We start from the raw sequence: 67,607 nt of genomic DNA, 5'->3' as shown, positions 1-67,607 counted from the left end.
GTAAGATTTTAGAGCTTATTTTTGTCTGCATGGTTCCAGCACCACCTGTTGAAAATAATTTCCTTTCCCCATAAACTGCTTTGGTGCCTTTGTTAAAAATCTGTTGACTACAGGGTCTTCCTTGGCAATCCGTTGGTTAAGACTTGGTGCTTCCAATACAAGGGGCATGGGTTCAATCCCTAGTCAGGGAACTAAGATCTCACCATATGCCTCCAGCATCCCGCCCCCCTTTTGAGTATACGATTATGGATTTATTTCTGGATTTTATTTCTGTTTTATTGATCTATTTGTCTTTCTGCAGTACCACATTGCCATGATTACTATAGATTTATAGTAAGCCTGGAAAGGTAAGGAAGGGTAGTTACTCCAAATTAATTCTTTTTCAAGAACGTTTTGGTTGTCCTAAGTTCTTTGTGTGTGTCTTAGTTGCTCAGTTGAGCCTGACTTTTTGTGATCCTATGGACTGTAGCCCACCAAGGCTCCTCTGTCCATGGAATTCTCCAGGCAAGAATGCTGAAGTGGTTAGCCATTCCCTTCTCCAGGGGATCTCCCTGACCCAAGGATTAAACCTGGGTCTCCTGCATTGTAGGCAGATTCTTTGCTGTCTGAACCACTAGGGAATCCCATCTATATAACTTTTTGAATTGTTAATTCACTTTTATTTTTCTTAAGGCTGCTGTGATTTTTGTTGGGATTGACTAAACCTTTAGCTCTATTTGAGCTTCCCTGGTGGCTCAGATGGTAAAGAATCCACCTGCAATGTGGGAGACCTGGATTCGATCCCTGGGTTGGGAAGATCCCCTAGAGAAGGGAATGGCTACCCAGTCCAGTATTATGGCCTGAAGAATTCCTTAGACAGAGGACCCTAGCAGGTACAGTCCATGGGGTGGCAAAGAGTTGGACACTACTGAGCAACTTTCACACTTAGCTTTATTTGAGGGAAATTGACTTCTTAACAATATTGAGCTTTGCAATCCATGAACATGGTATATTTCTCTATTTAGGAAGGTCTTTACTTTTTCTTAGCAGAGCTTTGTAATTTTCAGTGTAGAGATCTTGTACATGTTTTGTTAAATTTATCCCTAAGCATTAATATTTTTATAATATTATAAATTGAATTTAAAATTTTCATTTTCCAGTTTTTCCATGCTTGTGTGTGTGTGTGTATAAGAGACAGAAAGATATTCCATGTTGACTTTACAACTTGCAATCTTGTTAAATTCTTTGTTAGTTTCCTCCCTTCTCTTTTCTCTCCTCTTTTCCTGAATCTTGTATTCATCATATTGGGCTTCCTAATTGATTTTGTCATTTTCTTACTTTTTCTTTCCTATTTTCCAAAGCCAGAAAGACAATCTCACCAAGATGGTTAGATAGCATCACGGACTCAATGAAAATGAATTTGAGCAAACTAGGAGGTAGTGGAGGACAGAAGAGTCTGATGTGTCACAGTCCATTGGGTTGCAAAGAGTCAGACATGATTTAGTGCCCGAACAACAACAATGGCAACTCTGTTTGAAATAATACATGTTTATTGTTGTTTTAAGCCACTGAGTTGTGAGGCAATTTATCACACAGCAATAGATAACTAATAGATGTTATATTTTTTATTTCCAAGAACTCTTTTTAGTCTCTGATAGTCCCATTTTAATAGCTTGTTGTCCTTGTGGAGATAAAGAAACAAAACATCCAGTAATCAACATATAAACATCTAAAATTGCAGATTTTTTCATAAATCACTGATGTAATTTCTGTTGTATCAGATGATATATCAAGTAGCTGAATGATCATGATAGTAAAGTTTCTGATTCCTATGGACCAATGATAAATCATACTATTTCATTATAAGGTGAGAAGATAACTAATAAGACTTTAGTCCACAAATAATCATTGATTTAGTGCCGTGATTCTCAAGAAAGAAAGAAAGAAAGAAAGTGAAGTCACTCAGTCGTGTCCGACTCTGCAACCCCATGGACTATAGCCTGCCAGGATCCTCTGTCCATGGGATTTTCCAGGCAAGAGTACTGAACTGGGTTGCTATTTCCTTCTCCAGGAGATCTTTCCAACCCAGGGGTTGAACCCACATCTCCCGCATTGTAGGCAGACGCTTTACCATCTGAGCCACCAGGGGAGTCTCAAGAGGAGAGGATAATTCTCCTCAATGGATATTTGGCAATGTTTGGAGACATTTTTAATTGTCAAGTCTGGGAGAGTGCTACTAAGATCAGAAATGCTGCTAAACATCTTAACAATGCTCAGGACAAGCCCCTACAACAAAGGAATATTGTGTCCAAAATGTCAATAATGCCAAGGCTGAGAAACCCTGGGTTAGTATAAACCTAAGAAGAAAACAGAATTATGAAAGATCAATTATATAATATTTTAAGCAATGACTTGAGTGGTAAAACAGACTACATGTTGAGGGAATAGAGACACAAAGCTTAGCAAAATCAATCATTCCCTTCTCTTTGCTACCTTAGCATTTTGTTTATAAATGTTAAAAATTGGGGGAAAAAAGCATAATGTAATGTATTACAGTTATTTGTTTCCCCCACTACATTGTGAGTAACCTTAACTGTTTATTCCTAGTATCTTGGTCCTTAGTACATTTTTGTTGATTGCATAATATGAGAAAAAGTGACTGTGAATTAGAGGGGTACAGAAAGTTCAAACTGGAAAAAGCCCAACCCTTTCCCTTCCCTCATACTCTATAATTATGGCAAATGACTGATTTAAAAAAAAAGGTAAAAGAGTAAGAATGAGAAAGAACATGGGTTATATACTATTTCCCCTATGTGCCTGAGAATAGTTACTTCTATCTATCTACCTTCTTTTGTGCCAGGCAAGACTAACATCTATTCAGTCTCACTTGATCCCTGTTAAGACTCTAGGCTCAAGGTCAAAGTCTGTCTTGGAAATTCCCTGGTAGTCCACTGGTTAGGACTGTGAGCTCTCATCCCTGAGGGCTGGGGTTCAGGAGAACTAAAATCCCACAAGCCTTGAAGGTACAGCCACAAAAAAAGGACAAAAGCTGTCTGGTGTGTCTTTGTTTCCCTTTGTATCTTCAGTGCCTAGTACAATGCCTGGCTATGCCAGGAATCTTTAAAATAATCTTAGGAAGTAGCTGTAACACATATTCATGATTATAATTTTTAGGGGCTTTGAGCTAATCACATCTCATACATTGCCTCATTTAATCTTCACCACAAGCCTATGGGCAAATGTTGTTAACCTGTAGTACAGATCATAATAACAGCTTGTACATTTATTGATCACTCAATGACATTGTTCTAAGCATTTTACATACATTATTTAATTTCAACAAACCTATAACGTAGTCACTATCATCATCTTCATTTTAAAGAGAAGAAAACTGAGGTACACAGAGGTTGAGTTAACTCATCTGTTGTAGCTTAGTGACAGCTTTTAGCCCAGGTGATCTGATTTCAGAGGCCACACAATTGCCCTCCCTAGACAGACTAGCAAAATTAACTAACTTGCCTTAAAAGAGTGAAGTAAAGGGTAAAATTGGTACTTAAGCCAGGACTTTGAAATTCTAAAGTTTATACTTCTTTTATTAATCTAATTACTTGCCTAAATATAGACATATTCTACATTTTCTTTGTGGCAAGTTTAAGATCTTTCTCAAAAAAAAAAAGGTCACTTTTTAATAAAAATCAGCCTAGATTATCCTTTCCAAATGTGTAAAACCTTGTACTTAACTAGAAAATGCAAAAATAGTATGTGTATTTTTTAAAACATGCCTTATTTTTCCTGCTGTGTTTTGAGGGAGCCCAAAAATAGATCTCATGACAGTAACATCCTATTGGGCATAAAACTCTCTAAATTCCTGTTAAATAAATCACAGATTTATTCATGGAAAATTCAAGGTATAACCTAACAACTGTCATCAGAAGTAAAACGCTATAAAGATAATTCCTATGAGTTGGATCCTATGGAAAGCAAACCCACAGAAGAAGTTTATCAGGGATTGTCCTTAGGATCAATGCCTGTGGATGATTGAAAGGAAGCAAGTTTAGACAGGCATAAACTAAGCTGCAATGGAATCACAACAAAGCTTCGTATGACACCATAAAAAGTAGCTGTCCCTTCAGAGTTGCCCCAGGGGGAGCATGAAGTCTGAAACTTTATACTGCCACATACAGGAGTCTTTGTCCTAGGAAGAGAGTATGACTATCAGCCAGCCTTCTCTGTAGCTGGAGGAATAAGTCCTCTGATTCTCAAGGGGGAATCGGCAACACGGTACAGCACAGTCCACCCTTGTGCCTCTCAGACCTGCTTGCTTCATATCAATTCTGGAAGCAGCTTCTTAAGGACTCTGGAGAGTTCTTTTCTTGGGGAAAACTTATGAGGGGAGGTTTGATGGAATGAACTGCAGCTCCTTCTGCTGCAGCTGGTAGTAAGATATAATTGATACTCATCAAATTCCTCCTTTGTTATCAGTGTAGGTTTTTCTTATCCTTAGCTACTTACATCACTAGTGGTCTAGATGGCTTAGTTGGAGGATTGACGGATACCTTTAACCATGAGGATATGAGCTGCTGGTTACCATACATTTCTCAGGCCTGACTGCTAAATTTGTCCATTTACCATCAAAACTGGATAAGGAAGTACTAAGAGAAGCCTGAGTAGATTTCAGTGGCTTTCAAAGATAGTCCTCCGTGTCCCTGTTGTGTAGCAGCAGCCCTCTCTCCTCTTGATGATCAGGTCCATTGCCCCCACCTAGATGATTACTTCATATTAACTGTTGAACCCTTGGCAAAAAGACCTTAAAGTGCCTGAGTGATGACAGTCACAGCTTAAAGTTCAATAGGATTCTTACTATGCCTGTCAACTGGTAGAAACTTTTCCCCAAATATATTATAACATATAAATCTGCAAAACACAGTTGCAAGAATCGGAAGCACAGATTCCCAAGTAGGCTTGATGTTAAGTTACTTCCACTCCTTGGTTCCTAGAGCCATATATTCTCTGCATATTAAGGATAACATAAATGTTATTGATTTAGCATGTATATTGCATCTGGCAGTTGGTGTGCAAAACTCAGTATGTGATATCCAAGGTGGTACCTCAGCTGTGCCTTCAGTAGGTCCTTCCATCATTCTACCATGTTGGTGGCGTCTAGAACCAGTGGATCCTATTTTCATGTGCCACTGGTAAATCTCTTTGCTGTAGAATAGGTCCTTTGGTCTGATACAATGTTATACATGAAATCTGTTAGTGGATCAAACATTCTGTAAGCCCTTAGATACTGATGCTCTGAAGGCCCCAAGAGTAGCAAAAACAAATACATACCTAGAATACATATCTATTCCTATTAAAACAAATCTTTGGCATATCCGGAATGGAAGGGGTCTAAGGAGTCAACCTGCCACCAGAGTCTCCTTGAAGAATAGCTCCATATCAGCAACACAGCAGTGAGCTCTGTTGCTAGCATATGGGACATTTGGCAACATCAGTAGCTAAATTTGCCCTGGTCAGTGGGAATCTATGCATAGCCTGCCTCTCTGCCATTATGGCTACTTCTCCATCAGTTCACTGTGCTATCATTAGGATAGCCCATTACAGAGACTGATACCCACCCAAGTCATTTTATTTACCTGATTGTTTAGTGCCTCTTCTGTACTGGATGTTTTCTGATTGACATTTGACACAAAGCTTTTCACACTTTGCATCTTCTCTCACTGACCCATTCATGTGCTGTTGCAGAATTCTTAGTCCTCAATCGTCCAGTCTTTTCTATTTTAGGCCCCTTGTTGTTGTCGTTGTTCAGTTGCTAAGTCGCTAGTCCCCTTACAAACTTACCAAAACATTTACCACTACTTGTGAAACTGTATGTATTGTAACCTTGGACTACTTCCCTTTCTATACAGGGTAAATAACCAGGTATACCACTTGAAGCTCTATTCATTGGGAGGGCTTCTCCTCACAGCTGTTTTCAGCACTACTCCCGATGGACACTGCAGGGCAGCTGCCATCCTTTTTTAAAATTATTATTAATTTATTTTTTAATTGAAGGATAATTGCTTTACAGAATTTTGTTGTTTTCTGTCAAACCTCAACATGAATCAGCCATAGGTATACATATATCCCCACCCTTTTGAACCTCCCTCACACCTCCTGCCCCATCCCACCCCTCTAGATTGATACAGAGCCCCTGTTTGAGTTTCCTGAGCCACATAGCAAATTCCTGTTGGCCATCTATTTTACATATGGTAATTAAGTTTCCATGTTACTCTTTCCATGCATCTCACCCTCTCCTCCCCTCTCCCCATGTCCATAAGTCTATTCTTTATGTCTGTTTCTCCACTGCTGCCCTGAAAATAAATTCTTCACTACCATTTTTCTAGATTCTGTATATATGTGTTAGAATACAATATTTATCTTTCTCTTCCTGACTCACTTCAGTCTGCATAATAGGTTCTAGGTTCATCCACCTCATCAGAACTGCCTCAAATGCCTTCCTTTTTATGGCTGAGTAATATTCCATTGTGTGTATGTACCACAACTTCTTTATCCATTCATCTGTCAGTGGACATCTAGGTTGCTTCCATGTTCCAGCTATTGTAAATAGTGCTGCAATGAACAATGGGATACATGTGTCTTTTTCAATTTTGGTTTGCTCAGGGTATATGCCTAGGAGTGGGATTAATGGGTCATATGCTGATTTTATTCCTAGTTTTTAAAGGAATCTCCATACTGTCTTCCATAGTGGCTGTATCAATTTACATTCTCACCAACAATGCAAGAATGTTTCCTTTTCTCCACACCCTCTCCAGCATTTATTATTTGTAGACTTTTTGATGATGGTCATTCTGACTGCCGTGAGGTGATATCTCATTGTAGTTTTGATTTGCATTTCTCTAATAATGAATAATGTTGAGCATCTTTTCACATGTTAGCCATCTGTATGTCTTCTTTGGAGAAATGTCTGTTTAGGTCTTTCCCCACTTTTTGATTGGATTGTTTTTCTGGCATTGAGTTGTATGAGCTGCTTGTATATTTTGGAAATTAATCCTTTGTCAGTTGTTTCATTTGCTATTGTTTTCTCCCATTCTGAGGGTTATCTTTTCACCTTGCTTATAATTCCCTTTGCTGTGCAAAAGCTTTTAAGTTTAATCAGGTCCCACTTGTTTACTTTTGTTTCCTAAGAGGTGGATCGTAGAGGATCTTGCTTTGATTTATGTCATCAAGTGTTCTGCCTATGTTTTCCTCTAAGAGTTTTATAGTTTCTGGTCTTACATTTACGTCTTTAATCCATTTTGAGTTTATCTTTGTGTGTGGTGTTAGGAAGTGTTCTAATTTCATTCTTTTACATGTAGCTGTCCATTTTCCCAGCGCCATTTATTGAAGAGGCTGTCTTTGCTCCATTGTATGTTCTTGCCTCCTTTGTGAAAAAGAAGGTACTCATAGGTGCATGGGTTTATTTCTTGGCTTTCTGTATTGTTCCAGTGGTCTCTATTTCTGTTTTTGTGCCAGTACCATACTGTCTTGATGACTGTAGCTTTGTAGTATAATCTGAAATCAGGAAGGTTGATTCCTCCAGTTCCATTCTTTTTTCTCAAGACTGCTTTGGCTATTTGGGGTCTTTTGTGTTTCCATATGAACTGTGTTCTAATTTTATGTAAAATGCCATTGGTAATTTGATAGGGATCACATTGAATCTGTAGATTGCATATGGTAGTATAGTCATTTTCACAGTATGGATTCTTCCTACCCAAGAACATGGAATATCTCTCCATCTGTTTATGTCATCTTTGATTTCTTTCATTAGTGTGTTAAAATTTTCTGTGTACAGTTCTTTTGTCTCCTTAGGTAAGTTTATTCCTAGATATTGAATTCTTTTTGTTGCAATGGTGAATGGGATTGATTCCTTAATTTCTCTTTCTGATTTTTCATTGTTAGTATATAGAAATGCAAGTGACTTCTGTGTGTTCTACCTCCTGACCTCCAGGAAAGGGAGATGGGAGAGGGGCTGGAGATTAAGTTCAATTACCAGTCATCAAGCAGGAGATGGCAAGAATGAACACCAACGTTTTAGGAATCAGTGAACTAAAGTGGACAAGAATGGGTGAATTTAATTAAGATGACCACTGTATCTACTACTATGGGAAAAAATCCCTTAGAAGAAATAGAGTAACCCTCATAGTCAACAAAAGAGTTGGAAATGCAGTACTTGGGTGCAATTTCAAAACCAAGAGTAATCTCAGTTCATTTCCAAGACAGACCATTCAACATCACAGTAATCCAAGTTTGTGCCCCAACCACTAATGCTGAAGAAACTAAAGTTGAATGATTCTATGAAGACCAACAAGACCTTCTAGAACTAACATCAAAGAATAAAGATTTCCTTTTCATCACAGGGGATTGGAATGCAAAAGTAGGAAGTCAAGAGATACCTGGAGTAACAGGCAAGTTTGGCCTTGAGGTACAAAATGAAGTAGGGCAAAGGCTAAGAGAGTTTTGCCAAGAGAACACACTGGTCATAGCAAACACCTTCTTTCAACAACACAAGAGATTATTCTACACATGGACATCACCAGATGGTCAATGCTGAAATCAGATTGTTACATTCTTTGTGGCCGAAGATGGAGAAGCTCTATATAGTCAGCAAAAACAAGACCTGGAGTTGACTGTGGCTCAGATCATGAGCTCTTTATTGTAAAATTCAGGCTTAAATTGAATAAAGTAGGGGAAACCACTAGACCATTCAGGTATGACCTAAATCAAATCCTTTATGATTATACAGTGGAGGTAACCAATAGATTTGAAAGATTAGATCTGGTAGAGAAAGTGCCTTAAGAACAATGGATGGAGGTTCATAATATTGTACAGGAGGCAGTGACCAAAATCATCCCCCAAAAAAGAAATGCAAGAAGACAAAGTGACTGTCTGAGGAGGCCTTATAAGTAACTGAGAAAAGAAGAGAAGCTAAAGGCAAAGGAGAAAGAGAGAGATATAACCAACTGAATGCAGAATTCCAGAGAATAGCAAGTAGAGATAAGAAGGCATTCTTAATTGAACAATGCAAAGAAGTAGAGGAAAGCAATATGAAGGGAAATACAATTTTTTGCAAGAAAATTGGAGATACCAAGGGAGCATTTCATACAAAGATGGGCACAATAAAGGACAGAAATGGCAAAGACCTAACAGTAGCAGAAGAGATTAAGAAGAGGTGGCAGAAATACACAGATACAACAAAGGTCTTAATGACCCAGATAACTATGATAGTGTGGTCAGTCACCTAGAGCCAGACATTCTGGAGTGTGAAGTCAAGTGGACCTTAGGAAGCATTACCATGAACAAAGGTAGTGGAAGTGATGGAATTCCAGCTGAGCTATTTAAAATCCTAAAAGATGATCCTATTAAAGTGCTACACTCAATATGTCAGCAAATTTGGAAAACTCAGCAGTGGCCACAGGACTGGAAAAGGTCAGTTTTCATTCCAGTCTCAAAGAAAGGCAATGCCAAGAATGTTCAAACTACTGCACAATTGAACTCATTTCACATGCTAGCAAGGTAATCTCAAAATCCTTCAAGTTAGGCTTCAACAGTATGTGAACTGAGAACTTCCAGATATACAAGATGGATTTAGAAAAGGCAGAGGAACCAGAAATCAAATTGCCAACATCCATTAGATCACAGAAAAAGCAAGAGAATTCCAGAAAAACATCTGCTGCTTTTTCTGTGCTAAAGCCTTTGACTGTGTGTATCACAGCAAACTAGAAAATTCTTAAAGAGATGGGACTACCAGGCCACCTTACCTGCCTCCTGAGAAGCCTGTATGCAGGTCAGGAAGCAACAGTTAGAACCAGACAGGGAACAACAGATTGGTTCAAAACTGGGAAAGGAGTACATCAAGGCTATATATTGTCACCCTGCTTATTAACTTATACGCAGAGTACATCATGTGACATGCTGGGCTGGATGAATCACAAGCTGGAATCAAGATTGCTGGGAGAAATATCAACAACCTCAGATATGCACATGATACCACTCTAATGGAAGAAAGCAAAGAGGAACTAAAGAGCCTCTTGATGAAGGTGAAAGAGGAGAGTGAAAGATCTGGCTTAAAATTCAGCATTCAAAAAACTAAGATCATGGCATCCATTCCCATCACTTCATGGCAAATAGATGAGGGAAAAGTGGAAACAGTAACCGATTTATTTTCTTGGGCTCTGAAATCACTGCAGATGGTGACTATTGCCATTAAATTAAAAGACGCTTGCTTCTTGGAAGAAAATCTATGACAAACCTAGACAGCATATTAAAAAGCAGAGACGTCACTTTGCCAACAAAAGTTGGTAAAGTCAGAGCTTTGGTTTTTCCATGTATGGATGTGAGAGCTGGACCACAAAGAAGGCTGAGTACTGAAGAACTGATGCTTTTGAATTGTGGTGCTGGCAAAGGCTCTTGTGAGTCCTTTGGACTGCATGGAAATCAAACCAGTCAATCCCAGAGGAAATCAACCTTGATTATTCATTGGAAGGACTGGTGCCGATGCTGAAGTTCAATACCTTGGCCACTTGATGCGCAGAGCCAACTCATTGGAAAAGACCCTGATGCTGGGAAAGTTTGAGGGCAGAAGGAGAGGGGGTTGGCAGAGGCTGAGACAGCTGAAAGGCATCACTGACTCAATGGACATGAGTTTGAGCAAACTCCGGGAGTCTATGAAGGACAGAGCAGCCTGATGTGCTGCAGTTCACGGGGTCACAAAGAGTTGGATATGACTTAGCAATCGAACAACAACATGATTTATTTAATTAATCATACCTCTATAATGAAGGCTTCAAAAACACCTAAAGGACAGGATTCAAAGAACTTCAGATTGGGGAACCAGAACCTTCTGCTTGCCACTGTGCCAGGTGTTAGGGAAATTAAAATAGAGGAAGTCTTGTTCAGACTTCAGAGACAAGAAAGCAGAGCAAGCCTCTCATCTTGCTTCTGGCCTGCCTAGACACTGCCTGACTATGTGCTTGCTTGTGAGCGCACCAGTTGTTACCAGTAAGCCAAGCGGCACTATAGATAAGATAGGGAAGCCCCTGAAGATCTGGCCCATCTCCCAGGGTCTCATTACTCACCAGATAAACAGCATTGTAAAAAGATTAATGTGAAACCAGAGCTGCATTTTTGCTCTCAAACTGATGGTGATATCAGTTTGTGGCCCTGGATTATAAACAGGAGCCCCCAAACTCAATTTGTAGTCTTGCCCATGGCAGGGACACACTGCCCAGGACCTTTTCCCAACTGGGACTCCAGATTGTTGTTACTTAGGACTTCCCAGTGCTATTTCAACCTGGATGTTAGTCAGCCCAATTTGGTGATATATGTACTGTTACTCTCCTCTGCTGTTTCTATTTATCTTTGCTTTTCATGATCATATGTTGAAAATAAGTTAGATAATTCACTATTAAATATTGAAATTATGCACCTGTGTCTGATTCATATCAATGTATGGCAATAACCACCACAATGTTGTAATTATCCTCCAATTAAAAGAAATTAATTAAAAAATTTAAAAAGATGTTAATTTTTTTAAATATTAAAATTGTTTATTTCTGTAAAATGAGTGATTTCTTTTGTTAATGAATCCTTCAAACCTGAAAGTTAAAACTTTCAGCAAAACACAAGGCCCTAAACTCCACAAGGACAGAAGCTCCTTTATTTGGGAACTCATCTTGGATATCTCTTCATCTAGCTTGAGTTATATGCTTTTATAATAAACTGGTGATCGAGTAAGTAAAATGTTTCTCCAAGTTTTGTAAGTTGCTTTAGCAAATTAGCTGAACCTGAGGAGGGGACCATTGGAAGCTCCAATTCATACCCAATCAGAGGCATAGGAAACAACCTAGGTATCTGAGGTGAAGAGAAGTCTTACAGGACTGAGCCTTTACACTGTGGAATCTGATGCTGATTCCAGGTAGACAGTGTCAGAATTGAGTTGAATTATAAGAAACCTAGATGATGTCAGAAACTTGCTTGTTGGTGTGGGGAAATTCCTCCCTACTACCCCACTAGTCTACCCCTACTGCAATGGAATTGGGTGCAGACCGTTACCAACTATCTTACCTCTGAAGATGCCACTCCATAACTTTGCCCATCCAGCTTCCCTGCTTTCCAGTCTGACCTTGCTCACATGGTGATTATACCATCTGGCTTCCGATGGCTGAACGGCTTCAGCTGGCCTCTATTATTTTGGGATGCCCATCATTCCCACTGCTATTAGTGAGCCCAGTTCTGTAACAACATTCTACCATCAACTCTGCCCTGTAAGGAGAGAGCTACCACTGATAGTTCAGAGATGCTATCTCTCTTGCCAGCATATTCTTCTTTGCTTTGACTTTCCTGCAGAACCAAGCCATTTGGTAGGTTTTTAGAGCTTACACAATCTGCCCATTCTAGCATGCTCGCTTCCTTAAACTTTTTGACCCCTTTTCCACTGTCTGCCATAGTAGTTCTAGCATTTCTACTTAAGGGAAGCTTTTACTCTCTCCAGGCTTCTAAGGGCCATTCTAGAGTATGTCAACATTTTCTCCCAGGGTTCTTACCATGATGACAACACCTGTTTCCTGGATGAGTACTCCTGTTGCAAGAATGGGGACCCTTTCAGGGCTTGAGAGTAGGCTCTTGTCTAACACTCAGAAATGAATTGTCTGAGGAGAACACATACTGACAAAGTGAGAGACTTTATTGGCAAGGGACACCTGGGCAGAGAACAGCAGGATAAGGGAACCTAGAACTGTTCTGCCATGTGGCTCATATTCTCAGGTTTCATGGTAATGGAGTAAGTTTCTGAGTTGTCTCTGGCCAATCATTCTGACTCAGGGTCCTTTCTGGTGCGGCACACATTACTCAGCCAAGATGGATTCTAGTGAGAAAGATCCTGGGAGGTTGGTAAGACATATTGACTTGTGTCTCCTCTCCCTTTTGACCTTTCCCAAATCCTTTCAGTTGGTGGTAGCTTGTCAGTTCCACGTTCCTTGCTTGGACCTTCTGTTGTTAACCACCTGTAACTCATACAAGTTAACTGTTGTTAACCACCTATAACTCATACGAGTGGTTACTGAGTTGGTTGAACAGGGTAGGGCAGTTTTGGTCAGTGATTCCACTAACGCTTCTGTATTGGTGAACATTTCCTTATCCAACTTTATGATTTGTCTCCATCCCTTGATCTAGCACTCTTGGAGTTAAGTTGGGCTTCCCTAGTTGCTCAGAGGTAAAAAATTCTCCTGCCAATGCAGTTCAATCCTTGGGCTGGGAAGATCCCTTGAGAAGGAAATGGCAACCCACTCCAGTATTCTTGCCTGGGAAATCCCATGGACAGAGAAGCCTGATGGGCTATAGTCTATGGGATCACAAAATAGTTGGACATGACTTAGCGACCAAACAACAATAGAGTTGAGTCTCATAGACTCTCTCTTGGCTTCTGAGGTGCATAACAACTAAGTTCTGCCAAACCTTCACCTTTCCTCCTTACCAGGCCCAACACTCTCCTGTTGGTTTATATTATAACTTTAGTTATGGATCTGTTGGCTAGGCAGGGGTGCGGGGCAGACCTTGAGGGAGAGTGCGTATGGTCTTAAAGGGCAGAGGCCTCTTAACCATCTTCAAGCCAGAGGAAAGCATTAATTTTTAAGGAGTGAGCCTATTCTATAAAACCAAAGGGTTTGAAGAAGCTTAGGGGTTCAAATTCTGAATGTATCGACCCAGATACATTTATACCCAGATGTCCTCATTTCTGAGGTCCAGTACTTTCCAAATCAGGGTCCTGACGTTGTATAACAGACTTGGTTAGATTGGCACCTTAACATTCTTGAACTCTGCTATTCTTCTGATTATATCCTGGGCCTGGGCCTCAACTTTTTCAGCCCTCCCACTGCAGAAGAGAGTTTCTTAATATGCTGCTGAGGAGACCCATTGGTTTTCACAGTTAGTCTTTAATTAATCATCCTTGATCTTTCATTAGTTACCTCCAGCAAGAGCTATCTAATGCCATCGTCTTTATAATTACTGCTTCTCCATATTCTCAGATGTTTCATATACTGCACCCTGGTGCGCTTCCTTCCACTGGTACACCATCCCAGTTCATCATCAGTGCAAGTTTGAATAATTGCAATGCTGTCTTGTGTGTTTTCTGCATTTACAGCCAGGGATAGGGTCCTCATTACCAGCCAAGACAGTAGGTGATCCAGCTCCAAAATCTCATTTTAGCAACTGCTTTCTCCCCGTCCTAGCACCAACTTTTGCAGGTTGGAATCTCCATGGAAGAAACATTGATATGAAAACTAGTGTGCACAAAGTTTCTAAGGGAGCTCTCTCAGGGGGGATGCAAGGAAGCAAGACTAAGTAAAAGAAGAAACTGAGCTACAAAGCAGTCCCAACAAAGCCTCAGCCAAATCCTCAGGGAATTCTGAATCTCTGATTTCCCTGCCAAGTTGTTTCAAGTTCAGGGGAGGAATATGGTATCCATATGCCCATCTGGACCAGGCATTGGGTGAAGGCTGCTGTGGGAAGCAGTGTGGCCTTAGACAAGGTGCATCTCTTCCACAGAGGTTAATTTCAATAAGGTATCAGTTCTAAAGAGGGGATCTAGATAATGCAGGATCCATGAGAGACTTTTCAAAACTAGGGGGAACAGGGATGGGTACAGTATAGCCTTCAAGAAGAGGAAGTGTTTGGACAAGAATAACCCTCTTTCTGTATAATGATTGTTTTCTTCATCTGCTAGTTAATAGGATTTGATTATAGCTATAAAATTTGGTCTCACTGTAAAGTAACTTTACACTTGATGAGAATCTAGAAACATTTAAACAAAAATAATCCTTTCATGAACAAAAGAGAGCCCAGACAGCGTAACTCTTTGATAATACTTCTGCTTTAATAGACTGTTTGCAAATACATAGATATCCAGGAGGAAAGGTAACACAGCATGAAGTACAGAGAGCACAACTGTGCTTTAATTTAGGCACTAAGTTTCTAAATGTGGCAGCAATCACACTTCTAAGCAAACAATGTCCACTAGCTCGCAAACACATTTGATGCTGATATTAGAACAGTTAACTTCATACTGTAAAATATGTTACATACCTCCTCTATACATTCATGGTATGTTGCGTCTGTGTTTTGTCACAAAAAAGAGGCATGTCTAGATTTCATAATCAGAGTCAGCTTCATGAAGACTTATATATGAAATAGTGCCTCTCAATTTGTTTCTCAAACTAAATTTTTTAAAAACAGTATAATTTATTCTTTGAAACAATTTTATAGATATGGAGAGTCTAGCTAATTTCATAGTGATATAGTTGAATATGATACATAAGAAATGCAGGTATTTTCCAGGACAGCAGGATAGATAAAGGAGGCTTTAAGAATCCATGAGAAAAAAAGATGATAAAACTTAAACTTCCTTTTCAGATGTTTTAAATTTTCTAAAAAGCTTTTTGTCCTCAAATTAATTACATTGTATTTAATTACAAATTAAATACATTGCCTGGTGTGAAGATGGGAAACCCTCTCTTTTATATAGTAAAATCTTCTGGTCCATCCTGCCCTAAGTCCTGGTTGTATGAGGGCGCATTTCCCTCCTTAGATCTAAAGTTGTAATAAAAAGCATCATTTTCTTCTACTGGTTGGTATTCCTGTTCTATTTCATTTAGGAAGCCATTTTCAGATCCTGCTCCAGAACCTGATCCTGAGACGTCCTCAGAAAGAGGGAAGACTTCATTCAAATCCCTGGAATTCTCCAGTCTGAAGTAAGACAGAAAAAAGGGGGAAAAAAAACCATTAAAGTTTGAGACATAAAAAGATAATCATGAAACATTTTTTAAGGTAAGAAAGTAAATGTAGTGACTCAGTTGCTGAAATTAGAAGTTAAAAGTTTCTAGTTATTTAGTGCTTTGAAACAAAAAAATTAGTCAGCCTTTCCACATGTTTGCATATACTTAGTGTAACTAACTCATTGCCTTTTTCAGTTCCACATCTGCTCATTGCAGATGGATACAAAATGCTATCACTAACATGGCAATCCTATATTTGGAATTTCTTTTTTTTTTTTTTTTAAACAGAAAAGTTCCCATTTCTACACTTTCTCCCACTCAATAGATAGATGATATTTTTCCTAATTTAAAACTTCTACAAAACTTCTAATAATGTCACAGTACTTCAACAAAGCTCACTCTTAGGTAATTCTTTGTAACAAGTCAAGAATTATATATACCAACATGTTAACATTTCAGTTTGTATGTGCTCAGTCGCTTAGTCATGTCCAACTCCTTGTGACTCTGTGGGCTGTAGTCTGCCAGGCTCCTCTGTTCATGGGGATTCTCCAGGCAAGAATACTGGAGTGGGTTGCCATGCCCTCCCTCAGGGGATCTTCCCAACCCAGGGATCAAACCCAGGTCTCCTGCATTACAGGTGGATTCGCTACAGACTGAGCCACCAGGGAATCCCAGTTTAAATGTTTACAAAGCTTTAAATTCCCTCAGAATTTTTGCCAGTGTGAAGGAAAATGAAAAAGAACTTAAATTGGGAATTCCCTGGTGGTCCAGTGGTTTCACTGCTGAGACCTCAGGTTTGATATCTGGTCGGGTAACTTGGATCCCACATGCCAAGCAGCCAAAAAATAAAAGAAAAAGAAAAAGAAAAAAAGTAAGTGCTTCCACCAAGCACTCTGGGTAGAAGGTAGAACCAGAGGGGGTTGAGGAGAGGAGAGGGGTGACAGTAAGCAGAGAAAAGGACAACAGCTGGAGAGGAAGCAGAATCGAAGATTTTACCTAAAAGTAGGTGATACTAGAGAATGTCTGCAGACTAATGCTGGCTTCAGAGGGTGGACTGCAGAATTAAAGTCCTGGGGAAGGTGCATGAGATAAGATACCCAGCACAAGGAAGGTGGCCTTGGAAGCTGCCACAGAGTCCAATCCCGAAACTTAATCTAAATATTTAAGACAGGGAATTGCTTACACATGAGATGGAAAAGAAGGAAGGCCAAATAGGGAACAGTGAAGAACTCCAGAGATGAGCAACAGCAAGAAAACACTTCTCTTCCTGGGCTAGAAGGACAGTAGAGGAAGTGGTACTACCTAAGCCCAGGGACCAAGAGCACTGGTGGAAGCTGAAGTCATGTATGAGATATTAGCCTTGCCAGAGGTGCCACCAAGGCAGGAATGAGAAGAAACATACTTCTCTCTCCCTGCCACCCATGCTGAGCAGTCTCCCTTCCAGGCATCCCAATGGCCAAACTCAGCCACAGATCCGGGAGTGTGAGAAATGCAGATCACAGGGATCAGCCCTCATCCCTCCACCCAATACAGAGCAGGGATGGGGAAGGAGAAGAAATGCATCTGAGAGCAAAAGAGTCCAACACTGACACAGAAGGAGAAGCTGTGCATCCATAGTGACAGGAGTTTCAGACCAGGAAGGAAAGTTACTGGCTGAGAAACGGGAAGATTATACAGATGTTTTAAAAAACTATTTAAAGGTTATGTTCTATTTATAGCTATTATAAAACATTGACCATATTCCCTGTTGTATATAATACATCTTTGTAGATTGTTTTATTCATAGTATTTTGTACCTCTTAATCCCTTGCCCCTATCTTGCCCCTCCCCACTTTCCTCTCCCCATTGGTAACCACTGGTTTGTGCTCTATATCTGTGTATCTCTTTTTTGTTATATTCATGAATTTGTTTTATTTTTTTAGATTCCACATATAAGTAATATACAGTATTTGTCTTTCTCTGGCTTATTTCACTAAGCATAATACCCTCCAAGTCCATGCATGTTGTTACAAATGGGAAAAATCTCTTGGATTTTTATGGCTGAGTAGTATTCCAATGTGTATGTCCGTGTGTGTGTGTGTGTGTGTGTGTGTATCACATCTTCTTCATCCATTCATCTTGTTGACGGGCACTTAGGTTGCTTCCGCATCTTGTCTATCATAAATAATGCTGCTGTGAACATTGGGGTACATATATCTTTTCAAATTAGTGTTTTCATTTCCTTTGGATAAATATCTAAGAATGCAATTGCAGGAGTATATGGTGACTCCATTTCTAGTTTTCTGAGTTTTCTACAGTGATTACACCAATTTACATTCCCACTAACAATGTACAGGAGTTCTCTTTTCCTACATCCTCACCAACATTTGTTAATTGTGGTCTTTCCGATGACAGCCATTCTGACAGGTGTGAGGTGATTTTTTCGTGGGTTTTAGTTGCATTTCTCTGGTGATTAGTGATGTTGAGCATCTTTTCATGTTCATGTTGCCCATTCTTCTTTGGGAAAATGTCTATTCAGATCTTCTGCCCATTTTTCAGGTCGTTTGCTTTATGATGTTGAGTCATGTGAGCTGTTTATATATTTTAGATATTAACCCCTTATCAGTCGTATCACTTGTAAATATTTTCTTCCATTTCAGTAGGTCATCTTTTTGTTTTGTCAGTGGTTTCCTTTGCTGTGCAAAACCTTTTATGTTTAGTTAGGTCCCATTTGCTTACTTTTGCTTTTGTTTCCTTTGCCATAAGACACAGATCCAAAAAAATATTGCTACAATTTATGTCAAAGAGTATGGAAGATTATGGAGATTTGAGGAGGGAAGAAATAGTATAAAATAGCTGTTTTGGAGGCTTTAGGTTATTCCTCTAACATTTTAGATTAAATGAATTAGTATTGAAATCCATGACTTAAAATAATGGAGGAAGTTGTAACATCAGGTTCAACCTCTGTGCCGGAGAATTAAAACAGAAGCACAGCGTTGCAGAGTTGTATTTTGAGGATGGTGATGATATAATTTCAGTGACGAAGGGGGTTGACAGTATCCCCAAAGTGATAACAGGCTTACCTGGTTTGGGCACAATGACTTATGCGGCTTTCAGAAGGGTGATTTTCTTTTATTATTTTTTTCTTTATTTAGAGCTCAGATCAAGTGTAGAAATCTTTATAGTTATAAAGGTCTGTAGTAAAACCTTTTCATCATTGCTCAGAACTGATCAGCCTTTTATACACACACACCTGCAGCCAGTTCTCACTCACTCACCTGTAAGTCCTCAGTTGTCCATTGTTACTTTTACACACATGCACACCTTATTTTAAATTATTCTTTGCTTCTCAGAACTACAGAGATCATACATCAGGTAGACTAGGAGATCTTCAGATGCTCAGATTTGGCTATTTTCGTAGTTGATCCACTTCATTTTTTAAAAAAGATTTCTTTATTGGCCGTGCTGGGTCTTTGTTGCTGTGAGTGGGCTTTCTCTAGTGGCAGTGAGCAGAAAACTACTCTCTCGGGCTATTCTCTAGTTGCAGTGTGCAGGCTTCTCACTTCAGTGGCTTCTCTTATTGCAAAGCACAGGCTCTAGAGCACACAGGCTCAGTAGTTGTGGCTGACGGGCTTAGTTGCTCTGCAGCAAGTGGGATCTCAGTTCCTGGACTAGGGATTGAACCCATGTCCCCTGCATTGGCAGGAGGATTTTTACTGGGCCACCAGGGAAGTCCCAGGAGAGTGATTTTCTATTTAAGCCTGAATATTAAAACTTTTATGATAATTCTTTTCATAATATATCTTTGCCACATGTAACTGATAATGGGCTCTAACACAATTCAATTTTTTGTTACTTATGAATTCCTATCGGATCCTTTTGGCAAGTATAAGGCAGGTTTTATTTGATCAAGAAGAGGTATGGCTTTCTTTTTTATGAGTCACAGCCACTTATTGTTCCTTCCCCTAATTTCTTTTTTTTTTTTAATCACTACTGTCTAAACAGAACATTTTTATTACCCCTCAAAAATTATTTTCTGTGGGTTTTGCCTATTTTTGTACACTTTATACAGATGGAATCATATAATATGTGGCTTTTTATGTCTAGTTTCCTTTACTTTGCATAATGCTTTCCAGATTCAGCCATGTTGCAGCATTTCTCAGCACTTCTTTCTTATGGTCAAATAATATTACACTTTATGTACATGTCACGTTTTGTTTATGCATTCAGGTGATAGACTCCTACTGGATTTTAATATATAATGTGCTCTATTTACATTAATAAAATAATGTTCAATTATTTTCAATACCTATTGGTGAAAAGTATTCAATTTTTGTTTCTGCCACCAGAAAAAGACCTTGTGAAAGTGTGAGTCATGTATTCTTGTGCATCTCATATACCAGTAAATACACTACAGTTTTACCCTGCACTATGCAGTGAAAACTGAACTGTGGAAGCAAGAGCCTAAAGAAAACACTCTGGGTAACCCTTCTGCCTCCATGCCAAGATCTCAACAGAGGCTGACAAAAGTAAAATCAAGAAAGTCCACTTACAAGAAAATGTCAGACCTTAGAGGTGGGATTCTGCTGGATTCATCTGGAAGTATATCAAGCACTCTTCCCTTTTCTTGAACGCAGTTTGCAGAATTACTGTCAGGATTGCAGCGTACCCACTGGTATCTGGCTCTCTGCACAGGAGAACCTGCCCAAACAAGGAAACCTCATGATCAATAAGTATCTCTTACACAGCTTCTAATCACTCTTCCCCTAAGAAATTTTTAATTAAATAGATTTTAAATTTGGTAGGTAAGGTGTGGACAGGTTTTATGACCATTAATATAACAGGAGCACCCACTGTTTCCCAGCCCTTTATACATAGTTTATCCTTCTCACACTACACCTGTGCAAAGTAGCCTAGAGTTTAACATTAGAATAGGCTTTGGCAGTTAGCTGCCTCTGTTACTGGTGACTTGTGAAACCTTCACTTCCCCAAGTACCCAACAGAAAACTCAGGAACTAAGAGTGTCTCTTTTTCATAAGCTGGTCACAAAAATTAAATGAGAAAATGCATGTAAAGATCTTAACATAGTGCTAGGCACACAGTAAATAAACACCTAATAATATTAACTATTATTGTCTCTGTACTATTATTTCCATTTTATACAAAGGAAAACTGAGGCTGCACAGGTACTAAGCACCCAGAATCCAACCTCCTATCTGACCCCGAAGTCTGCCTCTTCTGATAGAGATGAGTCAAATTATGTTCAGAAAGGTTAAGAAATGTACCAAATAGTCCTGAGATATTACAGAATCCTAGTTCTTTGGGGCCATGTGGTATTCTTGAGAATGAAAAGCAGATTAAAAACTTAACCTCTTTCTTTGGCCTCACATCTAGTCAGAGATTTCAAAAGTCAAGGCTCTTCTGTTCACCAAAGATGGGCTTTCACAGCCTCTTTTAATTTCTACATAAAAGGCTCCATATCCTGTGTTAGGAGGTTATATAGGAGATTGCTTATTAATTTACAAAATAAATTTCATTCCTCAGTTTAGCAAGGATGGAGCCGTGGTGGTGAGAAATATTTCACTACCCTGCCAAAGGATCATCTCCTCCCCACCTCAAGTACATTTGATTCACGCAAGTACAGCTAATCGTCACCTAACATGAAGGAGCACATCTAAAACTCCTGAAAAGCAGAAAAGGAGATTTTGTTAGGGGCACCACAGACTAAAGCTCCCTTGTCCTGGCCAAGCACAATCATAACCACTTGCTCGAGTCATCTATCATACAGTAGGAGGTCCTGGTAAAGAATGCAGACTAACAAGCTACCACCTGGAAGCATTTAGGAAAGGTCAAAAGGAAAGAGGAGATGAGAGTCCATATGTCCTACAAACCTCCCAGAATCCTCCTCACTAGAATCCATCTTAGCTGAGTGATGTGCATGCTACCAGGAAGGACCCTGAGTCAGAATAACTAGCCAGAGAGAACCTGAAAACTAACCCCATTACCAAAAAACCTGAGACTGCAAATTACATGGAAGAGCAGTTCTCCTGGGTGCCCTACCCTGCTGCTCTCTGCCCGGGGGTCCCGTCCCAATAAAGTCTCTTGCTTTCTCAGTACATGTGTCTTCTTGGACAATTTATTTCTGAGTGTTAGACAAGAATCCACTCTCAGGCCATGGAAGGGGTCCCCCTTCCTGCAAGAGTTTTAAAGCCCAGTACATTATTGTTCTGTACAGATTGAGATGCAACTGATAACACATATTTAAGAAAACAAAATAAAATGAAGAACAGTGTTGTGGATAATCACTGCAATAATTTTTTGCAGTACCAAAGACTATAAAATCAGATGTTAATGAATTAAGATGCAGCGTACAATACTATGCAGCTATTAAAATAATGTGGCAATTCTCTGGGTACTGATATATAATAATCTCCAAGTGTGTGTGTATACATAGTACATATATGTATATGTATGTGTATGTGTGTGTGTGTGTATACATATATATATATATTTTGGCCATGCTATGTGACTTGCAAGAATTTAGTTCCCCGAACAGAGATTTGAACATGTCCTCAGTAATTAAAGCATGGAGTCTTAAATACTGGACTTCGAGGGCATTCCCTCCAAGGTTAAAAAAAGTAAAGAACACTATGCATTGTGTGTTACCATTTGTGTGTGTTGTGGGTTTTTGGAATTTATTTACATACAAGCTTACATGCACAGAACACCTCTTAAAAGATAGACAACAAACTGATCATCTTAGTGGAGAGAATTGGTGGCTAGAAGAGAGTGGAAGAAAGAACACTGACTTTTCACTGCATATCCTTTTGAACTTTTAGATTCTTGAGTTATACTATGTATTATCTTTCAAAATTAATTATTTTTATTTTTAATAGCTTTATTAAGGTGGATTTGACATTCAATAAGCTGTGCATATTTAAAGTGTACGATTTAATGTTTCAACAAGTGGATACAGCATGGAACCATCACCACAATCAAGGGTATCAACATATCCAACATCCCCAGAGTTTCCTTGTGCCCCTCTGTGACCCTGCCCTTCTCCCTCCCTTCTCCTGACTCCCTCAAGCCCCCTTCAATCATCAGTCTGCTTTCTGTGATTTTAAATTAGTTTGCATTTTCTAGATTTTATGTAAATAGACTCATACAGCTACTTGTCAAAAGTTTTCTGACTTTAACTCTGGGTCTAGAGGGCTCTCTACCTTTTATAGTACTCTCTCCTAATAGTGGAGAGATTAGTTAGGTACTCCTTAAAACTGAAAAATGTAGCAAACAAAGAAAAAAAATTATTCCTAATCTCATTACCCAAACCCCTAGAGACTATAAATTTTAGAGTTTTCTTTCCTTCTGGGTATCACTATTTCTCAGAGAATATGCACAAGTTGTTTCCCTTCTCAGCTATCAGAGGTTGAAAATGGAGCCTCTACCAAGGTCAAATTCACTTTATATCTCAATGGGATGGCCAAGGACTTTGTTTCTAAAAGACTGCAGACCCACAGAATTTTGCAAAATGTTCTCTTTCCTTATGAACCTCTATTATGTCTATTTATACTCAACTTTGTCCTAGTTAATATTTCTGATTAATTTCATAAATACAGCTTTGTTAGGTTTCATTAAGATATACATATATATGAAGGGGAATATATAAATAATTCATGATGCTGTTCACCCTAGTATTATTTAGAATAGAAAAACAGTAAATAACTAATCAAAACAAGAGAAAACACTGAGATTAATTCTGAGGCATTACTATGAGAGAATATTAACCAAATGGAAAAAAAGTAGTAGCTATGGAAAAGACTACATAGCATCATAGGAAAATTTATATTAAAAAATGAGTTAAAAATAGCAGAATGCCATTCTATGCATAATAGTTATTAATGTAACTACATATATAGATATGGGGGATGGGAGGAAATACACAGAAATAGCTATAGTGGTAGGCTCTGGTGATTTTTTTTTCTCACTTTGTTTTCTAAATTACTGTAATAAACAATATTCTTTTAAAATATAAACAAAGCAAAAACTCTAATGTAGAAAGTAAATGTTCTCCATTGTTTTTCTTCTTTCTTTCTGTCTTGCTTTCATTTTTTTCTTTTTTTTTAGAACTACTACTCTGTCATACTCTTCCCCATAGTTCCTGAATATAGCTTACAAATTTCTGGTCTGGGACACTACTCATCCAGAATGGGTTAGCTTTGTCATCACTTAGAGGCTGAAGGTAAGGTTGCCAGATGACATCACAATGGCTGACCCTTACTAGCTATATAACTATAACCTCTCTGGACCTCAGTTTCCTCATCCATAAAATGGGGACAGTAATAGATCTCATAATAAGATACAAATATTAGGTTCTTAGAATAGTACCTAGCACCATTGTCAGAGCTCTTTAAATGCTAGTTTCTGTGATGAAGAGGATGACAATGACCTATTGAGCTATCTCTGATAGAGATAAACCAAATTTAAATTCCTGTCCCACCACTGAGCACCTTTCTGATTCTCAATTTCTCATCTTTAAAATAGGAATAATAGTCTCCCAAAGAGTCCCTGGTAGCTCAGCTGGTAAATAATCCACCTGCAGTGCAGGAGACTCAAGTTTGATTCCTGGGTTGGGAAGATCCCCTGGAGAAGGGAAAGGCTACCCACTCCAGTATTCTGGCCTGGAGAATTCCATGGACTGACTATAGTTTATGGGGTCGCAAAGAGTTGGACAGGAATGAGCAGCTTTCACTTTCATAGAGTTCCAGTTTAAACAAGATAGAAGTATGTGACACGTCTATCACAAGCCTTTGTGTGCAGTAGGTATTGAATACAGTTTAGCTCTTTCTCCCTCTCTGATTCTTTCTTGAAGAACTTTGCCATCTAATGAATTGCTGCTTAGAAGCTTCATCATGTGAAATTGGGTGAAAATTCAACATGTCCTCCAGCAGAGGGCAATGTCTTCACGCCCTATGCCATCTTGACCAGTGCAGTCCAATAGAAACAAGAGGAACCTTCCGAACATGTATGAAATTTTCAATATTAGGACAGTCATATTTTAAAAAGTAAAAAAAGAAATGTGACCTTAATTTTAAAACATTTTACTTAAACCAATATATCCAATAAACAATGTAAGTTATTAATGGATATTTTACACTTTTTTTCATACTAGGATTTTAAATCTGGTGTGCGTTTCGCACTTACACCAGATCTGTTTGGACTTGCCACATTTCACACATTTCAAGTGCTTAGTAGCCACAAGAGGCTGCTGGCCACCGTTTTGGATAGAGCAGGTCTAGACATTCTCCTCTACTGCCATTGATGACTGAGTATCAAACCGAGAAAGTGCTTACATAGACAGGAAGTTAAACAGAAAAGTAAAACTAATAGTTTATGAAGAAGAATCCAAGTGAAAGACTGTATCTTTTCACTAGCATAAAAAACACAACTTTCATAAATTAGAAAACTAAAATACAAATTCTTTCTAGAGTTTGGCATCTCAGCTTTCAAAATTTATAACGAGTTTCTCTTTTTGAGAGAGAGAGAGCATGTGAAAATTCTCTTTAAGGCAAGACATTTCTTTCCAATGTCAGCACGTGGGATCTTAGTTCCTTGATCAAACCCATGCCCCCTGCACTGGAAGTGTGGAGTCTTAACCACTGGACTGCCAGGGAAGTCCCCAAGAGGGATTTCCTTTTTTGGGTAATGAAAATGTTCTAAAATTGACTATGGTGATGGTTGCACATATCTGTGAATACACTAAAAAACCATTGATGTACACTTTAAATGGGTGAATTGTATGGTATATGAACTCTATCTCAATAAAGATGTTCCAAAATTTATAAGAAATCAAAAGTAGAAGTCCATCTTCCCCAAAGAAATGTTTATCTAATTTGAGATTGGGGCTTCCCTGGTGGTTCAGCAGTAAAGAATTCTACAATGCAGGAGACATGGGTTTGATCCCTGGGTCAGAAAGATCCTCTGGAGGAGGAAATGACTACCCACTCCAGTATTCTTGCCTGGGAAATCCTATGGACAGAGGAGCCTGGCAGACTACAGTCCATGGGGTCGCAAAGGATCAGACACAGCTTAGCGACTAAACAACAACAACTTGAGACTGATGATTTTACTTCATTTATTTTAATTTAAAAAAGTTTTATTGGTATTTAACATATTTAACCCGGCACACAATTCACTCTTCTAATGTGTAAATTTCAGTGGTTTTTGTTTTTTAGCATGTTTATAGGTATGTGCACAAATTTAAAACAATTTTATCATCACAGAGAAATCCTCTGTCCTTTAGCTATCCAACTCCTGTATCTTATGTGTCTTATCCTGAAGTAACCAGTAATCAATCTACTTTATGTCTCTGTTTTTTTTACCAAACTGGACATTTTATATAAATAAAATAATATGAGGTGGGTTTCTTTCTTAAGTATAACTGACCTATAACACTATATTTGTTTCAGATGCATAACATAGTGATCTTCCATTATTATACATTACAAAATGATTAACATAGACTGGGGATCTTAAATCTGCTTTAAAATAAAGAATGTGGTTACAGATACAAAGTTCCTGATATACTTATTCAAGAGTGTTGGCAGGATGTAAAAATTCAACAGTTCCAGCCCTGCAATGTGTGGGAGTATCTTGATTCTCTTTTGCTTGAGAGAAGTGTCTTGTGATTACCATAATTAAAAAAATAAGAGGAAACATGCTCATGGACAGAAAAATGATCTTCTTAAGAGATCCCACTTACAGGTCTCCTGGTTAATTCTGTAGTGGATTCAAGGAAGAAGAATGTTTTTTATTTAGAATCACTTCCTGTCCTTTCTCTCTGTGTCTCTGTCTTTGTCTCTCTTTCATACATACACAGTCTACTAGTTCTACTTCAGCAAAACCCTTTCTATGAATAAATATTACCATTTATAAAAATAAACCTCTGACACTGGGCAAATAACTTACCCCAGTAATCTCTCTGTATCTTTTTATATTGTAGTATCAATATTTCCCCAACGTCATCACAGTTTACTAATTTCCTATTCTTAATGGAGATTTGCTGTGGGTTTGTTAGAAAAACTTTAAAATTGCCATGTTAGGGGAGAAAAAAGACCATTTTCATTCATTGTTTAGTGGCATCCAAATAGACATCACTATCTAAGTTGGAGCTGCTTCCTACTGGCCAATCAATTGCACAAGATTCCTCACCCTTGTGTGGTTTGACAAGCTATAAAAAGTTCCAAGTTTACTTTCAATTTCTCCCTCTCTGTCCCTCAACTCAGAGGCTTTAGTAATAAGAGCTGTAGACAAAGCAAGTTTGTTTTAAATAAAGACAATCTCTACTCCACCTAGAAAACAGCTAAATTACAGTAGAAAGTTAATTTGAACTTGAAATCAGGTGACCAGCTCTGCCATTAATTAGTTGTAATGGGCCTAGGGTAAGTCTCATGCATTTTCTGAAAGAGGTTGATGTAAAGAGGAAATGAGATAATGAATGTAAGATCCAGTTTTCTTCTCTATAAATTGGTATTAATTCCTCCTCACAGGGAATGTGATGACCATTTATTTACCTGAGAGTGGATGCTAAATCACTTTACAATTGAACAGCAGTGAACACTGGTGGAATCAATATTATTATTGTGATCTCAGAGGCAGTGTAGAGTGGACATAGGGTCTGGCAATGACCCCCTGGCTACACCTGCTCATGGATTTTCCATTTTCCTTCTTTATGGGCATCTTTGAAAAAGAGAGTTAATAAAAGAATTTGAGATTCACAGCCCTCATCGGTAATCTCCTGAAGCTCTACATTAAACTGATTAGCTATCTGTCCTCTCCAGGGTCTCCCACATCTTGCCAAACTACCGTCTCTTTTGCAACTGGTAGATAGGCTTTTATAGCATGTTTTTATTTCAGCTTCACTTATAGTCACTGATGTGGGCTGAATTGTGTCACTCCAACTCAATGTATTGAAGTGCTGACCCCTAGTACCTCAGAATAGGACTGTATTTGGAGATAGGGACTTAAAAGAGATAGTTGAGATATAATGAGTTTACATGGATGAACCCTAATCCAGTATGGCTGTTGTCCTTATAAGAAGAGGAAACCAGGAACACACAAAGGACCATGTGGAGACAGAGATAAGATGGCTATCTACAAGCTGAGGAGAAAAGCTGCAGGATGAAACTAACCCAGCCAACACCTTGATCTTGGACTTCTAGTCTCCAGAACTGTAAGGAAATAAATTCCTGTTGTTTAAGCCACCCAGCCTGTGGTACTTTGTTATGGGAGCCCTAGCAAATTTATACAGTAACCTGAGATGCTTCGTTTCAGTAAAAGCAAGCCAAAAGCCTAGTGGAATTGATCATTCAGTTATATCAATGGATTAAGGAAAAAAACTATTTTTAAGTGGGGAAAGAGTGCTACAGAATCATATCTGGCATCACATAGAATATTATGAAATAGAGACCTCTTTGCAGCCTTGAGTTGATGTCACACACGCGCGTGCACACACACACACAGAGCCAGTGGGTGGGCGTCTATTTCCCTTCTTATTCAAATGTGGGCACAAACCCTTAATTCCAATACCAACTGCACTTCTCCTTTGGAAACTCCCTAGTGTTTCAGTCTATTCATTCTCTTATTTTTGGTTCCCTTCCCAACACGGAGCAAAATGTACCCAGTGATGACATAAATACTAGTGCTTTATACAATTTTATAACGGTTTCTTCACTACTTTCTGGAAAATACCGATTATATAAAGAACACTTTTGTTTTAATTTTAGTTTTCCCTATTGAATCTTAGTGGGAAATGTGACATTTCTGGGAGATTTTGAAGATGTAAAGATTCATCGAGCTCTGGTCAGAGTAGACCCAACACCAACAGGTCCCTCAGGTCTGTTCTACAAACATGGACTTGACTGCCTGGATCTTGTCAGAACACATTAGGGAATTATTTCACTGGCTGAAGGTTTTCCCTGAAAGATTGTAGTAAAGCCTGTTCCTTACAATCAACAATGTTTTATCCTTTAAAAAAATAAATAGATTAATGGAAAGGTTTCATCACCATCATTTGCTGGTTTTTCTTTAATAACAAGAAGAAAGTGATTTTTATAAATTTCCAATATATAATGAATGTATCTCAGGTTATGTATACAATTTCATTTCCACCAGAAGTAAAAACAAGACAACTAGAAGTCACTTCGAAGAAACGTATCTAGATGTGTGCATCGCTATGACTCAATATTTCCTTTACGATTTGGAGGAACTTAGTGTTTTTCTACTATAAATTCTCCCTTCTACTTATCAGGCCATGACTATAATCCCTTATTTACCAAAAGAGAAGAAACTGTGTTTTTCTTACAAACTGATCATTTTCATTTTCTTAGTCATTAAAGGTTTTAAGTTGTTTCATTCTGACTAAAACAATCCTAAATGATAGACCTAACAAGAATTTTCCAAATATGCTGTTTCTCTGAGCAATGACACAATTACTAAAATTCTTTGGCCTTTCTTTAAAATCTGAGCGGGTATTCATTAGCTGTGTCTAAACATAATTGAATTTTCACTAAGAAGCAGGTTTTTAAAAGGAGAGAAAATACAAGCAAATTTACTCTGATTTTAAAAATAGCATTTCCCAGTGTCAAAATAATGATAACATCACTAATTATTAAAACTTGGGATAGATGTGGGCACTTAGAGGTAAACCATTTTCTCTATTCCTTTCTTGAGGCTTTAGAAATTTGGAAGCCATTTTCACCTGACAATAAAATAATACATTTCAATCATTTTAAGAACTTACAAGGCCATAGCTGCCTCAGAGTTTAACTTTTTTTTTTTTTTTTTTGTACCAAACTTAACCAATTTCACTCTAAAGAGTTCAGCTACCCAAATTCTTTCTTTTTTTTTTTTTTTCTTGGCCTACTTTCCCATAATATACTATATTCTATACCTTAGAGTGAATATAATCATTTGTGTGGACCCTGGGGCATACAAGAAGATTATAAGGTGATAAGATTAGTGGTTCTTACCTTGAACTGAAGATGAAATCAGGATGAAGGCAAGAGCCAGAGCAAGCCTAGTGCACTGGAGGAGCACCTGCATGGTGACCAGTTTGCTTCAGCTCCACCAGCCGTGCACCAACCTCACAACAGGGAAGTGTAGCCGGGTGCTCTCTGTCCCTTTTAGAAAAGGTTCCAAAACCTCAAACCCTGCCCAGAACACACGTCACAGTTTCCTGAACAAATAGAAAGAGATCCACATCAACCCCAGAAAGATTTCGAAAAAAAAAAAAAAGAAAAGAAAAAAGGCAGCAAAAGAACTATTCATACCATTATGAAACTGCAGTGAACTCTCCCCAGGTCTGCTTTCTCAAAAGTTTTGTTGTTTGCCACTTGCCTGTTAGAAATTGTTTCCCACTGACACAGTAGAATCAGCATTCAGGACACTTTGTTTTTTCTTTCTTCAGGTAACAATCTAAACACAAGTTTGCTAGCCAACCGCACAGCTGATGAGATAAGGGAGTTGGATGCTGCCTTTTCATCACTGAGGCCCTTCAATGTAAAATATTCTTGATTTTATTTTTCATCAGGAGTAGCATAACTCACAGAGCCAAGCATAACAAGTGAAACTTCAAAGCTGAGTTCTAATCCACAAGAAAGAGTTGTTGGATTTCAGATAACTGGTTTCTTCTTATCAGATTCAGTTTCTCTCACTGGACCACCAGCCTCTCGCTCTGCCTCAAGAATCTAGTGAGGATTTTTGGTTATGAAGAACTGGGTAAAACACGAAAATGATCTTGCAGTCCTCTCCTCTTTCACACCGAGCATTTCCTATGATTTGATTCCATTTATAGTCTGGTGTGGTTTTTTTTTCCTCCTGGTAAAATTTTTCAACTTGACTTTCAGGTGCTCTGGCTTTGAATAAGCCAGAAATCAGAAACAAGGGGAGGTTGTCCTGTCAGTGGGCTGCTGGACCTCAGAAAACACAAAACAAAGTAAAAGAATAGCATCTCCCCCGTATCCTGGGGATCATATGCTGACTGAAGCCTGAGGAACATGAAGTACAGGCTCCATAATAAAGTCACATAATAAACACAACAGTTCATCACACACTCTTGCCCTTGAAACACACACTGTCCATCCCAGCATGTCTAACCCTGCAATGCCCACTTTCCATTTTCATCCTCCCTCTGGCCTGTCCTTTGACAGGAGGGAGGAGTTTCCCTTCCCTTGTTCTTGGCTTCCTGCTGATTCCTTTACCATTTCCTGCCAAGGACGGGCCTCAGACTAATCGCTGAGCAGCTGTGGTGCAAGTCCACAAATGCTGCAAAGCCTGCACATTTTGACCCTCCTCAGAACTATCTGGAAATGTGTCCAGGGACGACTCCAAGTGCAGTAATCAACCCCCAGACGCTCAAATCCAGGCGGTTCCCCACCATGGAATACTAGTTTCAGATTGAAATAATAACCCTCATCTTTGGCCCCTTTTAATTTTATCCCCCAATTTAAAACCCTGGCATCAAAACAATAATCCCTGTCAATAGCTTAAATAAGTCCGCTTTCAGTAAGCTCTCAGATCTGATTAGAGCTTGTGCTTTAAAATGGTAATTTTGGAGCCTTTTTCCACTTGAGTATTTTTTTTTTATTCTCTAGGTTTTAGTGCAGAGAAGGCAATGGCAACCCACTCCAGTACTCTTGCCTGGAAAATCCCATGGACGGAGGAGCCTGGTAGGCTGCGGTCCATGGGGTCTCTTAAGAGTTGGACACGACTGAACGACTTCACTTTCACTTTTCACTTTCGTGCACTGGAGAAGGAAATGTAACCCACTCCAGTGTTCTTGCCTGGAGAATCCCAGGGAGCCTGGTGGGCTGCCGTCTGTGGGGTCGCACAGAGTCGGACACCACTGAAGCGACTTAGCAGCAGCAGCAGGTTTTAGTGATTTTTTTTTTAAGTATTCACAATATTCATTAGCATTTGCTCTGTTTCTGCGACACTGACAACCAAGTTTCTTTTTCCAAATAGTCTTCCTCCGACTTCATTTCCCTAGTCCTGTTCAAGCTGTGCAGAGCAGGACACATGGCTGCAGAAGCCACAAGTCCTGGGTCTGAGCTCACTGACCAGAGGAGAGATGCTGGGCCACGTGCTCCTTGCGTGCCCATCATTCTAGTTCTAAGGATGGTGTGGGACACCAGTGAGGGGGCACCCACGAGAGCTCATGACTGTGAGAGTCGTGCTGGCAGTGGTCCTCTGGGTTGGGTATGGTTTTCTTGCCCAAGCGTCCTCCATTAGTGAAAAAGGACCCCTATCTTGCCCTAAACCTCAACCTCTACAAAAGACGAATTCCACTCCAGATTTAATCCTTCATTCACCAGGCAACCTTTGTTTTTTTTTTAATAGAGTCTTTCTTTTTAATGTTTATTTATTTATTTATGTTTGTCTGTGCTGGGTCTTATTGCTGTGAGGGCTCTTCTCTCATTGCAGCGAGCGGGGGCTACTCTTTGTTGCAGCACACAAGCTTCTCATTGCAGTGGCTTCTCTTGCAGAGCACAGGCTCTCGGATTGCGGGCTTCAGTAGTTGCAGCACACAGGCTGCCCTGCGGCATGTGGCATCTTCCCCGATAAACCTCGAACCCGAACCTGTTGTCTCTTGCATTAGCAGGCAGATTCTTTACCACTGAGCCACTGGAGGAGCCCCTCACCAGGCAACCTTAAATGCACCTACTTTACTTGATTTACCTCTAAAATGAATATCTTTATGCCTTAAGAGTCATCCTGGAACAGTTCCTTGTTGTCTTAAAGTGTAAATACCCCCCACCCCATTCCAGAGCAATATAAATACTATCTTTCACTAGCTATTGGTATCTGGGTGGTCTTTGGAAAAGGGGATTCTGGAGCACTTGAACTTTCCCAGCATCACAACTCAGCAGAACACTTGTTACGACAAAGTGATGCTGTTTTAAGACAAATTGAGGTTGTCAGAGGAGATACTGAAGGCAGCACAATCTGTCCCAAGGGACAGCTCCAGCACTCAGTTCTTTTAAAAAACTCCAAGTTAAAGATTCTGCTACTTAGCAGCCTCTGGGACTTTCTTGGCTCTTCACTGAGAAGGTCTTGACTCTGAACTGGGCACTCCCGCCACCCAAGAAAACAGGAAATAGATACTGTACCAAATCTGCATTATGTTTCTGGAGGATAAAAGAGTGATTTTTCCATGAACTTTTGATTTCTAGAACTGGAAGAGACCTTGGAAATCACCTACCTCACCCACTCAAGTGGGAAAAGCACAAGTCCAGAAAGGTTATGTGACTGAAGCTGGTCGCACAGCTGGCAAGTGTCAATACCAGGTCAGAACTCAGAGTTCCTACTTCATAGTCCAGTGACAGAGGATGAACGAGGAAGCAACAAGATGAAGATTCGTAATCATCAGAAGTCTTCCTTTTAGTCCTTTTGGTTTTTAGAGGTATGTACTGAAATATTCCTGTTTAGAATGATAAAATGACTGGGATTTGTTTCTAAATAATCCAGTTTGAGGAGAGGGGATAAGAAAGGTATATCAGTGGACTGATGATTGCTGAAGATGAGCAATAGGAAAAGTGGAGGCTCGTTACACTAGTCTCCCTACCGTAAAATGTTTTTAGAATTTCCATAATAAAACACCTTTTAAAAAGGTTTTCTTTATCTTTTTGGAATCCACATAAATCAGAAAACATCTCCTGAGTAAAAATAGGGCTTTGCAGGAAAAAGAAAATCTTTTCTTTAAAAAGCATATTTTTATTCTTAGATCTCCGTCATCCTTTGAATTTCCCATTCTTTCAGTTCTACTCTCATTCTCCCCTCCCCTCCCTTCAGTGCATGGGGAGACTGTAGCTAAGACAGAAAAGTATCTGGGTGCTTCTGGTACAACAGGAGCAGCTACCACTGTGTCCTAAGACCTCTCACCAAGTACCTATGGATGGGCACCCACAGGATGAGTGCCCTAGGAGAGGGCACAGGCATCTCCAGCAGCTCTTTTCTTTGATCCTTCCTCCTTATCACTGACGCCACATATCCAGCTTCCCAGGAGTTGAAGGTTTCCACAATGCTACTCCAGAAGTTGCTGTACGTGTTGCCAAGTATATAAAAGCTTGGGAACTTGAGTGTTATAATCTTGAACTGGGAATAGGGGAGGGAAAGGCTCACCTGCCCCCTGTGAGTGAAGTCGCTCAGTCGTGTCTGACTCTTTGTGACCCCATGAACTGTAGCACACCAGGCTCCTCCATCCATGGGATTTTCCAGGCAAGAATACTGGAGTGGGTTGCCATTTAGTTTGGTCTATAATTTGACAAGAAGAAAAACAAATGGTACTGATGGAGCTATTTGCAGGGTAGGAATAGAGATGCAGATGTAGAGAATGGACTTGTGGACACAGCAGGGGTGGGAGAGGGTGGGATGAGTTGACTGAGAGAGTAGCATTGATATACATACATTCAGTTCAGTTCAGTTCAGTTCAGTCGCTCAGTCGTGTCCGACTCTTTGCGATCTCATGAATCACAGCATACCAGGCCTCCCTGTCCATCACCAACTCCCAGAGTTCACTCAAACTCACGTCCGTCAAGCCAGTGATGCCATCCAGCCATCTCATCCTCTATCGTCCCCTTCTCCTCCTGCCCCCAATCCCTCCCAGCATCAGGGTCTTTTCCAATGAGTCAACTCTTCACATGAGGTGGCCAAAGTACTGGAGTTTCAGCTTTAGCATCACTCCTTCCATAGAACACCCAGGGTTGATCTCCTTCAGAATGGACTGGTTGGATCTCCTTGCAGTCCAAGGGACTCTCAAGAGTCTTCTCCAACACCACAGTTCAAAAGCATCAATTCTTCGGTGCTCAGCTTTCTTCACAGTCCAACTCTCATCCATACATGACTACTGAAAAACCCATAGCCTTGACTAGATGGACCTTTGTTGACAAAGTAATGTCTCTGCTTTTCAATATGCTATCTAGGTTGGTTATAACTTTCCTTCCAAGGAGTAAGCATCTTTTAATTTCATGGCTGCAATCACCATCTGCAGTGATTTTGGAGCCCCCCAAAATAAAGTCTGACACTGTTTCCAATGTTTCCCCATCTATTTGCCATGAAGTGATGGGAGCAGATGCCATGATCTTAGTTTTCTGAATGCTGAACTTTACGCCAACTGTTTCACTCTCCTCTTTCACTTTCATCAAGAGGCTTTACCATGTGTAAAATAGCTAGCTAGTGGGAAGTTGCTGTACAACTCAGGGAGCTCAGCTTGATGCTCTGTGATGACCTAGAGGAGTGGGATGGGGGGTGGAGTGGGAGGGAGGCTGAAGAGGAAGCAGATATATGTATACTTATGGCTGATTCCTGTTGTTGTACAGCAGAAACTAGCACAACATTGTAAAGCAATTGTCCTCCAGTTAAAAAAGAAGAAGGAAAACAAAGGGGCAGGGGGTATGTAGGAAATCTCCATAACTTCTGCTCAACTTTGCTATGAATCTAAAACCGCTCTAAAAAATAAATTCTATTTTTAAAAAGAGGCATAAAAGAACTTCTCAAATACTAACTAGAGTCTAGTAGAATATGACGTTCCAATCCCAAAATTACAGGGCTTTGAAGAACCGAAAGTTGCAGTGGAACTTGTTGAATATTACTGATATAAATAACCAGGAACAGGGGGATGTGTTACTTTTCTTGGGAATATTTTCACAGGGATCAAAAATACAGGAAACAAATCTTTTAGGAAATATTTCAGATGTGAGGGAATGGGAATGGACACAAGACTAGGGGGAATAAGACCCTTTAAAAATGAATCAAGAAAGGAGGTCTTTATTTGACTTAAGTCTTATGTTTTCCCAAGACATACTGTCTATCAATACTACTCTAAATTATTTTTATATCCTTATTAAATTATATTTCCTTGTTAGAAATTAATAAATGCTTACTATGGAAAAGTGGGCAGCTGAGGGATGGTCAAAGGGGACTTACAGGAAAGTACAAATCCCTTATCACCTTCCGTCCAGATTACCTCTGCTATGTCCTGCCTTTGGTAATTCAAAGTCGCATACACCACTTTCTTGCTCACTGGGGTCCTGCTTATTTCCTCTTATGGCTTTTATTTTGCACCTTAACCTGTGGCATTACCTGGCCTCACAAGTGTCTCCAGACCTAACATGTCTCCAGAACTAACTTGATTCCAGTCAGTTCTAGCACCAATCCATCAATTCACCACCTGAATGCTCTGAGCTAACAAACTATCCAAGTTCCCAAACTGAGTGATAATATTTTCTAGGCTTCACAACTCAACCTCAGTCCTACTTCCCAAAATACACAGATACTGACGTTCCACTCACTCACCTGCAATTTTATTTAAGGTTATTGGTCACTATGGAAGAGAGAAATTCTTGCCCCTTAATTTGTAACCACAGGACATAAACCAGATCTTCAACGGCCTGTTGATTTCAATCCTCTCGAGGCTGACCACATTTGCCGATAAAGTTACTACACTTTAGTTGGTTCTTATTTTTTTCCTAGACTCTAGGCTCATTTTTTTCTTTTTTGCAGGAGTTGGGGTGGGGAGGTTGTTTTTGTTACAAACATGAGAATGAACAAAATCTCTTAGTTAAATGCTTTTTAGAAGCTTCACCATTTGGTCACAGTTACTACATTGAGATAGTAAAGGTTTTTCTCATGGGAAACCTTAACTTTTAATCCCCACTAAAGAATGAAAAGAAACTGCTTGCCCTCCATCCCAAGAGACAGAATCTACTGCTGGAATAGTTGCTTTTCTGGCCTCAACACTATGCTCTGCATTTAATGACCTTTATTTGATGACATACATGCCCAAGTAGACTGAATTTCTAGAAGAGGTTACCATGTTTCTATATTTTCCCATAAGACAATGAATGACTGGATAAATGAATGAAATCTGTATTGGATATTTCTATTTTGTTGTATGCGCTAGTCTTGTTTTCACACCTTGATTATTCCAGGGATATAGTTTTGGCTAGTATAGAATCTAATGGGCTCAAATAACTATTGCTTACCAAAAAGTTAACAGTGGTGTTTTCTAGACAGTAGGATGACAAATGTTTCTTCTTTATCCTTTATAGACTATGCCAAATTTTGTAGAATAAAATTATGGATCATCTTAGTAATCAAGGAAAACACAATAAAAATATTTTGGTTGTTGACAAAAGTTAACTTAAAAAAACCCAACACTTTTAGTGGCAAGCGTTCTTTGGATAACCTCCCTTGAGACACAGTGAGACTAAAGATGTTGAGTCAGAGATTAGCACTCAGGAATTGCCTGATAAAAGTAATTTTCCTCAAGGTGATGTTGATCTCTTATGTCTCCTGCATTGGCAGGTAGGTTCTATACCACTAGTGCCACCTGGGAAGCCCCAAGAATACCACAGACTGAGGGAGAGTAGCAGTCAGGGAGGCTGAGGGGAAAGAACATTTGTGAGTTAGCTAAATAGTCCAATATCATCACAGATGAAACAAGAAGAGTTTCTTTTTGGATTTTAGAATATCCACAGAGATAATAATACTATCAGCTCATGGGAGTGGGGGGTTCCCTGGTGGCTCAGCAGTAAAGAATCTGCCTGCAATGCAGGAGACACAGGGTTAGATCCCTGGGTCAGGAAGATCCCCTGGAGAAGGGAATGGCAACCCACTCCAGTATTCCTGCCTGGGAAATCCCATGGACAGAGAAACCTGGAGGGTTACAGTCCATGGGGTCTCAAAAGAGTCGGACATGACTTAGCTACTAAACAGCAACAAGATGGGGGTGGAAATGAGGTCTCTTTCACTCTTTCCAAGAACTTGGAAATAGGAAAATGAGACCTTCTTCAAATAATGAATTGGAGGAAAGATGTACAAATTCACCCTAAAACAACAGAATGAAGAAAGGGACAGATAAAGACAAAAATCACATTAGCCTTTGCCAAAGCACATCTTACTCTAAAAACCAAACTGAAATCTCCTTGAATGGAATCAAAGAGCATTTCCCCAGGGGGAAAGGGGTGGTCTCTCCTTCTTCTGGGCTGCTAGGAATGGATGAGTAGGTCAAGTCTGCAAAATTCCTGTTTTAAGAGATATAGTTTAAAAATTCAGATTTATGCACCTAAAAAAAAAAATAAACCCAAGGTACTCAGAATGTTAGTGTCTGCTCTCATTCTCATAGCTGCTGCCTTTTGGTTAATGAGGTTCCCACTAGAGCTAAGTGACTTGTGCTAGAAGGGCTCATTAAAGAGCAGAATTAGCTCTGCAAGGCTTTCCTATCACTGCTCACTTTCCTACCATGCTACTTCCCAGAGCTTCCAAACAGAACCCAAAAAGACATTCTACTTCCCATCTTTATCTCTTTCTCAACTGCCTTAGTCTTAGGTGATACTCAATGAAGGTATTACCCCAACATTTGCATTTTAATAGAGGATGATAACCATTAATAAACTTATTTTAGATTTTAATCGTCAAGACAAGCAGAGGCAGAGGATGGGGTTAGTGGGAAGGGATAGACCGTTAGGGGCAAGCAAGAGCTTGCTCAATCTATCTCTGTTCAAAACCACACTGTTGGACTTGTAGGGCTTGCATCAGGAACCTCCTTGTTCCATATGACCAGGAAACCCCCTCTTCCCAGAGGCCATAATGGTTATCATAGTAGTGATTGGGATAAAGTCAGGACACAGCATGATTAACCCACCCAAGCTCCCTGCCCAGAATCATCCTCTTGTCATTTAGAACTGTAGTGTCCATCAGGGTAGCCACATGTGGCTATTAAGTACTTGAAATGTGACTAGTCTCAATTGAGATGTTCTGTATTTGCAAAGCATACATTGAATTTCAAAGATATAGTAAGAAAAAATGAATATAAAATCTCATTAATAATTTCTCTATGTATTTGTATTATATGTTGAAATGCTATTTTAGATATATTAGGTTAAAATGTATTATTAAAATTAATTTCACCTGTTTCATTTTACTTTTTTAAACGTGACTACCAGAAAAGTTGAAATCAAATATGGTGGCCTGCATTTGTGGAGTGCATTGTGTTTCTATTAGACAGTTTTGGCTTAGAAAAGGAGGCTCTTTTAAGATTAAAAAACAAACAAACAAACAAACAAAAAACAACAACAAACAAAACAAACAAAAAGATTTAAAAACATATTCGCTAGAAAGAAGAGAGGCACAGAGAACTATATTCAATATCATGTGGTAAACCACAATGAAAAATAATATTTTAAAAAACAATATGTATATATCTAGCTGAATTATTTTGCTGTACAGCAGTAGTTAACACAACTATAAATCAAGTATACTTCAATTAAAAGTAAGTATTTCTATAAGAAAAAAATTTTTAAAAAAAAAGACAGAGAGAGATGCATGACCTGCAAGTGTGCTTGTACTGAAAATGACCCTAAATAGGTACTTCTCAATGAAAAACACTTATTGATTAGGAGGAATCCACATAACCCAAAGAAAAAACACCCACTGGTGACTTTTTCATTAGGACATATGTACAATTAGATTTCATTGTTTAATTCGCTCGATGATCATAACTACTGTGCAGTAGCATCGTTTTTACACCTATTATACAGATGAGGAAACTGAGGCACAGAGAGGTATAAATGCACATGGGATTTGACTTTTGGCAGTCAGACTTCAGATGCTGACTTGTACCTGTTCTGCAACCCTTCACATAAGCTCTCCTTCCTGGGTGTAGGTTCTGAGGGGGCTTTTCTTTGTTAGTCTTTTTTCCCCAGCAGGCCCACCTCAACTATGTCCTGGCACTACAAAATCAAACACTCCAGTCTGTCATGGATAGGAAAAGCTCCATGATTCAGGACTCTGAATCATGGAGGTTGGGCAAAACCAAGTACCTGAAAATATGGTGTTCTCAAACTCCTCTTAGCAACTTAGTAGGTTGTGAGAACACAGTTTTGCATTTTTGGACCCAGCAGCCTGAAGGCTAGGAAGTTTTGCCAGGTTTTTAATTTGTCAGAAACCGTTTTTTTCACCTTACATAATACTTTCCAAACTTTCCCAAACTGACAGTTGGCTGCTTGCAAATGTTCTGAAGCTCAGCTAAGGAAATATTCTCAGGGAGCAGCCCAGAGGGCCTCAGAGCCCAGTTCCCACAAAGGGATGACAGTTAAATGCTGGTGAGAGGAAGCCTTTTGCCTCTTTCACCTCATTTTTTTTTTCTCTCCTGACCAAAAACCATATTCTTGCATTTGGTTTCCTCAGAAACCACTGAAGTTAGATAGTTTTGCTTTTAAAAAGGCTCAAAAATAAGAATAATTTTCTTACTCTTGCTGGAAAGATGCCGCAATTGCCATCTTATTTGTAACTTTGTTATTATTATTGTAACTATTATTGTAATTACTATTATTATTAAAAAGTGCACTCAGGGGATTGGTGGGTAGGGGGGAGTGGCCAGATGTTCCCTATCTTCTTTGACAGACCTGGTTTCCGAGGCCCAGGGAGGATAAAAGCCATGGCCTATTGTGTAAGAGCCTGGATAGAGGCTAATTTCGCTTGGCCAGAGGTTCGGGCAGAGCCTGGTTCCCTGGGTCAGATAAGTCATCCCCCCTAGCAGGGCAGCCACAGAGCAATTAGCAAAGGCATGTGTAGCCTCCTGCTTCCTTCCCCTGGCCTCTTCTCAGATTCTTTATCTTTTGAGTAGCCACTTCCTGATGTTTGTGTTGGATTTTTTTCTTTGAGACTTTAGCTATTTCCACTGCCTGAAATGCTGGATTCCCAGACACCCTCAGGCTAAATCGCTTTTCAAGTCTTCACTCAAATCTGACCTTCTTTAGAGGGTCCTGTTTCCCATCTAATGGCTTCCCCAATGATGGTGGTGGTTTAGTTGCTAAGTCTTGTCTGACTCTTTGAGACCCCATGGACTGGGGTTCCCAGGCTCTTCTGGCCATGGGATTTTACACCCAAGAATACTGGAGTGGGTTGCAATTTCCTACTCCAGGGGATCTTCCCGACCCATGGATGAACCCTCATCTCCTGCATTACAGGAAGATTCTTCACTCTGAGCCAGCGGGGAAGCCGGGAATCCTTGGTGGATCAGCGATAAAGAATCTTTCTGCAATGCAGGAGATGAGGGCTTGATCCGTGGGTCAGGAAGATCCCCTGGAGTAGGAAATGGCAATCCACCCCAGTATTCTTGCTGGAAAATCCCTCGATAGAGGAACCTGATGGACTACAGTCCATGGGGTCACAAACAGATAGATGATGCTCTTGTACTTCCTATCCAATACTGCAGCCTCCCAGCCCCCTTCCTTTTCTTGTTTTCTATAGCATTTATCAACTAATTGTCTTCCTTCTCCTCTAAAATATAAGCTCCATGAGAACAGAGGTTTTTGTTCATTGATGTTCCCCAAGGGTGCAGAAGAACCCGTGGTCACAGTAGGTGCTCAGTGAACACTGGGTGAAATGGAAATTGTTCAAAGCTGTTCTTGATGCTCACCAGTTCAGCCAGTAAGAACTTCAAGGCAAGGTCTGTGTCCCTGCCACAGGCCCAAAAGCGCAGTGCCCAGCGCATAGGCAAGCCCTTGTGATCAGTGTACATTCTAATCTGCATAAAAATGTCAGGAGAGAAGGTCTTATGGATAACTTTTTTTTTTCACTTTTATTTTCTGTCTGGAATATGAAAATAACAAATCAAGCTAAAACAAAACTCTGAAGACCTCATGTGCTCTCTGGGTGGGACCCTCATTGTCTAGCACGTAACCAGTGGAAGGAGAGAGCCTGTAAACTCCAAACACTGTTCTCAGGGCAAGGGACAGGAAACTGGGCCAGTGGAAAGAAGCCAAGCCCTTCTTCCTCAGAGAGATTTTGAGACATCATAAGACTATTTTCAAGCATGATAAAGAACATGCTGATGGGCAATTTTCCATTCCTACAGGTGACAGAGCAAGAGAAAAATGCCCATTTCTGACTATAAGAGCATTCAAATGAGATTTAGAGAATACTTGCCTTAGAAGGAAATGAAATATCAGCAGAATAGAATCAGGGGAAATTTGAGATGCCTAACTCTGGAGTAAAACACTTCTGATTTAAAAAAAAGTAAGGACCTTCCTGGCAGGCCAGCAGTTAAGACTGTGCCCTTCCACTGCAGAGGGCACAGGTTCAATCTCTGGCTGGGGAACTAAGATCCCACATGCTGTGCAAGGCAGCCAGAAAGAAAGAGAGAACATTTTTAAAAAGGGAAACAAGTAAAATTCTTACATTCATAGGACAAAGTTGATGTTCCTTTCCCCAATTCTGGATTCTAAACATTAGGGTCATATTGTGGCAAGAAAATGGTGTGGTTGGGAGCTGAGGCTTAGACTGAGACTGCTTGGGTTTAAACCTGACACATCCTAGCTATGATGTTGGGCAAGTTGTTTAACAAGTTATGCCTCAGTTTTTCTACCTTTTAAATGGGGTGATAATTGCATCAACCTCCAAGGATCAGACAAGCGCATTCACCTTCCTGTGAAGATCTGGCACCTTGCAATAAGGAACAAAATCAGGCAGGCCCTCAATCAGTGCCCAGTAAACAGGCTCTCTTACCATATGGGCATGGTGAAGTTAGTAGTCCTTAAAGGTAGAGGTGGAAAACTGGAATAGGGGCCACAGGGCAATCTTAATGGAGACAGAAGCTGCAGGGAGACACACTACATCTGGGAACTGGAGGGTGGTAAACTTGGGGGTTGGAGGCCATGAGAGGGTGGACAATTGGGAGTTCTAGAAGGTAAAAAAGCAGGAACAAAGGCTTCCTGACAATCTCATTCACCATTGCAATGAAAAGAGTAAAATACTTAGGAATAAATTTACCTAAAGAAACAAAAGACTTATATATAGAAAACTATAAAACACTGATGAAAGAAATCATAGATGACACAAATAGATGGAGAAATATACATGTTCATGGATCAGAAGAATCAATATAGTGAAAATGAGTATACTACCAAAAGTATACTATCTCTAGATTCAACCCTATCAAGCTACAATGGTATTTTTCACAGAACTAGAACAAATAATTTCACAATTTGTATGGAAACATAATAAATCTTGAATAGCCAAAGCAATCTTGAGAAAGAAGAATGGAACTGGAGGAGTCAACCTGCCTGACTTCAGACTATACTACAAAGCTATGGTCATCAAGACAGTATGCTACTGGCACAAAGAAAGAAATATAGATCAATGGAAAAAAACAGAAAGCCCAGAGATAAATGCATGTACCTATGGACACCTTATCTTTGACAAAGGAGACAAAAAATGTACAATGGAGAAAAGACAACCTCTTTAACAAGCGGTTCTGGGAAAACTGGTCAACCACCTACAAAAGAATGAAACTAGAACACTTTCTAACACCATACACAAAAATAAACTCAAAATGGATTAAAGATCTAAATTTAAGACCAGAAACTATAAAACTCCTAGAGGAAAACATAGGCAGAACACTCTCTGAGTCTGAGTGAAGTCCAGGAGTTGGTGATGGACAGGGAGGCCTGGTGTGCTATGGTTCACGGGGTCGCAAAGAGTCGGACACGACTGAGCAACTGAACTGAACTGAACTGAAACAAATGGGACCTAATTAAACTTAAAAGCTTTTGTGCAATGAAGGAAACTATAAGCAAGGTGAAAATACAGCCTTCAGAATGGGAGAAAATAATAGCAAATGAAGCAACTGACAAATAATTGATCTCAAAAATATATAAGCAGGTAATGCAGCTCAATACCAGAAAAATAAATGACCCAATCAAAAAATGAGCCAAAGAACTAAACAGACATTTCTCCAAAGAAGACATACAGATGGCTAACAAACACATGAAAAGATGCTCAACATCCCTCATTATCAGAGAAATACAAATCAAAACCACAATGAGGTACCATCTCATGCCAGTCAGAATAGCTGCTATCAAAAAGTTTACAAGCAATAAATGCTGGAGAGGGTGTAGAGAAAAGGGAATCCTCTTACACTGTTGGTGGGAATGCAGACTAGTACGGCCACCATGGAGAACAGTGTGGAGATTCCTTAAAAAACTGGAAATAGAACTGCCATACAACCCAGCAGTCCCACTACTGGGCATACACACCGAGGAAACCAGAATTGAAAGAGACACATGTACCCCAATGTTCATCATAGCACTGTTTACAATAGCTAGGACATGGAAGCAACCTAGATGTCCATCGGCAGACAAATGGATAGGAAAGTTGTGGTATATATACCCAATGGAATATTACTCAGCTATTACAAGGAACACATTTGTGTCAGTTCTAATGAGGTGGATGAAACTGGAGCCTATTACACAGAGTGAAGTAAGTCAGAAAGAAAAGCACCAATACAGTATATTAATGTATATATATGTAATTTAGGAAGATGGTAACGACAACCCTATATGTGAGACAGCAAAAGAGACAGAGATATAAAGAAGACTTTTGGACTCTGTGGGAGAAGGCGAAGGTGGGATGATTTGAGTGAATAGCACTGAAACATGAATATTACCATATGTGAAATAGATGAACAGTCCAAGTTCGATGCATGAAACAGGGCACTCAAAGCCGGTGCACTGGGACAATCCAGAGGGATGGAATGGAGAGGGAGGTGGGGGAGGGGTTGGGGACAAGGGGACACATGTATACCCATGGCTGATTCATATCAATGTGTGGCAAAAACCACCACAATGTTGTAAGGTAGTTAGCCTCCAATTATAATAAATAAATTATTTTAAAAAATTTTTTTGAAAAAGCTTCCTGAGAAATTGTTAACTTGTTTTCTAAAATCTTGGGTGAGGAGGAGCCTACTAGGTGCCAGGTAGGGTGTGGGTGTGAAATCTGATCTCCACACAACTCTGCCAGGTTGACCTGACCAGCTCAAGCTGGCTGGTAAAGGGAAAGAGCCAGGATGGACTGAGGCATCTGTCCATCTCTGTTTATGTGGCCACATATAATTACAATAATCATCACCCTTGTAAAAGATGAGCAGGCTTTGTTCTAAACACTTTTCACATATCAACTGTGACAGTTGATATGACAGTTTAATCCTGTCACAGTCCACTGAGGATGGTACTAGTGAGGAAGCTGAGGGTAGAATTTGATCAGCTGAGGCCGAGGTCCAAAAGTATAGAGCAGAGGGGACCTCCCCAACACAGGGCAGGCCTCCAGAGTCGAGGCTGAGGTGGGCTCCCAAAAGGCTGACCCTAGAGGAGAGCCCAGAAACAGGCCCCACTAATCTTACTACCACCCAGTGGCCAGAGCCAGCTTGTTATAACACAAATCAGATCAAGTCACACCCCACCAGACCTTCCGAAGGCAGAGCCACCCAGTCAAGCACAATTTCTCCCTAGCAGAAATTCTATTTAAGGCCTCTTAATCCTGGCCTCAAAGTTTCCTTAGAAGGAGCTTCTCTGATAGGATCCATCTACAGCATCTCCTCTTCTGCTGTGTGTATGTGAAGCAGAGATAGGGAAAACCTAACAATGGGCGTGTGAGACAAGACCCCACAGAGGTCCAAGCCCTGGAGATAAGCAGGCCCTAGAGACCTCCAACCTTGTTTCAATCCCCTAAAGAGGATAGTTACTATCTCAGAGTAGCCACAGGGGATGAGGTTAGTGTCACCCCTTTATGACTTCTGCAGGCAAAAGGAGATGGGAGGCAGGGTCCTGCTTCTGCTTAGGTCCAGTGTCCCCTGGATGCCATTTTCCTGGCTATTCCAACCCTTTCCCGACCCTGGCCTGTCATGACACCAGCATGGAAGCTGGTAAGGGCAGGGACTGGTTCTATATGGGTAGCCAGCAGAGACGAGGTTCTCAGGATATTTTTGTAGACCAGACACAGCTGGATCCAGTGCATACTATATACAGCATGAGGGTTCAGAGCATGGTTGAACCAAGCTGCCTATGTTCACTTCCCTGCTCTGACATCTGCTAGCTGAATGCCTTGGGGAACCTTTAACTTGCATGTACTCCAGTTTCCGCACTTGTTGAAAATGAGACAATACTACTTCCTTCACAAGGACGTTATGAGAATTAAGTGAGTTGAAGCAGGAAGCCCTCTAGTAGTAAGTGCTCAATGGTTGTTAACTGTCAATTAGCACTACAATATTTGGCTGCATAATACTGGACAAACCACATCTCTGAGCCTTGGTTTTTGTTCATGTAAAGTAGTGATATTATCCACCTCACAGGGCTGTTGGGAAGATTGAGAATATCATGTACAGGGGACTTAGTATACTGCTTGGAAAACAATGGGTAAGAAGTCAGCCATTTACTGTGTTGGGCAGATTTTATTTTCCTGTGCTCCAAAATCACTGTACATGGTGGCTGCAGCCATGAAATTAAAAGATGCTTGCTCCTTGGAAGAAAAGCTATAACCAACCTAGACAGCATATTAAAAAGCAGAGACGTTACTGACAAAGTTCCATCTAGTCAAAGCTATGGTTTTTCCCGTAGTCATGTATGAATGTGACAGTTGGATCATAAAGAAAGCTGAGAACCAAAGAGTTGATGCCTCTGAACTGTGGTGTTGGAGAAGACTCTTGAGAGTCCCTTGTACAGGAAGGAGATCAAACCAGTCAATCCTAAAGGAAATCAGTCCTGAATAATCACTGGAAAGACTGATGCTGAAGCTGAAGCTCCAATACTTTGGCCATTGATGCAAAGAACAGACTCATTGGCAAAGACCCTGATGCTAGGAAAGATGAAAGGCAGGAGGAGAAGGGGGCTATACAGGAGGAGATGGTTGGATGGCATCACTAACTCGATGGTGAGTTTGAACAAGCTCTGGAAGTTGGTGATATACAGGGAATCCTGGCATGCTGCAGTTCACGGGGTCACAAAGAGTTCGACACAACTGAGTGACTGAACTGGATTGATTCATCTTTCAGGGTCTTCTTCGTTGAGTGAACAACTGGCTGGATATATTAGTAGTCCAGGTGGACTCTGGAAAAGATAAACATACTCTGGACCTCCCTTGTTGGGGGCACATCAAGAATAGCTTCCAGATACAACATCCATCAACTTGATTCACTGGTTAATTTCCTCCAGTGTTGAGTCACCTAGTGGTCGTCTTTCCATTGGAGAAATGTCTCAGAGAGGTTCCATTTCCAGATCTGTGCCTGAGCAGGAGCCTCAAAACCCTACCCTCAAGGATGGATTAATGGTGGTATTTCAACCAAAGGGTGGTTAGTGAGGGATTATTCAGGGCAGGACCTTTACTAGTCAGCAAATGTCAAACCAAACCAAAAATACCCTACTTGTTCCTTGTCCCCAAACCAAGTCCTCCACCATGTGCTGACTCAAAGGTCCCCACAAGACTGGCAGAGTGGGGGTCCTATACACACCAGGACCTCAGGAAGGGAAAGATGGCAGTGAATGCCTGCCTCCCAGGTTCACAGAGGCCAACCTCTGGAACATGAGGAAGGTCTACCTGCAGTTCTCAGCTCTGAGTCCTGGGCCAAAAGGGGATGTTAGGAAGTGCCTCCTCCGTGAAGGCCAGCCTTTTTTACCTCACTGTTCTCTGAACTCGGAATGGGTCCCAAGTGGACAGGGGTTTTTCCCTCCTTTTTGTGATCTTATTCATACACAAAAAAACCTTAGAGGTTAAAAAAATTAAATCATTTGATTATGCTTTTACTAAACCACTTTAAAGAACTAACTTACATGCAACCTAGATAAGAGGTGACAGTGCTTAAACTTTTCCTTTGATGGGTGATATGTGGCTGAGAAGTGATTCTTTTCCCAGGTCTTTTCCTCCTCCAATCTAAATACCTCTCAGTTCAGTTCAGTCGCTCAGTCGTGTCCAACTCTTTGCGACCCCATGAATCGCAGCACGCCAGGCCTCCCTGTCCCTCACCAACTCCCGGAGTTCACTCAGACTCACGTCCATCGAGTCAGTGATGCCATCCAGCCATCTCATCCTCTGTTGTCCCCTTTTCCCCCTGCCCCCAATCCCTCCCAAGATCACAGTCTTTTCCAATGAGTCAACTCTTCACATGAGGTGGCCAAAGTACTGGAGTTTCAGCTTTAGCATCATTCCTTCCAAAGAACACTCAGGGCTGATCTCCTTCAGAATGGACTGGTTGGATCTCCTTGCAGTCCAAGGGACTCTCAAAAGTCTTCTCCAATACCACAGTTCAAAGCATCAATTCTTTGGTGCTCAGCCTTCTTCACAGTCCAACTCTCACATCCATACATGACCACTGGGAAAACCATAGCCTTGACTAGATGGACCTTTGTTGGCAAAGTAATGTCTCTGCTTCTGAATATGCTATCTAGATTGGTCATAACTTTTCTTCCAAGGAGTAAGCGTCTTCTAATTTCTTGGCTGCAGTCACCATCTGCAGTGATTTTGGAGCCCAAGAAAATAAAGTCTGACACTGTTTCCCCAGTGGGAAACACTATTTCCCCATGGGAAATAGAAGTGAAGTGATGGGACCAGATGCCATGATCTTCGTTTTCTGAATACCTCTAGGTACCTTCAAAACAGACCCAAACCTTTGGAATAAGCTGCCCACTGATCCACTAGTTCAGCAAGTGTTTATCAAGCACCTACTATGTGCAAGATACAGGGCCATGAGGGTGAGGTATGAAAAACACAGACCCTGCCTGGAGGAGTTCCATCTAACCAGGACAAGACAAGTAAAGGACTTTGGCCCCCTGAGTCCTGGTCATGCCTACCAAGGAATACACCCACAGAGGTCTGGGTTTTATATTATAATGATGATGCAAACATTAAAATTTAAGAAAAACTTTGACTAGTCACTGCACATAATCTAACTGTCTTAGCACAACTATTTCCATTTGTCCTTCCTTTCATTTCCTAACTGTGGCGTACACATCATGTTCTATAGCAGAAGCAATCACAACCTACTTACCAGAGAATACTTTTCCACCATTTATATTTTTATATATTCCTGCTTAGTTTTCATAATTCACACTTTCAAAAGCTATACGCTGCTCTATTCTGGTTCCTGTGCCATAATTACAAACTATTCCCCTGTTGTTGGACTTCTACTTTTTTTCTTGGATTGTGGATAACAGTGCAGTGTTCATGGACTCAGCACTGCCTGTGGAGCATCTCTTCCACCCAGGTCCTGTGCTGAGAGCTTCAGGGCCCAGGAGTCACCAGCCACCGTCCTCTAAGAGCCCAAGGTTCCATTGACACATAAAGTCCCGAAGCACACCAGCAAACCATTTTAGCAAAATGCAAAGAAACCTTGGAAGACATACCAAGTGAATCATGCTAAAAGCCCCAGCAAAAGGGACTGAAGTCTAAGGGGCCCAAAAGAATTCTACATTTTCAGAATGACTGAAGTAAAGTGTTTGAGGAAGTCCCAGCTCCCAAATTTCAGTTACCAGCAGACTTGAAACTACCTCCACACGAGGTTGTATTTCTAAACGGCAAGTCTTCTGATTTCATTGGCAACTGAGGGAAAACCCACCTTTAATTCAGAATGAATTCCCTAACCCTGTTGCCAGCCAGGAAATCCCAGACACCTTGCCCACACACAGGAGAAAGAATTTAGGCCCATTTCTGGCATGGTGGAGCTACTGCATGGGCTGGCCTCTCTCTGGACCTTCCTGTCTTCTCTCCACTTCTCACTCTAAACAGAGGGTGAGAAAGGAGCCACATGGCTTGGATTTTCTTGTTATTTGACTTTTCCACTGTTTGGGGGCGGAGGTGTTGGTGGGGTGTTTTGGGCCTCGCTGTGCAGTTTGTAGGATCTTAGTTCCCCGACCAGAAATCAAACCAGGGTCCCCTGCAGTGGAAGTGCTGAGTCCTAACCACTGGGTTGACCACCAGAGAATCCCTTCACTCTTTCTTCTTTAAATTAATTATCAATCAGGCTGTGCTTCAATTAATTAGTTGCAGCATGCAGAATCTAATTCCCTGACCAGGGATTGAGCCCAGGCCCCCTGCACTGGGAGAATAGACTTAGCCACTGGACCACCAGGGAAGTCCCTCTACTCTTTCTTTAGAAATAAAAGAACTCACATTCACTTATTCTACCCCACCAGGATTGTCTCTCATGTGAAACCCTCTTCTCCAGTCCCCATCCTAACCCAACTGCCAGAGACTGATGTAGAAGAAACACTAAAGGTACACAGCCCAGCTGGAAATTCTAGGCCTCAGACAACCTGGGAGCTATGGTTTTGCCCTCTTCCTTAGACTCCAAGGCCCCACAGGATCAGCTGTGTGGCCAGTGATGTGGGAGGAAGAATGGTTACTGGTCAGATACTGCCCTTCTAGGAATTACTGAACAGCAGAAACTCTTTATCATTTTCCCCTCCAAGGCTGGCCCCAAAGTCTATCTCCAGTATTTGATAAACCTCGGGGGATTTGGCAGAGCACTTATCACTCATTGTGAAGGGAGTTGGTGCTCATTTGCTCAGTCCTGGCTGACCCTTTGTGACCCCGTGGACTGTAACCCACCAGGCTCCTCTGTCCATGAAATTTTCAAGGCAAGAATACTGGAGTGGGTTGCCATTTCCTTCTCCAGGAAGGGAGTTTACTTGCCCCTACAAAGCCTTGAGCTTGGGGGTAGGCATAGATCTCACAATGATAGCTTGGTCAGTACTCTGTAATCAGTGACTAACGAGCCCTCTCTGGAAGCTTCATCCCATCCCAGTCTTCACTAGAGGAGACCCAAGGCAAGTCACATCCAGATCCAGTCAGGTCCTGGTGATGGGACAACAGTGGGACCTTCCTCACCAGTAGAGGGCCACATACTAAGTTCACTAGCTTTTTTGGTCTGGATCTCTCTCTGGCTTTGAAAGATTTCAGAAAATGAATTCTCCCACCAGACTCAGCCCAAGGGAAACGTATCTCCAATGATACTCAGTAGGTGCTAAATAAATGCATGTCTATTTTCTTGGCAGAGATTCTGCAGACCATAGCCAGAAAGAGAAAGAGCCCAGAAATAACTAGCACCTGATTCTCAAACTCAGCTGAAATCGAGTAGCGAGCATTAAGAAACCCTTGTGTTAAGGGCGTGGGGTAGATGGAAAGATGTGTGATTAAGGAAGCAGAGTCAGATGGCCATGGTGGAGTCTAGGCGGTGAGTATATGGCTGTTCACTGCAAAGTTCTTTCAATTTTACTATCTGTTTGAAAATTTCCATAGTGCATTGTTGGAAGGAAAATCCTGATGCCTGGTCTAAACCTATAGATGCATTTAATTGGTACAGCCTCTGCATCAAGAGTTGGAAGAACTCCACCAAGGTTGACTCTCCTTGTCTGGTGTGTGGTAAGTGTGGTTCAGACCAGCAAAATCAGCATCAACTGGGAACCTGTTAGAAATGTGAATTCTGGGGCCCTCTTCCAAATCTCCCTGGTGGCTTAGATGCTAAAGAACCTGTCTGCAGTGCAGGAGACCCAGGCTCGATGCCTGGATTGGAAAGATAGCTTGGAGAAGGGAATGACTACCCACTCCAGTGTTCTTGCTTGGAGAATCCCATGGACAGAGGAGCCTGGCAGGCTACAGTCCATGGGGTTGCAAAGAGTCAAACATGACTGAGCAACTGACACTTTCATTCCAAATCTACAGAATCAGAAACTCAGGTGGTGGGCCCAACAATTGTTATTTAAGAAACACCTTCCAGTGTTTGTGGTGCACGCTAGCTAAAGCTAGTGGTTTCCAAACTTGGCTGCACATTGGAATCATCTAAGGAATTTGGCAGGGGTAATCAACACGATTTCAGAACCAGGCTCAGACCTTCTGAATTAGGCCTTAGGAGACTATACTCTTTTTCATAAGCTCCCCAGTGATTCTGATGTTAACCAAAGTTTGCGCCCAGGCCCCTCCTCATGCCAGTCAGGAACTGAGCCAGCTGGGGAGATTAGGGCCAGGTTCCTTGGCTCCTTGATCCACTGTTGACCCCACTGTCCACCTCCATATATTACCCATTGTTTATGTCAATCAGGTGGTTTTGTTAGCTCCCTTACTTCTAGTTCTCAAACTTTGCTGTATATTCCGATCACCTGGGAGATTTAAAATACCAGAAAACTTTCTCTGAAATAAGTAGAGTATTAGAAACGTACTCTGGTATCATTGTACCTCTCCTGCAATTCCCCTCGCTCCAAGCCTGCACCCAACTTCAAGAGGGTAGGTGAGAAGGGAGTTCTGTGGCTTCCGTGATTGCTAATTTGCTCAATCATCAATCTCAAGCCATATTTCTGGAATCCAAGCATGAGATGTAGAGCTACTTCCTGATCTGCCACGAGCTTGCCCATTACTCTGGAATTGTTACCTTTGTTCCCTGGGGTTACCAAGGAGGTTGGAGAAGCCATTAAAAGGAGTGACACAGAACTCCTTTTCACCTTCTTGTCTAAAAAGATTTGGTAAATAACGTCCTCAAAAAATGCTGGGAAGGGACTTCACTGGTGATCCAGTGGTTAGGACACTGCTCTTCCACTGCAGGGGGCAAGGGTTTGATCTCTGGTGGGGGAACTACAATCCCACAACCTATGCGGTGTAGCCAAAATAATAATAATAATAATAATAATAATAATAATAATACTGTGGGGAACAATGGGAAAGGGAAGAAAATGAGACAGAAGGAGGAGGGGATGTTCCTCAAAGTAAGCTTGTCACTTTCCCAGGCCCCAAGCAAGGTGGGAGACTCGACATTAAACAGGGAAAGAGTCCTGCCTGATCTAAGAGCAGTTGAGAGCACTCTCGGCCCCAGGGCAATCCAACCGACCAGGAGATGTTTCCTCTTCCTGAGTGTGTCCTCAAATACCAAGAAAGAAGCTTACAGGATGGTGGGGTTCAAAATTTACCAGGGTTCTCCTCTTGTAGATGAGGATACTGAGATTTAGAAAAGAAGCAACTTGCCCATCATATGCTGGCAAAGAGAGAGCCAGAGTCTAAACCCATATGTGTCTCCAAAGACTGGACTTATGCAGCGTCTAAGTAGTCAAGCTCAGATCAAAGTCTCCAGACTCCAGTGCTTTTGCTCTTTCCCAATAGCTGCTGTTTGTCTCAGAACAGCAGCTGCAGGAAGGTCTTAGAGACCATGAGTCAACCTGTCCTTAGATTCAGGGCAGCGACAATCATCTCCAAGTGAGCAGCCCCCAGCATTACCCACCTTCTCAGCTGATCCCAAACTCTTGGTCCGAGTATTTCTAAGCCAACATGACTGAGTTCTAAAACACAAGAACCTGGCTGGTGATTTTCTTCTAACAAGACTTATTGTGTCCCAACCCAACCACCCCTAGAAGAATCACTAATTAGTGCCCAGGAAAGGCAAGAGAGTTTGAGCTCTAAGACATTCACCTCCTCTGGCTCCAGTCCCGTCTTTGTCCCTGCCAGAGCTGCACTGCCAAGGGCCAGAGCTGAGCCTGAGGTTGTGTTTCTAGTTGCAGGCAAAGTCAGACAGGGAGAGTTTAAGTCTTTTGCATACAATAGGAGCACCTTCAGGTCAGCTGACAGCCTGCCCCAGGGGAGGGTCAGAGATTGCTTCTCAAGGTCTGCCCACCTCTGAAAGCACACACCTGCAGCCATCCCAGAGACCATCCTGGAGGGGCAGGGATCCAAGGACCTCAGACCTTTTTGGACTCAGATTGAATTCTTACATTTGTGACTTGGTAAAAAGAGCACTGGGATTAAATGGAGAGGGTAGTTTCACTTATCACTCCATTAATCTATTTTACTCCTTATCCATTCAAGCATTCAATAGATGGTTTTGGGTCATGGACTGTGAGCTGGCCCTGCTATGTACTTAGTAGGATGGTGTCATGACAGCGCCAGGAGCCCAGTTAGAATTTTCTTGAAGGAGTCCATGCTCTTGATGTAAACTCCTAAGGCCACTACAGGAACCCCTTAAGACAACTGATGAACACTCTTTTCTGGAAAAATGACTGTAACCATAAAACTATTCACATGATTTTAGGGATTTTAGAGTTAAACCTTCTATTCTGATGTTTTCTACCTGAACTCTTCCATCACTTCTCTTAGACATATTCTTTCCCTACTGTAGACCTCAGTTTCCCCATCTGTAACATGAATTCTCTAGACTCTCTTGGCCATACAGTCTCAAATCTCACACATCAGCGATTTCAGAAGTCCCCTAGTTCTTAGAGAGCAAGCCACCTAAAATGAGATTGGAAAGAGGAAAGCATGCATGACTTTGGAAGTGTTTGAAGGTGAATAGAAGGTGGAAGCTTCCTGCTTCCCTGGTAGCTCAGGTGGTAAAGAATCCACCTGCAATGCGGGAGACCTGTGTTCGGTCCCTGGGTTGGGACCGTCTATGGGGTAGCAACGAGTCAGACACAACAGAGCAACTAAGCACAGCACAGAATGTGGAAGATACAAAACACAGTTCTTTTTTTTTTTTTTTTCGACCCCATGGACTGTAGCCCACCAGGCTCCTCTGTCCATGGGATTCTCCAGGCAAGAATACTGGAGTGGGTTGCCATTTCCTTCTCCAGGGGATCTTCCTGGCCCAGGGATCGAACCCAGGTCTCCTGCATTGCAGGCAGACACTTTAACCTCTGAGCCACCAGGGAAGCCCCAGAACACAGTTCTTAAGAGAGATAGGAGGGAAAGAATGCTGGCCCCACCTGAGGAACAATCAGTCTTTCCCAAGGACAAAGACTGTCTGGATAGGACAGTAATAAACCCCTCAGGAAAGCGTCAGGCCTATGGTGACACTCTGAGGCCACCCCTTTAATCAGAGGAATTTCCAGGAGGATGTCATCAAATGTCCCATCCATTCAGTAAATAACTATTGAGGAAGGCTGTAGGGATACCAAGGGTCTTCTGAGGAAGACCCTGACCTCATGAGTGTCCTTTCTGGAGCAAAAAATAGACAACTCACATGTAAAACAAGATCATTTTAGGTTATCAGGAAGCAAGAAGAGAATAAAACCAAGAATGGATAAAGGATGTGTTTGTGTGGGGAGGAGTACTTTACATGGGGTCCACAGAAAAAGTGATGTTTGAGCTTAGACCTGAATGGTAAGAACAAACCAGCCAGGAGAAGATGGGGGGAAGGGCTTTCAAGGCAGAGGGAACAGCAAGGGAAAAGATCCTGAGATGGGAAAGAACTTGGCAAAGCAGTGAGGGGGTACTGGGGTCTGAAAGTCTTAGAGCCGAGGAGCTAGAATCCACTGGAAGGTTTTACGGAGAGGAAAGGATGGACGCCTTTCAGACCATGGTGTCCCCCCTCCCCCATTTACCTCTTTGAACTCATTGCTTCCTTTCCTTCCCCCAGCCGCACTGCTGGCCTCTGCCTTCCATCCTCACTGCTGGCCTCTGCCTTCCATCTGCACTGCTGGCCTCTGCCTTCCATCCGCTGCAGGCTACTATTAGTGAGTCCTTCACACTGGCTGTTCCCCCTGCCTAGACACTTTCCCCCAGATAGCTGCATGGCTCACTCTCTCTTTGTCAGTCTTTGCTCAGATGATATCCTCTTGATTTCTGCCTTGCCCACCTCCAAATTTAAAACTCTAACTCTTCAACCCACTACTCCCCATATCCATCCGTTTTATTTATCTCCAGAGTACTTACCACTTTCTATCGGTCAAATGATTTGTATATTCACTTGTTTATTGTCTGTCTCTGCTGAAATGTCAGCTGCTTTAGGGGAGGGATTTTTGTATGTTTTATTCACTGCTGATCCCCAGTACCTGAACACTGCAACACAAGTAGGTATTCAGCAGAATTCCATGTGGGCCAGTGGTTAGGACTCTGAGCTTTCACTGCCAAAGTCCTGGGTTCAGTCCCTGGTGGGATCTTAGGATCTTAAGATCTCATGATACCACAAGCTGCTCAGTGTGGTCAAAAGAAAGAAAGAAGGAAAAACCAACCTAGTAGGTGTTCAGTAAATATTTCTGGAATGATTGAAACAATTAAGAGGGAACTGCAGTAGTTCAGACACGAGATGACAGTGTCTTGTAAAAGAATGGAAGCAGAAGAAACAGAGGCCATACTTTATCCAAATGTTGGACATCTGAGTTTCCACATTTTGACACCAATATGGTAATGCTGCTATGAGTATTCATGTACAAATTGTTGTGTAGACATGAACTGTATTTACAGTTCTCTTGGGCATAAACACAGAAGTAGACTTGCTATGTCATACACTAACTCTATGTTGAACTTTGTGAGGAACTGCCAGACTGTTTCCTAAAGTTTTACCTTTGTCATCATCCTCATTTTGTTGATGAGGAAACTGAGGTGAGGAGGAAGTGAGGTGATTTGCTCATATTCCCCAGCTACTGAGTGGCAGAAAGAATTCTGAAATGTTAGGCTGAGCAATTCTAGAGTTGGCTGGTCCCCAGCCCAAGTGCTCTTTTACCATCCCCTACGTATTAGTTCTGGGGAACCCAGTGTAAAATCTCTCTCTTGCCTTCCTGTTTAATATCAATACCTGAACTAGATCAAAGACCAAAAAAAAAAAAATCTTAATTTTTTGAGACTTGTGCTCAGACCGCCACATTCCTCAGTTCATTTCAGTTCAGTCGCTCAGTCATGTCCAACTCTTTGCAACCCCATGAACTGCAGCACGCCAGGCCTCCCTATCCATCACCAATGCCCGGAATTCACTCAGACTCATGTCCATCGAGTCAGTGATGACATCCAGCCTTCTCATCCTCTGTCGTCCCCTTCTTCTCCTGCCCCCAGTCCCTCCCAGCATCACAGTCTTTTCCAATGAGTCAACTCTTCGCATGAGGTGGCCAAAGTACTGGAGTTTCAGCTTCAGCATCATTCCTTCCAAAGAAATCCCAGGGTTGATCTCCTTCAGAATGGACTGGTTGGATCTCCTTGCAGTCCAAGGGACTCTCAAGAGTCTTCTCCAACACCACAGTTCAAAAGCATCAATTCTTCGGCACTCAGCATTCCTCACAGTCCAACTCTCACATCCATACATGACCACTGGGAAAACCATAGGCTTGACTAGACGGACCTTTGTTGGCAAAGTAATGTCTCTGCTTTTGAATATACTATCTAGGTTGGTCATAACTTTCCTTCTAAGGAGTAAGCGTCTTTTAATTTCATGGCTGCAGTCACCATCTGCAGTGATTTTGGAGCCCCCAAAAATAAAGTCTGACACTGTTTCCACTGTTTCCCATCTATTTCCCATGAAGTGATGGGACCAGATGCCATGATCTTCGTTTTCTGAATGTTGAGTTTTAAGCCAACTATTTCACTCTCCTCTTTCACTTTCATCAAGAGGCTTTTTAGTTCCTCTTCACTTTCTGCCATAAGGGTGGTGTCATCTGCATATCTGAGGTGATTGATATTTCTCCCGGCAATCTTGATTCCAGCTTGTGCTTCTTCCAGCCCAGTGTTTCTCATGATGTACTCTGCATAGAAGTTAAATAAGCAGGGTGACAATATACAGCCTTGAAGTACTCCTTTGCCTATTTGGAACCAGTCTGCTGTTCCACATCCAGTTCTAACTGTTTCTTCCTGACCTGCATATAGGTTTCTCAAGAGGCAGGTCAGGTGGTCTGGTATTCCCATCTCTTTCAGAATTTTCCACAGTTGATTGTGATCCACACAGTCAAAGGCTTTGGCATAGTCAATAAAGCAGAAATAGATGTTTTTCTAGAACTCTCTTGCTTTTTTGGTGATCCAGCGGATGTTGGCAATTTGATCTCTGATTCCTCTGCCTTTTCTAAAACCAGCTTGAACATCAGGGAGTTCACGGTTCACATATTGTTGAAGCCTGGCTTGGAGAATTTTGAGCATTACTTTACTAGTGTGTGAGATGAGTCCAATTGTGCAGTAGTTTGAGCATCCTTTGGCATTGCCTTTCTTTGGGATTGGAATGAAAACTGACCTTTTCCAGTCCTGTGGCCACTGCTGAGTTTTCCAAATTTGCTGGCATATTGATTGCAGCATTTTCAACAGGCAAATTTGGCCTTGGAATAAGGAATGAAGCAGGGCAAAGACTAATAGAGTTTTGCCAAGAAAATGCACTGGTCATAACAAACACCCTCTTCCAACAACACAAGAGAAGACTCTACACACGGACATCACCAGACGGTCAACACCGAAATCAGATTGATTATATTCTTTGCAGCCAAAGATGGAGAAGCTCTATACAGTCAGCGAAAACAAGACTGAGAGCTGACTGTGGCTCAGATCTTGAGCTCCTTATTACCAAATTCAGACTTAAACTCAAGAAAGTAGGGAAAACCACTAGACCATTCAGGTATGACCTAAATCAAACCCTTTATGATTATACAGTGGAAGTGAGAAATAGATTTAAGGGACTAGATCTGATAGATAGAGTGCCTGATGATGGAGTAAGTTTTGTGACATTGTACAGGAGACAGGGATCAAGACCATCCCCATGGAAAAGAAATGCAAAAAAGCAAAATAGCTGTCTGAGGAGGCCTTACAAATAGCTGTAAAAGAAGAGAAGTGAAAAGCAAAGGAGAAAAGGAAAGATACAAGCATCTGAATGCAGAGTTCCAAAGAATAGCAAGAAGAGATAAGAAAGCCTTCCTCAGTGATCAATGCAAAGAAATAGAGGAAAACAACAATGGGAAAGACTAGAGATCTCGTCAAGAAAATTAGAGACACCAAGGGAACTTTCCATGCAAAAATGGGCTCGGTAAAGGACAGAAATGGTATGGACCTAACAGAAACCACATTCCTACAAAATATAAATAAGTAGCCCACCTGAATCTATGCAGAACGTAGTATACTGTTTTCACTTCCATTATTTTTTTGAGATGTAAGTCAGAGACCATAATATTCACCCTTTAAAATTCAGTAGTTTGTTAGTATCCTCACTACTAAGTCCAGAACATTTGCGTCAGTCCAAAAAGAAACCCTGTATCCATTAGCAGTCACTTTCCACTCCTCCTTCCACCTAGTCCCTGCCAATCACTTTCTGCCTCTATGGATTTGTCTATTCTGGACATTTTCATATAATTGGAATCATATAATATGTGACCTTTGACTGGCTTCTTAGAATCATATTTTGAAGTTTCCCTGTGTTGTAGCATATATCAGCACTTCTTTCCTTTTCTCAGTCAAATGCTGTTCACACTTTATCCAAATGTTGGACATCTGAGTTTCCACATTTTGACACTAATATGGTAACGCTGCTATGAGTATTCATGTACAAATTGTTGTGTAGACATGAACTGTATTTTCAGTTCTCTTGGGCATAAACACAGGAGTAGACTTGCTGTGTCATACAGTAACTCTATGTTGAACTTTGTGAGGAACTGCCAGACTGTTTCCTAAAGTTTCACCTTTGTCATCATCCTCATTTTGTTGATGAGGAAACTGAGATGGGGAGGAAGTGAGGTGATTTGCTCATATTCCCCAGCTACTGAGTGGCAGACCCAGGGGACGGATGGGGGTGCCCACGAAAAGGAATCCTCTTTCCAATGCATTTCATCCATTCTTCAAAACTTTCGAGTTCCTTCTATGTGCCAATCACTAGTCTAGGCACTGACATTGCCTCTAAAAGCAAGATAGATAGAACCCCCACCTTCTCAGAGACATAGTCCAGTAGAGAAAATGGAAAATAATTACAGCTTTGGCAAGCACCACGGTGAAGTCTATGGGAGGGTATGGCTTAACTTATCCTGTTCTTTGCGTAGTGAGGAAGAGCTTGGGTTGGAGCCAGCCATCCCAGTTTCAAATCCTTACTCTCCACATACTAGTCGAGGGACTTGGGCAAGTTCCCTACCCCCATGCCTCCTTTTCTTATGTGGAAAATGGACAGGGTAATGGTGCATACTCTGAGGATATAAGGTAGATTCAGTACATCAAAATCTGTAAAGCACTTAAAACCTGGCCTTGGTAAATCCCAAAGAAATACTAGCTGTTGAAGTAGCTATTATACTGTCTACACTTTACCCTTCATTCTGGAGTACAAACTCTGGTCCCTCCACCCTGCTCTGTTACCCACTCCATTTCCCTACTGCCCATACACACAGCTCTGGCCAAGAACTAAGCAGAATTCCCACAGTGCTGTGTTCCAGGGTTCTGCAGGTGAGTTCGTCTGGTTTGGTGCCCCAATTAGAATCCCTGGATACCAGGTTCCTCATAGTACAGAGAAGGAAATGCTTTGTCGTCTATTCATCTTTTCTCCTTAACCAGACTGTGGGCTTCTTGAAGCCAGGCTTTCTCACTTCTGCTGCTGCTGCTGCTAAGTCGCTTCTGCACTGCTCAAAAACATTTTGGTGAGGAAAACAAATGGAGGCCAAGTCATAGAGTGGGTGGTAGGACTACAGGAGTGCAGGCTCTGGATCCAGACAGACCTGGTCCTGAGCTCTGCTCCTCCACCTAGAGTGGCCTGCCCTGGGTGGGTTGTTGAGCCTCCTTGTCTCATCTATGAAGTGTATGTGTATGGTGGGGGAGCGGCCTCTCAGAGCTGTGGCGGATCTATAGTGAGCAGCAGCAGTTCCTTGTTTGTGCCAGAAAGACTCCAGCAGCCCATGCTTGCCAGCAGTCTCATCATGGCAGTGCTGCCAGAGGAGTTGGAGCCCTGCAGCGGCGGCACGCCCAGCAGAGGCAGCTGAGTACAGGAAGTACAAAAATGTCAGGAGGAAAATGAGCCATCAGAGATGTCCTCTGATCACTATCATGTACATGGGGTTGAGTGGAACAGAATTTGCTATTTGGGCTGTTTTCCTTTCCCAATCTCATAGATGCTCCTTTTGCTATTTTTATGAAGTGCCAACAAGAACAAGAAGTATTCATTTAACTACATCCAGTGACTTAAGAAATGCATGTGAGCAGAGATTGTGTAATTCTCAAACTGCCAGCACCATTAGCCTATAAGTCCGAGAAATACTGTAACTCCTAAATCATGCTCTGTTCCTGGGAAATTTCCTGGATTGGCTTTATCACATTACTTAAGAGTTACAACAGAGTTGTAAATTAAGTAAATTTAGTTAAATTAGTGTAATTAAGTTAAAAATTCCTCCAACTCAACAGTGCCCTGCCAAGGAGACCACAGGTCAGCAGTGCATGTCCCATAGTTAATCTTCAGAAGCGTGCGAGGAACAATACCGTGTTTGCCATTGAAAAGTGTCTTTTCTTCAGGTGGGCTTCATTAAGGATGTCAAAAGTGGTCACAGAATTTTTCTATTGTAATGAACAAGAATTCAAAAGTAAAAGTTATACACACACACTTTTTTTCTTTTTTTAAGTGGCTTTCCTTTTTTTTTTTTTCCTGTGGCAATTTTGAGAGGCGGCAGCTGCGTGAGGATTATCATTCCTGAGAGTCTCACCACAGTAGCTGGGAGGTTGAAAAGAGGCTATGGCAACTTCTGCTTCATCTCTGTTTTGAATTCAGAGGCTCTTACAGCCGGGAGAATTTTGCACAGAAGGAGCCCCCAACAGAATTCTGAACTCAGAGAAATCTTACTCATTTTGGCAGGGGTGGACCTGAAATTCCCCTTTACTTAGTAAACTCCTGAGATAGAGCAAATAAATTGTGCAAATGTAGATCCAGGGTTGGGAGTGGTTGGAGTGGCATTCCTAATGACTTAAGAAAACTTAAAGAGAATAAACTCTTCTAAGACTCCAGATTAGTTAAGAGACATGCCAATTATAAACCAGTCTCATCTAGAGCCCTCTTCTTAAACATTCTCTAAGATAGACTCTTCATGAATCAGCCTGTATTTTGCCCCAAGTTGGTCAATTTGTCCATGAAATAAAAAATTGATTGGTTGGTGACAGGAAGAGAGAGTTGACTTCTCTTTGGTAGTGGCTAAAATTAGGCAAAAGAGAAGAAAAGAGAGAAAGAGAGAAGAGGCAAGAATTGGTCCACAATGAACTGAAATTAAACAGAAACCAATAAAACCTGGAGAGTGAATGCTGGGGACAGAACTCTCAAATCCAGACTCTGTGTAGACTGCTGAGCCCTGCCCACAGTAGACACCACAAGGTTTTGCCCCAGCCTTTGTAATGACATGTTTTCTGAATCAATAACCAGGACATACAACTGAAGGGAAATAGCAAATCTGAAATGAACATTGATTCAGAAAATCCAGGGCCTCTGGGCACAGCATTCTTGCATGCAAGTCTCAGATACCTGCAGCCTGCATCACTCTTGAACCCCAGCCCTGGGAGGGGTTAGCTCACTAGAAGCACATGACCTACCCTTTCCTCCTTGTTTGTAGGTAGAGGCAGTTGAGATTGCAGGTGATCCTCTATTTATTTGCAGCAGGCTCCTCTTGTCACCAGCAGCCCCTGTGTCTTGCTGGGGGTGTGGGGGAAAGGAGTCTGCCCTCTGCTGCTCAGCTCATTCTGAGAAAACACTACTTCCAGGCACCCTAGGTATAAAAGCTTTGGCCCACTTTCCTTCCAGTTTTCAGCAGGGAGAACACTGTAGGGTCACCATGGTTTGCTTCTTGTGAAAATTCTGAAAACTTTCTCTGCTTGAGGAGGAAGGTATTGAATACAGAGGAAGCTAGAAGGCTCTTTATAATATCCCCAGATTATGCCTCAGGGAGAAAACTTATTGGTCCTTTGCAATAGAAACAAGAATTCAGAGAGAGGATGAGAACTGGGGGGAACTAGAAGCCTCTGCCACCTTTGGGGCCCGTAGTATCTTGTGTGTATTCTTACCAAGTAGCATCCTGGATGTAGTGTGGAACCAGACATGTGGCCTGCCCTCCATCCCAGTTACCCTCCAAAGGAAACAACGTAGGGAAGGGAAAGGGCATCAGACCTGGGCTTCTGGCTCTGCCACCAGCTGTGCAGTGGGTTGTGGGGCAGTCACTCCACTCCTCTGGGTTTATGTCTTTCTCCTGAAAACAGGGGGTTTCCACCTTTTGGTTGAGAACCTCTGAATGCTGTGCAGATTTATATGGTACACGTGCATTCTCCTAGGAAGAAACATCTGTAATTTTCTCCAGGGACTAAAGCAATTCCCTGACCCCATGTGGATGAAGTTGTGTCTGAGGGCTCTGTTCTCTGACTCTGGGAGCCCTGGGTGCCATTTCCTAGCCTTGCCATTGGACAGGGTTTCATGCAGGCTCTTGTCTCAATGATCTCCTCCCCCGTCCCGATGCCTGCCACCCACACTTACTATTCTTTTTGTTCAACAAAGCCTTGCTTTTGACTGCAGAGCCAAGAAGTCAAGCTCCCCCATGGTGAAGCTGCCATCTCCCACTGATTGGTCACTGCTCTTCTCAGTGTACATGTCCTCAGGGTGGGGCATGCGCCCCAGGGACACCGCCATGATCTGAGCAGCTAACCCTTTAGCCTATTCTCATCCACACCTTCCTCCTCAAGCAGAGAAAATAATCAGGGTCTTAACAAGAACCAAACCACGGTAAACCAGAGTGTTTGTCTTTGCTGAAATCTGAAAGGAAAGTAGGCCAAAGGCTTTTGCATCCAGGCTGCCTGGAAATGGTGTCTTCTCAGCAAGAGTTGAGCAGCCCAGGAAGTGGGCCCAGACGCCTCTTTCCAGCTCTTGCCTATGCCTCCACTTTTCATTTCCTCTAAACCACCTCAGCCCCTCTGAGCAACCCACCAACAGCCCAGGAAGCACCATTTAAAATTAACTTCATTGTTTCCAATTTGTTCCACTCACTTAGATCAGACTTCACCTCCAAACCTTTCAAAGTTTTTTTTTAATTACAAAAAAAATTTTATTGTAGCATAGTTGATTTACAAAGTTGTATTAGTTTCAGGTATACAGCATAGTGATTCAGTTATACATATACGTTTATTCACTCTTTTTCAGATTGTTTTCCCATATAGGTTATCACAGAATATTGAGTAGAGTTCGCTGTGCTATACAGTAGGTCCATGTTGGCTGTAAGGTTTTAATCTCTTCCTACTCTGAGTTCTTTGCTCTGATTCCCTTGCCAGACTGCGAGCTCCTGAGGGGTAGGAACTCTGGCTCAGGCTTGGATGCCCTCTGTCTGCTGAAGTGAAGAAGGGCTCTACATCAGTGGGTCTCCCCTTTCCTCCGTCTGGCTGATTACTATACTAATAACAGGGGCAAGGAGTGGTGAGAAGGCAGCTGGGAGCCAGTGGTCAACACACACTAGCCAAGGCTCAGGGAACAATTGCTCTCCTCCAGTCCAAGCTCTTCTTGTTGCCTAGATGTCTGGGTTGCCCCCTCCGCAGTAGGCCAATGTGACGGAAAGAATAGCCTCAGACCAGCACCAACAGACAGGCCTCCTTCAGGGCTGCCAAGGTGGGGCAAAGGGGCACTTTTGCCTAGAGAGGGGAAATGGGGTGAATGAGCTAGGGTGCCCAGCCCAAGGGCAGTCAGACAGCCCTGACCACGAATGGTGTGACTTTTGCTGGAGGGCCACATAGAACAAGAGATCAAGTTACTGTTTCTAATACATGCCACTTGATTCTCCTCTGGGGTAAGCAGGGAACTTCCTCTGAAGGTGTGCCTTGATCAAGGACCCCTTTGGCCATCTGACAGACCCTATGGGCCCCCTCTCAGAATACTGTTAAAAATGCATATAATTTACATAGAGTTTCAATGGAAATGATCATACGGAATACCAGGAATCAAAATACTTTTAACACTGTGATGTAGTGTTGCATGTGCATCGATATGAATACATTAAATAACCCAGTCTAAGGCAAGTCTAGTACTCACCTTAATTTTGTAGGGATGAACTTATATGTTGAGATACCCTCAACAACCATAAATTGATATGACAATATCTATGACTTTTATGGGTGACAAAGTCATAGGCATAGTTGACACTATTGCTTGACATCCACGTCCATACTGAGAGAAAATGCTCAATTCCAGTTAGAGGTTGGTGAATGTTAAGGTATGATTTATTTCAAGTTCACAGACTCCTTCTAATTCTGTCTGTGAAGCTACAGGGTTAAGAACCTTTAACCTGGATCCTCCCACAGTCCTGGGACAGCAGCAAGACTTCTAAGGCAGTGCTTCTCAAACTTGCTACACATTAGCAGCATCTAGTAAGGTACTGCCTGGCCCCACTCCTGACCACCTGAATTAGAATCCCTGAGGAGAGGATTCCAGCATCTGGTGGGGTTTTTTAAACTTCTCATTTTTGAGTTTAAGCTTCTCCATGCAGGCAGAATGAAGAGTCACCAGCTAGAGGAATAGAGTCAAGGGGAGTCAAGCCCTACTGGGTCAGGGGGCCGGGTGTAAGAGCAAGCCTGTCTCTTTTCCTAAGACTGGAGCCCAGAGTGAGCCTCACTCGCCACTCATCAAGCCTTCAGCTACTGGGCACTGGCCCTGGCTCAGCCTTGTACTGGGCGCAGGGAACACCATGGAGGCCATCTTTGACCTTTGCTCCTCCTGGCCTTAGACTGGTAATACTCTTGGGCTGGGCCCTTCCTCTGTGCTGTCACTTCCTGCACATTTGTGCCCCCTCTTTCTTGCGAGCTCTATAACATGACCCACCCCCATCCTCTCCCCACTTACCTCACCCACAGGCAACTATCTTGAAAGAACTATAGATACCACTTATATCATGTTCTGTGAAAATGATGCCCCCTGGTGTTGCGCAAGGAGGGGATCTACTCACCCCAATTAGAATGTGAACTCCTGAGGGCAGGTTCTGTGTCTGGCTTTTCTCCCTGCTGCCTCTCTGCTTCTGGCACCAAGCCTGGCATTCTCCAGCAGTATCCTAAAGAATTCCTGTTTTCTGCATCTCATTTCCCCTGTAGAGAAAGGCACAAAGGAGTAATTACTCTGGGCTCTTGTAATTCAGTCACTTAAGATTCTTTCCCAAAACATATTCACTTGTCTATTCATTTCAATCCACAAACAGTTGAATACCTACCATGTGCCAGGCACTAGACTAGAGGCTTGGGCTCCATCAGAGAAAACAAGGTACAAATCCTTGCCCTCTTGGAGCTTACGATTTCACAGGATCAGGGTGGGGCATGGAGCAGGAACAAAGTTACACATCATGCCCTGGGAAGTTGCACAGTGTGCTGCAGGGGGAGATGAAGGAATCAGAGAGGACAGGCAGTTTGTGGTGGGATGCACCTTCTTAAATAATTCAAGCAGCTCTCCTGAGAAGATAGCATCTGAGTGGAGATTTGAAGGTGGAGGAGTAAGGCAGGTGGAGCACCCACCTGTGCAGGAGCCTGGGGCCTACTTGCCTCCTTCCAGAGAAGAGCAGAAGTCAGCCTCAAACCATCTTGGAGACACAGAGGCAAAAGTCTCAGGGTAACCCCTGGGGGAAGCAAGGAAGAAATGGAGGAAGGACCTTGATCTTCCAGAGTAAGTAGCAAAGAAAAGACCCAACTGGGTTCTCATTGTCTGGAATGAGACAATGTGACAATGAGTATTGCCCTGATTCAGTGAGAGCCGCAGAAAACCAGCCTCCACCCCAGCCAAACAACAGAGGAAAAGGGGCTAGAGGAAGTGAACCCCTCGAGCCAGATGCCAGGGAAGGCCCCTCCCCACTGCCAGCCCCATGCAAGTCCAGCAACTCTGGACAGAGGGTCCAGATGCCCAGTTTCCAGCCCAGGCCTTCTCACTGCTCCATGTTGGTCCTGGCACCTTTGATGGGCAGTCCACATCACCTGTGCTCTCCATGTGTTCCTTGAACTCATCAAGCACTGTCCTGTTTGAGGGACTTCGTACTTGCTTTCGGAGAAGGCAATGGCACCCCACTCCAGTACTCTTGCCTGGAAAATCTCATGGGTGGAGGAGCCTGGTGGGCTGCAGTCCATGGGGTCGCTAAGAGTCGGACACAACTGAGCGACTTCACTTTCACTTCTCACTTTCATGCATTGGAGAAGGAAATGGCAACCCACTCCAGTGTTCTTGCCTGGAGAATCCCAGGGATGGGGGAGCCTGGTGGGCTACTGTCTATGGGGTCGCACTGAGTCGGACATGACTGAAGTGACTTAGCAGCAGCAGCAGCAGTGCTTGCTTTTGTCTCTGCCCTGAATCTCTGCCTCTAGGTACTTCTGTGACTCATTGTCACCTCTGGTCTACTCTCATATATCACCTTAGAGTGGTCTCCCCTGCTCATCCCATCCTATAAGACTATCCCAGCATATCTACCACTCTGTTTTTCTCTATCCTCCCGCCCTGTTTACCACAACCTGACACCATATTATGTACTGATGCATCGACTGTCTGTCTCCATCGCTAAAAAGTGGGTTCCATGGACAAAGACTGTGTGTATTCATCACTGTGTCCCTAGAGTCTAGACCAGCACCTACCACACGCTAAGTACTCTGTTCTGCCCTATTTTAAATTTCTTAAGATTTTATTTAAATATAGTTGATTTACAATGTTGTGTTGATTTCTTCTACACAGCTAAGTGACTCAGTGATATATATAAAGGGATATGAAAAAGAATATATATACTTTCCTTTATGGTTTGTCACAGGATATTGAATCTAGATCCCTGTTCTACTCAATAGGACCTTGTTCTTTATCCATCCTATATATAATAGTTTGCCTCTGCTAATCCCAAACTCCCAACCCATCCCTCCCCCCTGCCCCCCACCCCCCCATCCCTTGGCAACCATAAGATTTTTCTCTATATCTGTGGGTCTGTTTTTGTTTTGTAGATATGTTGATTTGTATAGTATTTTAGGTTCCACATGTAAATGATATCATATGGTATTTGTCTTCCTCTTTCTGACTTACTTCACTTAGTATAATAACCTCTAGGTTCAACCACGTTGCTGCAGATGGCATTATTTCAATTAATTTTGATGACTGAGTAATAGTCATATATATATATATATATATATATATATATATATATATATATAAACAGTCCAGTTCAGTTGCTCAGTCATTTCCAACTCTTTGAGACCCCATGGCTGCAGCATGCCAGGCTTCCCTGTTCATCACCAACTCCTGGAGCCTACTCAAACTTGTGTCCATTAAGTTGGTGTTGCCATCCAACCATCTCATCCTCTGTC

The 67,607-nt window shown here is 41.6% G+C and overlaps 1 protein-coding gene, 1 long non-coding RNA gene and 2 other non-coding genes across 5 annotated transcripts in view; all 4 read right to left on the bottom strand.

The window, feature by feature from the left end:
* Window positions 1-14,875: 14,875 nt before the first annotated feature.
* SRGN (serglycin) lies at window positions 14,876-29,931 on the bottom strand. 2 transcript variants are annotated; one of them, XM_004021422.4, is made up of 3 exons: window positions 29,801-29,931; window positions 20,327-20,474; window positions 14,876-15,765 (listed from the first exon to the last, which is right to left on the bottom strand). In XM_004021422.4, the coding sequence occupies exons 1-3, from the start codon at window positions 29,871-29,873 to the stop codon at window positions 15,537-15,539; spliced, it is 450 nt and encodes a 149-aa protein (XP_004021471.3). In that variant the 5' UTR covers window positions 29,874-29,931; the 3' UTR covers window positions 14,876-15,536. The 2 variants fall into 2 exon arrangements, with proteins under 2 accessions (XP_004021471.3, XP_011960597.3); XM_012105207.3 differs by having other exon boundaries at window positions 20,342-20,474.
* On the bottom strand, window positions 18,927-18,996 carry LOC114110916 (small nucleolar RNA U2-30). The gene has a single exon (XR_003587081.1). It is a non-coding gene; the product is annotated as a small nucleolar RNA U2-30 (small nucleolar RNA).
* LOC114110917 (small nucleolar RNA U2-19) lies at window positions 19,121-19,200 on the bottom strand. The gene has a single exon (XR_003587082.1). It is a non-coding gene; the product is annotated as a small nucleolar RNA U2-19 (small nucleolar RNA).
* Window positions 29,932-63,340: 33,409 nt separating the features above from the next.
* LOC121817956 (uncharacterized) overlaps window positions 63,341-67,607 on the bottom strand; it is an 8,591-nt gene continuing 4,324 nt past the window's right edge. The window contains exons 2-3 of the long non-coding RNA XR_006058037.2: window positions 65,237-65,372; window positions 63,341-63,929 (exon numbers count right to left, since the gene is read on the bottom strand). This is a non-coding gene — a long non-coding RNA (uncharacterized LOC121817956). The remainder of the gene's footprint in view (window positions 63,930-65,236; window positions 65,373-67,607) is intronic.

Source organism: Ovis aries, chromosome 25 (genome assembly GCF_016772045.2).
Source record: "Ovis aries strain OAR_USU_Benz2616 breed Rambouillet chromosome 25, ARS-UI_Ramb_v3.0, whole genome shotgun sequence".
Lineage (NCBI taxonomy): Eukaryota > Metazoa > Chordata > Mammalia > Artiodactyla > Bovidae > Ovis > Ovis aries.
Note: the sequence above shows the minus strand (reverse complement) of the source record. Positions and strands in the feature narration are given on the sequence as shown.

Bases quoted from the DNA above. Each gene is read 5' to 3' on its own strand.
- SRGN (XM_004021422.4), bottom strand. From the start codon at position 29,873: ATGCAGGTGCTCCTCCAGTGCACTAGGCTTGCTCTGGCTCTTGCCTTC. The intron at 20,475-29,800 runs GTAAGAACCACT...TTGTTTGGGCAG, and splicing joins GATTTCATCTTCAGTTCAAG to GTTCTCCTGTGCAGAGAGCC. The intron at 15,766-20,326 runs GTAAGTGGACTT...GTCTTACTTCAG, and splicing joins CTAAGGTCTGACATTTTCTT to ACTGGAGAATTCCAGGGATT.